This window comes from Garra rufa, chromosome 24 (assembly GCF_049309525.1).
Source record: "Garra rufa chromosome 24, GarRuf1.0, whole genome shotgun sequence".
Taxonomy (NCBI): Eukaryota; Metazoa; Chordata; class Actinopteri; order Cypriniformes; family Cyprinidae; genus Garra; species Garra rufa.
The window spans coordinates 16,157,644-16,229,732 of record NC_133384.1 but is presented as its reverse complement, the minus strand read 5'-3'; the positions used below and the strand labels follow the sequence as shown (position 1 = coordinate 16,229,732).

The 72,089-nt window shown below is 41.0% G+C and overlaps 1 protein-coding gene across 1 annotated transcript; it reads right to left on the bottom strand.

Moving 5' to 3' along the window:
- Positions 1–43,467: 43,467 nt before the first annotated feature.
- On the bottom strand, positions 43,468–52,351 carry pi15a (peptidase inhibitor 15a). The gene is made up of 6 exons (XM_073831210.1): positions 52,238–52,351; positions 51,361–51,687; positions 50,654–50,772; positions 50,389–50,521; positions 48,750–48,865; positions 43,468–48,254 (listed from the first exon to the last, which is right to left on the bottom strand). Exons 2-6 carry the CDS (start codon positions 51,637–51,639, stop codon positions 48,119–48,121), a joined length of 783 nt encoding a protein of 260 aa, XP_073687311.1. The 5' UTR covers positions 51,640–51,687; positions 52,238–52,351; the 3' UTR covers positions 43,468–48,118.
- Between the last annotated feature and the right edge of the window lie 19,738 nt (positions 52,352–72,089).

Here is a 72,089-nt window from a genome sequence, read left to right as displayed (position 1 = left end):
GCAAGGTTGTGAGTTCACCCCAGAGGAAACATTTAAGAGTTAGGACTAGGGTGTGTCCTGTAAGGTCGTGGTGGGTGGGACACAGGGCACATCCTAGGTTGCCAAAAAAAACGACAAATAATATTTTTTTATAGAAAATCACAACCAATTTGCTAACAAAAAATTAAATCTGTAACAAATTGGCCCTTCTTTTTGTCGGATTGGTTCCTAGCTCTTGTGCAGAACTCTGGGCGGGACAGATCAGCTATGTGCCCATAGTGCAGTCTGTTACAATCTGCATCCAGGAAACCTGTAAGACCCTGTGCAATTAGGGAAAGGCCACCCTAACAGGCCAGGGAAGCAGGAAGCTCTGCCGCAGCTCCTCTGGATGGGACTGCTAGCAATGATCCAAGAGCGCAATTCTTTGCCTTGGCCACCTGGAAAATATGGGCAAGGTTGTGAGTTCACCCCAGAGGAAACACTTGGAGTTAGGACTAGAGTGTGTCCTGTAAGGTCGTGGTGGGTGGGACACAGGGCGCACCCTAGCTTGCCAAAAAAAACGACAAGTAATATTGTTTTGAACTATGCATATTGCACAAAAATTGTTTAAAAATGAATTAAAAAAAAACGGTCTGTATGTCAGATTGGTTCCTAGCTCCGGTGCAGAACTCTGGGCGGGACAGATCAGCTATGTGCCCATATAATCCAGGAAACCTGTAACTCTCCTGCTCGATTTCAGAGAGGGCAGGGAGGCAGGGAAGCTCTGACTTAATTTGGTTAAACTATTAGAGAAGTTTCATGCATAGTTATAAGTATATATTTGTACACACACACACACACACACCAGTGTGACACAACATCAAGACCTCTGCAGGTAAGTAAGTGATTATCTTCAGAAAGAAGAGACCATGACAGATGACAGAAGAGTTGCCAAGAGGTAAGATATTCAGTCACTAAAGTTAAAAATGTGCTGCAGTCCTCTAGAGGGGGCTGAAAGCAATGGACCAAGAGCGCAACTCTGCGCATTGCACACCTTGGCCACCTGGAAAATTTGGGCATGGTTGTGAGTTCACCCCAGAGGAAACACTTGGAGTTAGGACTAGGGTGTGTCCTGTAAGGTCGTGGTGGGTGGGACACAGGGCACATCCTAGGTTGCCAAAAAACGACAAATGATTTTTAAAAAAAAGAAAATCCCAACCAATTTGCTAAGAAATATGAATCTGAAATTTACTAAGCAAATTGTACAAAAACAAACTGGCCCTTCTTTCTGTCGGATTGGTTCCTTGCTCTGGTGCAGAACTCTGGGCGGGACAGATCAGCTATGTACCCATAGTGCAGTCTGTTATAATCTGCATCCAGGAAACCTGTAAGCCCCTGTGCAATTAGGGAAAGGCCACCCTAACAGGCCAGGGAAACAGGAAGCTCTGCTGCAGCCCCTCTGGACGGACTGTTAGCATCTGCCTTAGTTTATTTAAACTATAAGAGAAGTCTCAAGCATAGTTATATGTATACATTTGTACACAAACACACCGGCGTGTGACACAATAACTCTACAATATCAAGTCAAGACCTCTGCATGTACGTGATTATCCTCAAAAAGAAGAGACCACAACATATGACAGAAGAGCCACCAACAGGTAAGATTTTCAATTATTGAAGTTTTAAGTGTGCTATGACACTATTAAGTTAGAATGGTCTCTACACCAGATGCAACATGTCTCGCATTTGTAAACAATTTGAGATAAGTATGAGATAACTTTTAAGCATAGTTATAAGTATAGTTAGGAGGTAAGTTATATGTCACTTTGAAGTGAATCGTTGACTTTGTACATTTTCTTTTTGTAAACACACACCAGCATGTGACAAAACATCTCTACAATATCAAGTCAAGACTTCTGCAGGCAAGTGATTATCATCAGAAAGAAGAGACCACGACAGATGACAGAAGAGTCGCCAACAGGTACGATTTAAAAGTTTTTATTGCTTCCACAGGCAATGGCCAATGCTGTCAGTTCACCCCAGTTACGCACTTGGAGTTAGGACTAGGGTGTGTCCTGTAAGGTTGTGGTGGGTGGGACACAGGGCGCGCCCTAGGTTACCAAAAAAATTACTTTTTTTTTTTTTTTAAGAAAATCACAACCAATTTGGTAACAAATATCTGAAATTAGCTAAGCAAACTGGACAAAAACTATTTCAAACAAGAACAAAAAAACTTTAACAAGTTGACCATTCTTTTTGTCGTTTTGTTGGTTCCGAGCTCCAGTGGAGATCTCTGGGCGGGGCTGATCAGCTATGTGCCCATAATGCAGTCTGTTCAAGTCTGCATCCATGCAACCCGTAAGTGCCTGTGTATTTAGGGAGAGGCCACCCTAACAGGCCAGGGAAGCTCTGCTGCAGTCCTCTGGAGGGGTCGGAGAGCAATGGACCAAGAGCGCAACTCTGCGCATTGCACACCTTGGTCACCTGGAAAATATGGGCAAGGTTGTGAGTTCACCCCAGAGGAAACATTTAAGAGTTAGGACTAGGGTGTGTCCTGTAAGGTCGTGGTGGGTGGGACACAGGGCACATCCTAGGTTGCCAAAAAAAACGACAAATAATATTTTTTTATAGAAAATCACAACCAATTTGCTAACAAAAAATTAAATCTGTAACAAATTGGCCCTTCTTTTTGTCGGATTGGTTCCTAGCTCTTGTGCAGAACTCTGGGCGGGACAGATCAGCTATGTGCCCATAGTGCAGTCTGTTACAATCTGCATCCAGGAAACCTGTAAGACCCTGTGCAATTAGGGAAAGGCCACCCTAACAGGCCAGGGAAGCAGGAAGCTCTGCCGCAGCTCCTCTGGATGGGACTGCTAGCAATGATCCAAGAGCGCAATTCTTTGCCTTGGCCACCTGGAAAATATGGGCAAGGTTGTGAGTTCACCCCAGAGGAAACACTTGGAGTTAGGACTAGAGTGTGTCCTGTAAGGTCGTGGTGGGTGGGACACAGGGCGCACCCTAGCTTGCCAAAAAAACCGACAAGTAATATTGTTTTGAACTATGCATATTGCACAAAAATTGTTTAAAAATGAATTTAAAAAAAACGGTCTGTATGTCAGATTGGTTCCTAGCTCCGGTGCAGAACTCTGGGCGGGACAGATCAGCTATGTGCCCATATAATCCAGGAAACCTGTAACTCTCCTGCTCGATTTCAGAGAGGGCAGGGAGGCAGGGAAGCTCTGACTTAATTTGGTTAAACTATTAGAGAAGTTTCATGCATAGTTATAAGTATATATTTGTACACACACACACACACACACAAACACACACACCAGTGTGACACAACATCAAGACCTCTGCAGGTAAGTAAGTGATTATCTTCAGAAAGAAGAGACCATGACAGATGACAGAAGAGTTGCCAAGAGGTAAGATATTCAGTCACTAAAGTTAAAAATGTGCTGCAGTCCTCTAGAGGGGGCTGAAAGCAATGGACCAAGAGCGCAACTCTGCGCATTGCACACCTTGGCCACCTGGAAAATTTGGGCATGGTTGTGAGTTCACCCCAGAGGAAACACTTGGAGTTAGGACTAGGGTGTGTCCTGTAAGGTCGTGGTGGGTGGGACACAGGGCACATCCTAGGTTGCCAAAAAACGACAAATGATTTTTAAAAAAAAGAAAATCCCAACCAATTTGCTAAGAAATATGAATCTGAAATTTACTAAGCAAATTGTACAAAAACAAACTGGCCCTTCTTTCTGTCGGATTGGTTCCTTGCTCTGGTGCAGAACTCTGGGCGGGACAGATCAGCTATGTACCCATAGTGCAGTCTGTTATAATCTGCATCCAGGAAACCTGTAAGCCCCTGTGCAATTAGGGAAAGGCCACCCTAACAGGCCAGGGAAACAGGAAGCTCTGCTGCAGCCCCTCTGGACGGACTGTTAGCATCTGCCTTAGTTTATTTAAACTATAAGAGAAGTCTCAAGCATAGTTATATGTATACATTTGTACACAAACACACCGGCGTGTGACACAATAACTCTACAATATCAAGTCAAGACCTCTGCATGTACGTGATTATCCTCAAAAAGAAGAGACCACAACATATGACAGAAGAGCCGCCAACAGGTAAGATTTTCAATTATTGAAGTTTTAAGTGTGCTATGACACTATTAAGTTAGAATGGTCTCTACACCAGATGCAACATGTCTCGCATTTGTAAACAATTTGAGATAAGTATGAGATAACTTTTAAGCATAGTTATAAGTATAGTTAGGAGGTAAGTTATATGTCACTTTGAAGTGAATCGTTGACTTTGTACATTTTCTTTTTGTAAACACACACCAGCATGTGACAAAACATCTCTACAATATCAAGTCAAGACTTCTGCAGGCAAGTGATTATCATCAGAAAGAAGAGACCACGACAGATGACAGAAGAGTCGCCAACAGGTACGATTTAAAAGTTTTTATTGCTTCCACAGGCAATGGCCAATGCTGTCAGTTCACCCCAGTTACGCACTTGGAGTTAGGACTAGGGTGTGTCCTGTAAGGTTGTGGTGGGTGGGACACAGGGCGCGCCCTAGGTTACCAAAAAAATGACTTTTTTTTTTTTTTTAAGAAAATCACAACCAATTTGGTAACAAATATCTGAAATTAGCTAAGCAAACTGGACAAAAACTATTTCAAACAAGAACAAAAAAACTTTAACAAGTTGACCATTCTTTTTGTCGTTTTGTTGGTTCCGAGCTCCAGTGGAGATCTCTGGGCGGGGCTGATCAGCTATGTGCCCATAATGCAGTCTGTTCAAGTCTGCATCCATGCAACCCGTAAGTGCCTGTGTATTTAGGGAGAGGCCACCCTAACAGGCCAGGGAAGCTCTGCTGCAGTCCTCTGGAGGGGTCGGAGAGCAATGGACCAAGAGCGCAACTCTGCGCATTGCACACCTTGGTCACCTGGAAAATATGGGCAAGGTTGTGAGTTCACCCCAGAGGAAACATTTAAGAGTTAGGACTAGGGTGTGTCCTGTAAGGTCGTGGTGGGTGGGACACAGGGCACATCCTAGGTTGCCAAAAAAAACGACAAATAATATTTTTTTATAGAAAATCACAACCAATTTGCTAACAAAAAATTAAATCTGTAACAAATTGGCCCTTCTTTTTGTCGGATTGGTTCCTAGCTCTTGTGCAGAACTCTGGGCGGGACAGATCAGCTATGTGCCCATAGTGCAGTCTGTTACAATCTGCATCCAGGAAACCTGTAAGACCCTGTGCAATTAGGGAAAGGCCACCCTAACAGGCCAGGGAAGCAGGAAGCTCTGCCGCAGCCCCTCTGGATGGGACTGCTAGCAATGATCCAAGAGCGCAATTCTATGCCTTGGCCACCTGGAAAATATGGGCAAGGTTGTGAGTTCACCCCAGAGGAAACACTTGGAGTTAGGACTAGAGTGTGTCCTGTAAGGTCGTGGTGGGTGGGACACAGGGCGCACCCTAGGTTGCCAAAAAAACCGACAAGTAATATTGTTTTGAACTATGCATATTGCACAAAAATTGTTTAAAAATGAATTAAAAAAAAACGGTCTGTATGTCAGATTGGTTCCTAGCTCCGGTGCAGAACTCTGGGCGGGACAGATCAGCTATGTGCCCATATAATCCAGGAAACCTGTAACTCTCCTGCTCGATTTCAGAGAGGGCAGGGAGGCAGGGAAGCTCTGACTTAATTTGGTTAAACTATTAGAGAAGTTTCATGCATAGTTATAAGTATATATTTGTACACACACACACACACACACACACACACACACACCAGTGTGACACAACATCAAGACCTCTGCAGGTAAGTAAGTGATTATCTTCAGAAAGAAGAGACCATGACAGATGACAGAAGAGTTGCCAAGAGGTAAGATATTCAGTCACTAAAGTTAAAAATGTGCTGCAGTCCTCTAGAGGGGGCAGAAAGCAATGGACCAAGAGCGCAACTCTGCGCATTGCACACCTTGGCCACCTGGAAAATTTGGGCATGGTTGTGAGTTCACCCCAGAGGAAACACTTGGAGTTAGGACTAGGGTGTGTCCTGTAAGGTCGTGGTGGGTGGGACACAGGGCACATCCTAGGTTGCCAAAAAACGACAAATGATTTTTAAAAAAAAGAAAATCCCAACCAATTTGCTAAGAAATATGAATCTGAAATTTACTAAGCAAATTGTACAAAAACAAACTGGCCCTTCTTTCTGTCGGATTGGTTCCTTGCTCTGGTGCAGAACTCTGGGCGGGACAGATCAGCTATGTACCCATAGTGCAGTCTGTTATAATCTGCATCCAGGAAACCTGTAAGCCCCTGTGCAATTAGGGAAAGGCCACCCTAACAGGCCAGGGAAACAGGAAGCTCTGCTGCAGCCCCTCTGGACGGACTGTTAGCATCTGCCTTAGTTTATTTAAACTATAAGAGAAGTCTCAAGCATAGTTATATGTATACATTTGTACACAAACACACCGGCGTGTGACACAATAACTCTACAATATCAAGTCAAGACCTCTGCATGTACGTGATTATCCTCAAAAAGAAGAGACCACAACATATGACAGAAGAGCCGCCAACAGGTAAGATTTTCAATTATTGAAGTTTTAAGTGTGCTATGACACTATTAAGTTAGAATGGTCTCTACACCAGATGCAACATGTCTCGCATTTGTAAACAATTTGAGATAAGTATGAGATAACTTTTAAGCATAGTTATAAGTATAGTTAGGAGGTAAGTTATATGTCACTTTGAAGTGAATCGTTGACTTTGTACATTTTCTTTTTGTAAACACACACCAGCATGTGACAAAACATCTCTACAATATCAAGTCAAGACTTCTGCAGGCAAGTGATTATCATCAGAAAGAAGAGACCACGACAGATGACAGAAGAGTCGCCAACAGGTACGATTTAAAAGTTTTTATTGCTTCCACAGGCAATGGCCAATGCTGTCAGTTCACCCCAGTTACGCACTTGGAGTTAGGACTAGGGTGTGTCCTGTAAGGTTGTGGTGGGTGGGACACAGGGCGCGCCCTAGGTTACCAAAAAAATTACTTTTTTTTTTTTTTTAAGAAAATCACAACCAATTTGGTAACAAATATCTGAAATTAGCTAAGCAAACTGGACAAAAACTATTTCAAACAAGAACAAAAAAACTTTAACAAGTTGACCATTCTTTTTGTCGTTTTGTTGGTTCCGAGCTCCAGTGGAGATCTCTGGGCGGGGCTGATCAGCTATGTGCCCATAATGCAGTCTGTTCAAGTCTGCATCCATGCAACCCGTAAGTGCCTGTGTATTTAGGGAGAGGCCACCCTAACAGGCCAGGGAAGCTCTGCTGCAGTCCTCTGGAGGGGTCGGAGAGCAATGGACCAAGAGCGCAACTCTGCGCATTGCACACCTTGGTCACCTGGAAAATATGGGCAAGGTTGTGAGTTCACCCCAGAGGAAACATTTAAGAGTTAGGACTAGGGTGTGTCCTGTAAGGTCGTGGTGGGTGGGACACAGGGCACATCCTAGGTTGCCAAAAAAAACGACAAATAATATTTTTTTATAGAAAATCACAACCAATTTGCTAACAAAAAATTAAATCTGTAACAAATTGGCCCTTCTTTTTGTCGGATTGGTTCCTAGCTCTTGTGCAGAACTCTGGGCGGGACAGATCAGCTATGTGCCCATAGTGCAGTCTGTTACAATCTGCATCCAGGAAACCTGTAAGACCCTGTGCAATTAGGGAAAGGCCACCCTAACAGGCCAGGGAAGCAGGAAGCTCTGCCGCAGCCCCTCTGGATGGGACTGCTAGCAATGATCCAAGAGCGCAATTCTATGCCTTGGCCACCTGGAAAATATGGGCAAGGTTGTGAGTTCACCCCAGAGGAAACACTTGGAGTTAGGACTAGAGTGTGTCCTGTAAGGTCGTGGTGGGTGGGACACAGGGCGCACCCTAGGTTGCCAAAAAAAACGACAAGTAATATTGTTTTGAACTATGCATATTGCACAAAAATTGTTTAAAAATGAATTTAAAAAAAACGGTCTGTATGTCAGATTGGTTCCTAGCTCCGGTGCAGAACTCTGGGCGGGACAGATCAGCTATGTGCCCATATAATCCAGGAAACCTGTAACTCTCCTGCGCAATTACAGAGAGGGCAGGGAGGCAGGGAAGCTCTGACTTACTTTGGTTAAACTATTAGAGTAGTTTCATGCATAGTTATAAGTATATATTTGTACACACACACACACACACACCAGCGTGACACAACATCAAGACCTCTGCAGGTAAGTAAGTGATTATCTTCAGAAAGAAGAGACCATGACAGATGACAGAAGAGTTGCCAAGAGGTAAGATATTCAGTCACTAAAGTTAAAAATGTGCTGCAGTCCTCTAGAGGGGGCAGAAAGCAATGGACCAAGAGCGCAACTCTGCGCATTGCACACCTTGGCCACCTGGAAAATTTGGGCATGGTTGTGAGTTCACCCCAGAGGAAACACTTGGAGTTAGGACTAGGGTGTGTCCTGTAAGGTCGTGGTGGGTGGGACACAGGGCACATCCTAGGTTGCCAAAAAACGACAAATGATTTTTTAAAAAAAGAAAATCCCAACCAATTTGCTAAGAAATATGAATCTGAAATTTACTAAGCAAATTGTACAAAAACAAACTGGCCCTTCTTTCTGTCGGATTGGTTCCTTGCTCTGGTGCAGAACTCTGGGCGGGACAGATCAGCTATGTACCCATAGTGCAGTCTGTTATAATCTGCATCCAGGAAACCTGTAAGCCCCTGTGCAATTAGGGAAAGGCCACCCTAACAGGCCAGGGAAACAGGAAGCTCTGCTGCAGCCCCTCTGGACGGACTGTTAGCATCTGCCTTAGTTTATTTAAACTATAAGAGAAGTCTCAAGCATAGTTATATGTATACATTTGTACACAAACACACCGGCGTGTGACACAATAACTCTACAATATCAAGTCAAGACCTCTGCATGTACGTGATTATCCTCAAAAAGAAGAGACCACAACATATGACAGAAGAGCCGCCAACAGGTAAGATTTTCAATTATTGAAGTTTTAAGTGTGCTATGACACTATTAAGTTAGAATGGTCTCTACACCAGATGCAACATGTCTCGCATTTGTAAACAATTTGAGATAAGTATGAGATAACTTTTAAGCATAGTTATAAGTATAGTTAGGAGGTAAGTTATATGTCACTTTGAAGTGAATCGTTGACTTTGTACATTTTCTTTTTGTAAACACACACCAGCATGTGACAAAACATCTCTACAATATCAAGTCAAGACTTCTGCAGGCAAGTGATTATCATCAGAAAGAAGAGACCACGACAGATGACAGAAGAGTCGCCAACAGGTACGATTTAAAAGTTTTTATTGCTTCCACAGGCAATGGCCAATGCTGTCAGTTCACCCCAGTTACGCACTTGGAGTTAGGACTAGGGTGTGTCCTGTAAGGTTGTGGTGGGTGGGACACAGGGCGCGCCCTAGGTTACCAAAAAAATTACTTTTTTTTTTTTTTTAAGAAAATCACAACCAATTTGGTAACAAATATCTGAAATTAGCTAAGCAAACTGGACAAAAACTATTTCAAACAAGAACAAAAAAACTTTAACAAGTTGACCATTCTTTTTGTCGTTTTGTTGGTTCCGAGCTCCAGTGGAGATCTCTGGGCGGGGCTGATCAGCTATGTGCCCATAATGCAGTCTGTTCAAGTCTGCATCCATGCAACCCGTAAGTGCCTGTGTATTTAGGGAGAGGCCACCCTAACAGGCCAGGGAAGCTCTGCTGCAGTCCTCTGGAGGGGTCGGAGAGCAATGGACCAAGAGCGCAACTCTGCGCATTGCACACCTTGGTCACCTGGAAAATATGGGCAAGGTTGTGAGTTCACCCCAGAGGAAACATTTAAGAGTTAGGACTAGGGTGTGTCCTGTAAGGTCGTGGTGGGTGGGACACAGGGCACATCCTAGGTTGCCAAAAAAAACGACAAATAATATTTTTTTATAGAAAATCACAACCAATTTGCTAACAAAAAATTAAATCTGTAACAAATTGGCCCTTCTTTTTGTCGGATTGGTTCCTAGCTCTTGTGCAGAACTCTGGGCGGGACAGATCAGCTATGTGCCCATAGTGCAGTCTGTTACAATCTGCATCCAGGAAACCTGTAAGACCCTGTGCAATTAGGGAAAGGCCACCCTAACAGGCCAGGGAAGCAGGAAGCTCTGCCGCAGCTCCTCTGGATGGGACTGCTAGCAATGATCCAAGAGCGCAATTCTTTGCCTTGGCCACCTGGAAAATATGGGCAAGGTTGTGAGTTCACCCCAGAGGAAACACTTGGAGTTAGGACTAGAGTGTGTCCTGTAAGGTCGTGGTGGGTGGGACACAGGGCGCACCCTAGCTTGCCAAAAAAACCGACAAGTAATATTGTTTTGAACTATGCATATTGCACAAAAATTGTTTAAAAATGAATTTAAAAAAAACGGTCTGTATGTCAGATTGGTTCCTAGCTCCGGTGCAGAACTCTGGGCGGGACAGATCAGCTATGTGCCCATATAATCCAGGAAACCTGTAACTCTCCTGCTCGATTTCAGAGAGGGCAGGGAGGCAGGGAAGCTCTGACTTAATTTGGTTAAACTATTAGAGAAGTTTCATGCATAGTTATAAGTATATATTTGTACACACACACACACACACACACACACACACACACCAGTGTGACACAACATCAAGACCTCTGCAGGTAAGTAAGTGATTATCTTCAGAAAGAAGAGACCATGACAGATGACAGAAGAGTTGCCAAGAGGTAAGATATTCAGTCACTAAAGTTAAAAATGTGCTGCAGTCCTCTAGAGGGGGCTGAAAGCAATGGACCAAGAGCGCAACTCTGCGCATTGCACACCTTGGCCACCTGGAAAATTTGGGCATGGTTGTGAGTTCACCCCAGAGGAAACACTTGGAGTTAGGACTAGGGTGTGTCCTGTAAGGTCGTGGTGGGTGGGACACAGGGCACATCCTAGGTTGCCAAAAAACGACAAATGATTTTTAAAAAAAAGAAAATCCCAACCAATTTGCTAAGAAATATGAATCTGAAATTTACTAAGCAAATTGTACAAAAACAAACTGGCCCTTCTTTCTGTCGGATTGGTTCCTTGCTCTGGTGCAGAACTCTGGGCGGGACAGATCAGCTATGTACCCATAGTGCAGTCTGTTATAATCTGCATCCAGGAAACCTGTAAGCCCCTGTGCAATTAGGGAAAGGCCACCCTAACAGGCCAGGGAAACAGGAAGCTCTGCTGCAGCCCCTCTGGACGGACTGTTAGCATCTGCCTTAGTTTATTTAAACTATAAGAGAAGTCTCAAGCATAGTTATATGTATACATTTGTACACAAACACACCGGCGTGTGACACAATAACTCTACAATATCAAGTCAAGACCTCTGCATGTACGTGATTATCCTCAAAAAGAAGAGACCACAACATATGACAGAAGAGCCGCCAACAGGTAAGATTTTCAATTATTGAAGTTTTAAGTGTGCTATGACACTATTAAGTTAGAATGGTCTCTACACCAGATGCAACATGTCTCGCATTTGTAAACAATTTGAGATAAGTATGAGATAACTTTTAAGCATAGTTATAAGTATAGTTAGGAGGTAAGTTATATGTCACTTTGAAGTGAATCGTTGACTTTGTACATTTTCTTTTTGTAAACACACACCAGCATGTGACAAAACATCTCTACAATATCAAGTCAAGACTTCTGCAGGCAAGTGATTATCATCAGAAAGAAGAGACCACGACAGATGACAGAAGAGTCGCCAACAGGTACGATTTAAAAGTTTTTATTGCTTCCACAGGCAATGGCCAATGCTGTCAGTTCACCCCAGTTACGCACTTGGAGTTAGGACTAGGGTGTGTCCTGTAAGGTTGTGGTGGGTGGGACACAGGGCGCGCCCTAGGTTACCAAAAAAATGACTTTTTTTTTTTTTTTAAGAAAATCACAACCAATTTGGTAACAAATATCTGAAATTAGCTAAGCAAACTGGACAAAAACTATTTCAAACAAGAACAAAAAAACTTTAACAAGTTGACCATTCTTTTTGTCGTTTTGTTGGTTCCGAGCTCCAGTGGAGATCTCTGGGCGGGGCTGATCAGCTATGTGCCCATAATGCAGTCTGTTCAAGTCTGCATCCATGCAACCCGTAAGTGCCTGTGTATTTAGGGAGAGGCCACCCTAACAGGCCAGGGAAGCTCTGCTGCAGTCCTCTGGAGGGGTCGGAGAGCAATGGACCAAGAGCGCAACTCTGCGCATTGCACACCTTGGTCACCTGGAAAATATGGGCAAGGTTGTGAGTTCACCCCAGAGGAAACATTTAAGAGTTAGGACTAGGGTGTGTCCTGTAAGGTCGTGGTGGGTGGGACACAGGGCACATCCTAGGTTGCCAAAAAAAACGACAAATAATATTTTTTTATAGAAAATCACAACCAATTTGCTAACAAAAAATTAAATCTGTAACAAATTGGCCCTTCTTTTTGTCGGATTGGTTCCTAGCTCTTGTGCAGAACTCTGGGCGGGACAGATCAGCTATGTGCCCATAGTGCAGTCTGTTACAATCTGCATCCAGGAAACCTGTAAGACCCTGTGCAATTAGGGAAAGGCCACCCTAACAGGCCAGGGAAGCAGGAAGCTCTGCCGCAGCCCCTCTGGATGGGACTGCTAGCAATGATCCAAGAGCGCAATTCTATGCCTTGGCCACCTGGAAAATATGGGCAAGGTTGTGAGTTCACCCCAGAGGAAACACTTGGAGTTAGGACTAGAGTGTGTCCTGTAAGGTCGTGGTGGGTGGGACACAGGGCGCACCCTAGGTTGCCAAAAAAACCGACAAGTAATATTGTTTTGAACTATGCATATTGCACAAAAATTGTTTAAAAATGAATTAAAAAAAAACGGTCTGTATGTCAGATTGGTTCCTAGCTCCGGTGCAGAACTCTGGGCGGGACAGATCAGCTATGTGCCCATATAATCCAGGAAACCTGTAACTCTCCTGCTCGATTTCAGAGAGGGCAGGGAGGCAGGGAAGCTCTGACTTAATTTGGTTAAACTATTAGAGAAGTTTCATGCATAGTTATAAGTATATATTTGTACACACACACACACACACACACACACACACACACACACCAGTGTGACACAACATCAAGACCTCTGCAGGTAAGTAAGTGATTATCTTCAGAAAGAAGAGACCATGACAGATGACAGAAGAGTTGCCAAGAGGTAAGATATTCAGTCACTAAAGTTAAAAATGTGCTGCAGTCCTCTAGAGGGGGCAGAAAGCAATGGACCAAGAGCGCAACTCTGCGCATTGCACACCTTGGCCACCTGGAAAATTTGGGCATGGTTGTGAGTTCACCCCAGAGGAAACACTTGGAGTTAGGACTAGGGTGTGTCCTGTAAGGTCGTGGTGGGTGGGACACAGGGCACATCCTAGGTTGCCAAAAAACGACAAATGATTTTTAAAAAAAAGAAAATCCCAACCAATTTGCTAAGAAATATGAATCTGAAATTTACTAAGCAAATTGTACAAAAACAAACTGGCCCTTCTTTCTGTCGGATTGGTTCCTTGCTCTGGTGCAGAACTCTGGGCGGGACAGATCAGCTATGTACCCATAGTGCAGTCTGTTATAATCTGCATCCAGGAAACCTGTAAGCCCCTGTGCAATTAGGGAAAGGCCACCCTAACAGGCCAGGGAAACAGGAAGCTCTGCTGCAGCCCCTCTGGACGGACTGTTAGCATCTGCCTTAGTTTATTTAAACTATAAGAGAAGTCTCAAGCATAGTTATATGTATACATTTGTACACAAACACACCGGCGTGTGACACAATAACTCTACAATATCAAGTCAAGACCTCTGCATGTACGTGATTATCCTCAAAAAGAAGAGACCACAACATATGACAGAAGAGCCGCCAACAGGTAAGATTTTCAATTATTGAAGTTTTAAGTGTGCTATGACACTATTAAGTTAGAATGGTCTCTACACCAGATGCAACATGTCTCGCATTTGTAAACAATTTGAGATAAGTATGAGATAACTTTTAAGCATAGTTATAAGTATAGTTAGGAGGTAAGTTATATGTCACTTTGAAGTGAATCGTTGACTTTGTACATTTTCTTTTTGTAAACACACACCAGCATGTGACAAAACATCTCTACAATATCAAGTCAAGACTTCTGCAGGCAAGTGATTATCATCAGAAAGAAGAGACCACGACAGATGACAGAAGAGTCGCCAACAGGTACGATTTAAAAGTTTTTATTGCTTCCACAGGCAATGGCCAATGCTGTCAGTTCACCCCAGTTACGCACTTGGAGTTAGGACTAGGGTGTGTCCTGTAAGGTTGTGGTGGGTGGGACACAGGGCGCGCCCTAGGTTACCAAAAAAATTACTTTTTTTTTTTTTTTAAGAAAATCACAACCAATTTGGTAACAAATATCTGAAATTAGCTAAGCAAACTGGACAAAAACTATTTCAAACAAGAACAAAAAAACTTTAACAAGTTGACCATTCTTTTTGTCGTTTTGTTGGTTCCGAGCTCCAGTGGAGATCTCTGGGCGGGGCTGATCAGCTATGTGCCCATAATGCAGTCTGTTCAAGTCTGCATCCATGCAACCCGTAAGTGCCTGTGTATTTAGGGAGAGGCCACCCTAACAGGCCAGGGAAGCTCTGCTGCAGTCCTCTGGAGGGGTCGGAGAGCAATGGACCAAGAGCGCAACTCTGCGCATTGCACACCTTGGTCACCTGGAAAATATGGGCAAGGTTGTGAGTTCACCCCAGAGGAAACATTTAAGAGTTAGGACTAGGGTGTGTCCTGTAAGGTCGTGGTGGGTGGGACACAGGGCACATCCTAGGTTGCCAAAAAAAACGACAAATAATATTTTTTTATAGAAAATCACAACCAATTTGCTAACAAAAAATTAAATCTGTAACAAATTGGCCCTTCTTTTTGTCGGATTGGTTCCTAGCTCTTGTGCAGAACTCTGGGCGGGACAGATCAGCTATGTGCCCATAGTGCAGTCTGTTACAATCTGCATCCAGGAAACCTGTAAGACCCTGTGCAATTAGGGAAAGGCCACCCTAACAGGCCAGGGAAGCAGGAAGCTCTGCCGCAGCCCCTCTGGATGGGACTGCTAGCAATGATCCAAGAGCGCAATTCTATGCCTTGGCCACCTGGAAAATATGGGCAAGGTTGTGAGTTCACCCCAGAGGAAACACTTGGAGTTAGGACTAGAGTGTGTCCTGTAAGGTCGTGGTGGGTGGGACACAGGGCGCACCCTAGGTTGCCAAAAAAAACGACAAGTAATATTGTTTTGAACTATGCATATTGCACAAAAATTGTTTAAAAATGAATTTAAAAAAAACGGTCTGTATGTCAGATTGGTTCCTAGCTCCGGTGCAGAACTCTGGGCGGGACAGATCAGCTATGTGCCCATATAATCCAGGAAACCTGTAACTCTCCTGCGCAATTACAGAGAGGGCAGGGAGGCAGGGAAGCTCTGACTTACTTTGGTTAAACTATTAGAGTAGTTTCATGCATAGTTATAAGTATATATTTGTACACACACACACACACACACCAGCGTGACACAACATCAAGACCTCTGCAGGTAAGTAAGTGATTATCTTCAGAAAGAAGAGACCATGACAGATGACAGAAGAGTTGCCAAGAGGTAAGATATTCAGTCACTAAAGTTAAAAATGTGCTGCAGTCCTCTAGAGGGGGCAGAAAGCAATGGACCAAGAGCGCAACTCTGCGCATTGCACACCTTGGCCACCTGGAAAATTTGGGCATGGTTGTGAGTTCACCCCAGAGGAAACACTTGGAGTTAGGACTAGGGTGTGTCCTGTAAGGTCGTGGTGGGTGGGACACAGGGCACATCCTAGGTTGCCAAAAAACGACAAATGATTTTTTAAAAAAAGAAAATCCCAACCAATTTGCTAAGAAATATGAATCTGAAATTTACTAAGCAAATTGTACAAAAACAAACTGGCCCTTCTTTCTGTCGGATTGGTTCCTTGCTCTGGTGCAGAACTCTGGGCGGGACAGATCAGCTATGTACCCATAGTGCAGTCTGTTATAATCTGCATCCAGGAAACCTGTAAGCCCCTGTGCAATTAGGGAAAGGCCACCCTAACAGGCCAGGGAAACAGGAAGCTCTGCTGCAGCCCCTCTGGACAGACTGTTAGCATCTGCCTTAGTTTATTTAAACTATAAGAGAAGTCTCAAGCATAGTTATATGTGTACATTTGTACACAAACACACCGGCGTGTGACACAATAACTCTACAATATCAAGTCAAGACCTCTGCATGTACGTGATTATCCTCAAAAAGAAGAGACCACAACATATGACAGAAGAGCCGCCAACAGGTAAGATTTTCAATTACTGAAGTTTTAAGTGTACTATGACACTATTAAGTTAGAATGGTCTCTACACCAGATGCAACATGTCTCGCATTTGTAAACAATTTGACATAAGTATGAGATAACTTTTAAGCATAGTTATAAGTATAGTTAGGAGGTAAGTTATATGTCACTTTGAAGTGAATCGTTGACTTTGTACATTTTCTTTTTGTAAACACACACCAGCATGTGACAAAACATCTCTACAATATCAAGTCAAGACTTCTGCAGGCAAGTGATTATCATCAGAAAGAAGAGACCACGACAGATGACAGAAGAGTCGCCAACAGGTACGATTTAAAAGTTTTTATTGCTTCCACAGGCAATGGCCAATGCTGTCAGTTCACCCCAGTTACGCACTTGGAGTTAGGACTAGGGTGTGTCCTGTAAGGTTGTGGTGGGTGGGACACAGGGCGCGCCCTAGGTTACCAAAAAAATGACTTTTTTTTTTTTTTAAGAAAATCACAACCAATTTGGTAACAAATATCTGAAATTAGCTAAGCAAACTGGACAAAAACTATTTCAAACAAGAACAAAAAAACTTTAACAAGTTGACCATTCTTTTTGTCGTTTTGTTGGTTCTGAGCTCTAGTGGAGATCTCTGGGCGGGGCTGATCAGCTATGTGCCCATAATGCAGTCTGTTCAAGTCTGCATCCATGCAACCCGTAAGTGCCTGTGTATTTAGGGAGAGGCCACCCTAACAGGCCAGGGAAGCTCTGCTGCAGTCCTCTGGAGGGGTCGGAGAGCAATGGACCAAGAGCGCAACTCTGCGCATTGCACACCTTGGTCACCTGGAAAATATGGGCAAGGTTGTGAGTTCACCCCAGAGGAAACATTTAAGAGTTAGGACTAGGGTGTGTCCTGTAAGGTCGTGGTGGGTGGGACACAGGGCACATCCTAGGTTGCCAAAAAAAACGACAAATAATATTTTTTTATAGAAAATCACAACCAATTTGCTAACAAAAAATTAAATCTGTAACAAATTGGCCCTTCTTTTTGTCGGATTGGTTCCTAGCTCATGTGCAGAACTCTGGGCGGGACAGATCAGCTATGTGCCCATAGTGCAGTCTGTTACAATCTGCATCCAGGAAACCTGTAAGACCCTGTGCAATTAGGGAAAGGCCACCCTAACAGGCCAGGGAAGCAGGAAGCTCTGCCGCAGCTCCTCTGGATGGGACTGCTAGCAATGATCCAAGAGCGCAATTCTTTGCCTTGGCCACCTGGAAAATATGGGCAAGGTTGTGAGTTCACCCCAGAGGAAACACTTGGAGTTAGGACTAGAGTGTGTCCTGTAAGGTCGTGGTGGGTGGGACACAGGGCGCACCCTAGGTTGCCAAAAAAAACGACAAGTAATATTGTTTTGAACTATGCATATTGCACAAAAATTGTTTAAAAATGAATTTTAAAAAAACGGTCTGTATGTCAGATTGGTTCCTAGCTCCGGTGCAGAACTCTGGGCGGGACAGATCAGCTATGTGCCCATATAATCCAGGAAACCTGTAACTCTCCTGCTCGATTTCAGAGAGGGCAGGGAGGCAGGGAAGCTCTGACTTAATTTGGTTAAACTATTAGAGAAGTTTCATGCATAGTTATAAGTATATATTTGTACACACACACACACACACACACACACACACACACACACATACACACACACACACACACACACCAGTGTGACACAACATCAAGACCTCTGCAGGTAACTAAGTGATTATCTTCAGAAAGAAGAGACCATGACAGATAACAGAAGAGTTGCCAAGAGGTAAGATATTCAATTACTAAAGTTAAAAATGTGCTGCAGTCCTCTAGAGGGGGCAGAAAGCAATGGACCAAGAGCGCAACTCTGCGCATTGCACACCTTGGCCACCTGGAAAATTTGGGCATGGTTGTGAGTTCACCCCAGAGGAAACACTTGGAGTTAGGACTAGGGTGTGTCCTGTAAGGTCGTGGTGGGTGGGACACAGGGCACATCCTAGGTTGCCAAAAAACGACAAATGATTTTTTTTTAAAAGAAAATCCCAACCAATTTGCTAAGAAATATGTATCTGAAATTTACTAAGCAAATTGTACAAAAACAAACTGGCCCTTCTTTCTGTCGGATTGGTTCCTTGCTCTGGTGCAGAACTCTGGGCGGGACAGATCAGCTATGTACCCATAGTGCAGTCTGTTATAATCTGCATCCAGGAAACCTGTAAGCCCCTGTGCAATTAGGGAAAGGCCACCCTAACAGGCCAGGGAAACAGGAAGCTCTGCTGCAGCCCCTCTGGACGGACTGTTAGCATCTGCCTTAGTTTATTTAAACTATAAGAGAAGTCTCAAGCATAGTTATATGTATACATTTGTACACAAACACACCAGCGTGTGACACAATAACTCTACAATATCAAGTCAAGACCTCTGCATGTACGTGATTATCCTCAAAAAGAAGAGACCACAACATATGACAGAAGAGCCGCCAACAGGTAAGATTTTCAATTATTGAAGTTTTAAGTGTGCTATGACACTATTAAGTTAGAATGGTCTCTACACCAGATGCAACATGTCTCGCATTTGTAAACAATTTGAGATAAGTATGAGATAACTTTTAAGCATAGTTATAAGTATAGTTAGGAGGTAAGTTATATGTCACTTTGAAGTGAATCGTTGACTTTGTACATTTTCTTTTTGTAAACACACAGCATGTGACAAAACATCTCTACAATATCAAGTCAAGACTTTTGCAGGCAAGTGATTATCATCAGAAAGAAGAGACCACAACAGATGACAGAAGAGTCGCCAACAGGTACGATTTAAAAGCTTTTTATTGCTTCCAAAGGTGATGGCCAATGCTGTCAGTTCACCCCAGTTACGCACTTGGAGTTAGGACTAGGGTGTGTCCTGTAAGGTTGTGGTGGGTGGGACACAGGGCGTGCCCTAGGTTGCCAAAAAAAATGACTTTTTTTTTTTAAAGAAAATCACAACCAATTTGGTAACAAATATCTGAATTTAACTAAGCAGATTGGACAAAAACTATTTCAAACAAGAACAAAAAAACTTTAACAAGTTGACCATTCTTTTTGTCGTTTTGTTGGTTCCGAGCTCCAGTGGAGATCTCTGGGCGGGGCTGATCTGCTATGTGCCCATAATGCAGTCTGTTCAAGTCTGCATCCATGCAACCCGTAAGTGCATGTGTATTTAGGGAGAGGCCACCCTAACAGGCCAGGGAAGCTCTGCTGCAGTCCTCTGGAGGGGTCGGAGAGCAATGGACCAAGAGCGCAACTCTGCACATTGCACACTTTGGTCACCTGGACAATATGGGCAAGGTTGTGAGCTCACCCCAAAGGAAACATTTAAGAGTTAGGAATAATTTAAATCAAATGATTTGCTATCTGTGCTCCAAAGTTCCTATCTAAAGCAAAAGATTCAGAAACCCACTCCAAAGTTCCAATCTAAATCGAATGATTTGTGATCTGCACTCTGATGTTCCAATCTAAAGCAAAAGATTCACAAACCTGCTTAAAAATCCCGATCTAAATCAAATGATTTGTGCTCCGAAGGTCTGATCTGAAGCAAAAGATTCACAAACCCCCGTCCTCTGAAATTCTGATCTGAAGCACAATAGTTTACACTTTGCAAAAAACATTTGCACTTAGTTTTTAAAAGGTAACATTACATTCTTACAGTATGGACGCTTACATTTCTTTTCAGGAGCACTAGTGTTCCTACTTAAAAATAAAGAAATAAATTAGGAACAGTGACGGAAAAAAACCTTCCAATTATAAGGTGATATTTGACTTCTTAAAGATTGTAATGATTGTAAAGATGTAATGCCATCAGACTTAAATACACAACAAACGGGGCGTGGTTACAAAACAAGATAACAGGATGACGAGGAGGAAATACAAATATGGGCATGACTGAACCAAAAGAACATGAACCAAAAAGGAGGAGACAAGGACTAAACCATTTGAATAGGAAACGGGGGGGGGGGGGGACACTAGGAAAACAGAACAGAACAGGACATAATGCTGACATTAACGCCCCCCTTCGAAAAGGCGCGTCTCGCGCCGTATACCAACTAAAGGGGAGGGAGGGAGGGTGGGTGCCCTGGAGGCCGGTAGGGAGGGACACAGGATACAGGGACGGCCTCCAGGGCGGATCAGGGGGCTCAGGGGGCCATGGCGGATCATAGAGTTCAGGAGGCCATGGCGGGTCTGGGGGCTCAGGAGGCCATGGCCGGATAAACAGTCCAGGAGGCCATGGCGGATCAGGGGGTTCAGAAGGTCATGGCCGGGCACACAGTCCATGAGGCCATGGCGGATCTGGGGGCTCAGGAGGCCATGGCTGGGCACACAGTCCATGAGGCCATGGCAGATCTGGGGGCTCAGGAAGCCATGGCCGGGTAAACAGTCCATAAGGCTATGGTGGTTCAGGGGGTTCAAGAAGCCATGGCCGAGCATACAGTCCATGAGGCTGTGGCTGATCAGGGGAGTAGCCCCCCCAAAAAAAAATTTCTTGGGGGAACCTAGGGTATAGTCCACCCAGGAGAGCACGGAAGGGCGCGCTGGAGGAGACACCGGCTCTGGACGTCGCTCTTGAGGAGCGGGCTCTGGACGGCGCTCTTGAGGAGCGGGCTCTGGAGGGCTGGACGACCCCAGCGGAGACTCTGGGAAAGCAGGCTCTGGGTAAGCGGTCACTGGAGGGCGCTCTGGTGGCGCGGTCACTGGAGGGCTGGGTGAGACCAGCGGAGACTCTGGGAGGCTGGGCGGAACCAGCGGAGACTCTGGGAGGCTGGGCGGAACCAGCGGAGACTCTGACTTGGCGGTAGCCATCTTGGGTGCAGACTCAGGCTTGGCAGCCATCTTGGCCGGGGACTCAGGCTTGGCGGCCATCTTGGCCGGGGACTCAGGAACGGTGGCCATCTTGCGTGCAGACTCTGGCGTGGCGGCCATCTTACGTGCAGACTCTGACGTGGCAGCCATCTTGCTTGCAGACTCTGGCGTGACAGCCATCTTGCTTGCAGACTCTGGCGTGACAGCCATCTTGCGAGTTGACGTGGCGGCCATCTTGTGAGCTGACGTGGTGGCCATTTTGTGAGCTGACGCTGGCTTGGCGGCTGATGGGCTTGAGCGCAGAGAGGAAGCCGGTGGGCTTGAGCGCTGGGCGGCGGCCGGCAGACTAGAGCGCGGGGAGGAGGCCGGCCGTATCAGGCTGAGGACAGCGGCGGAACTTTGGAGGACGACTGGGGATAGGAGACTGGGCTGGTGGTTCGATCCGTTGGAACGGTATGTGGAGGTTCTCGGCTTAGGGCAGGCTGGCGCGATGCGCTGTGTCTGTGAGGGGACTGGAAGATGAGACCGACCAGGATTTGAAAATTCTTCAACTTCAAAATCAGATCCATTTAAATATAGAATCAGGTTTATTAGCTCGGTCAAGGGGAAATTACAAGAGGGAAGATCACAGCGAATGGTCTCATCCAGCCCCAAAACAAACACAGCGCCGAGAGCAGCTTCGTGCCAACCTACCTGATGGTAGAGCTCGATGAAGTCCTCCATATATCGCTCCAACTCACGACCATCTTGCCGCAGTCTCCTCAGAGCTGCCTCAGCCCGACTCATTTTCTGTCTTGGTCCATCATTCTGTCACAGTTTTTGCAGGTTGATAAGTGGAGATGAAAAGGCAGAAACCGGAGTAAAATAAACACTGTTATTTATTAAAGAAAAGAAACGTAGAACATGGAGCTGAAACAAACAGAAGCAACGTTAACGACGGACACTGGGGTGTGAACTGACACAGACTTAAATACACAACAAACAGGGCGTGGTTACAAAACAAGATAACAGGATGACGAGGGGGAAATACAAATATGGGCATGACTGAACCAAAAGAACATGAACCAAAAAGGGGGAGACAAGGACTAAACCATTTGAATAGGAAACATGGGGGGGGGGGGGGGGGGGCACTAGGAAAACATAATGCTGACAAGGGCCAGGCAGGTTTGGACAATTTTTTTTTCACTCAGCTATGTCGTTAAAACGACATCTTTTTATTTAAGCGCTCCACTTCAACTCCTGTCTTTACTGTCCATCACGCCGAAAAGAGTTAATCTGATGTATGGCTCTGCGAATTAGTAACAATAACGTTTCTTCATGCTGTTTTGCTGTTGCATAGGCTATATTTCTTGCAAATATACATTTAAGCACAACACTGCAGTTCATGGGTCACCGGCACCTGCGCGATCTCTTGCATTTTGATAACAGGAAAGAAATATAAATGCTTTATTTTGTGTGGGCTACTTCCACAATAACAACAAAACGTTATAAAACACTTTTGTAAAATAACAGGGTGCTCTTTCTGTTATGTGTATAGACAGCTTGAAAGGCATAGGCTACTTAAACAATCAAAAACAAATTTGTATTTATTTAATTAATAAATCCAACAAGAGCGCAGCACAGCCTATTCATCACTGTAAAAAAAAAAAAAAATCGTAAAAAAAAAAAAAACGGTCAAATGACTGGCAGCTACGGCTGCCAAACAAAAACCGTAATATTACAGTAAAATATCTTAATTGAAATAAAGTGCAAAAACAATAATTTTACAGAAACATTTTACAGGTCTTTCCTTGTTTCAATTACAATATTTTACAGTTTTTGTTTGGCAGCCATACCTGCCAGTCATTTGACCGTTTTTATACAGGACTTTTTTTACAGTGTAAAACCCTTATTTTACTGATTTTTCCTTGTTTTAATTAGGATATTTTACTTTAATTTTACGGTTTTTGTTTGGCAGCCATAGCTGCCAGTCGTTTGACCATTTTTTTACAGTGTAAAACCCTTATTTGACAAATTTTACCTAGATTATTACAATGAAAGCACTAAATGTTCTACAGAGAAACACTGTTATTTTACAAATCATTACAATAAAAAACCTTCAATAAAGTGTCAAAGCATGCTCAAGGTGGAAAATTAACATTTTTATTTAAAAGACAAAAAAACAGTCTGCAATATAATGTCTGTGCAAATGCCATATAAAATTAACATTTTACATTTCAGCTATTTTTTAAGAAATACATTAAAATTACATTAAAAGAACATGGGACAGTTTCTTCAAAACGTTCAATACAGCTTTCAAAGGGCTTTACAAGTTCCCAGTGACCCTTATTCCTTGGATGGGATGATGTAGAGCCATTTGAAGCTGCATTGACAATTAAATTTGGACCTTCAACCCGTTGGCTCCCATCGAAATATGGAGAAAAATCCTGGAATGTTTTCCTCAAAAACCTTTTCGACAGAAAAAGAGAGACACAAGCATCTTGAATGACACAGGGGTGAGTAAATTATCAGCAGGAAATATTTGTATCAGAATTGAATTAGTCCTTTAAAACTGAATAAATACATAACCAATACATGTACAAAATTTTCAAGATTAACAATTTTATTAGTTTCAGATGTAAATTTAGATTATTGAATTGCTCATTACCAGTTATTCAGAGCTCCGAGGAGTAATTTAACTGAAAATGCATTTCTATCTCATCCACATCATTTTATTTTAATCCACAATATTCTACTGACTCCCATGGACTCCATATACAGTGGTGTCCAAAATTATTAGAACACTAGTATTTTTACAAGCTAAAAATGATTTTAATTCAGTTATGTCTATCTTTTGCTGTAGTGTTTCAATGGGTAATTTTATTTTATATTTCTAAACAATAATTTTGCCATTAATTGTAATAATCCAATAAGATTTTTGTTTGACAACAGCCAGTGCTCCAAACAGAGATCTGGGGTCTGTTCTTCATACCTTGCTTACTACATCCAAGATCAAATGACACATCCAAGATCAAATCATCGCGCTAACTATGAGCTCACTATTCCGGTTCTCCGAACGCACCTGTTGTTGATGATTAGTATAGCTGGATGAAGTCATTTGAGATCACTGGGTGGCTTAAAAGGGGGTACGTATCGATAGTAGAAACATTGATCGGCAACTCTTTGATTGGTCGGCGAACATGTCGAAGGAGCGCGCTCAGTATTTTTCTGCAGCAGAGCAAGAACTCTTGATTGAGGATTTCAGGAGTTTCAGAGTTTAATTAAAACGCAAAGGAACACTGCAAAGGCAAGGAGAGAGGGCTGGCAAAAGTTGTGAACAAATTAAATGTGTTAATGCTGCCCATGTTACATGTTTTTTCCTTGATATGTTATTTTATATTTTAATTTTTATATACACTACCGTTCAAAAGTTTGGGTCAGTAAGACTTGTAATAGTCTTTAAAGAAGTCTCTTATACTTATCAAGGCTGCATTTATTTGATTAAAAATACAGGAAAAAAAACAGTAATATTGCAAAATGTTATTGCAATATAAAATAATGTTTTTTATTTTAACATACTTTAAAATAGAATTTATTTCTGTGATGAAAAGCTGAATTTTTATCAGCTGTTACTCCAGTCTTAAGTGTCACATGATCCTTCAGAAATCATTCTAATATGCTGATTTATTATTAGAATGATCAATGTTGGATAATATCAACAGTTGTGCTGCCAAATGTTTTTTGGAACCTGTGATTTTTTTTCCAGGATTGTTTAATTATTAATTTAATACATCCTTGGTGAATAAAATTATTAATTTCTTTAAAAAAAAACAAACAAAAAAAACACCAACAATAAAAATGTACTGACCCCAAACTTTTGAACACACATATATATATATATATATTTTTTTTTTTTTTTTGTGGTGGGAGGAGCAAACGACAGACACAGTGGACACAGTGTGGCGTCAGGCCTCGGAGAGGCTTTTATTAAACAGAAAATGAAAGAAGTGTCCAAAAGGGAAATAAAGTGTCCAAATAAAAGGGGGATCTGGTGTCCTCGTTGTGAAGGGGGTTCCGTGAAGGAGGGGCAGTGTTCAAATGGGAAGGGTCCAGGTAAGGGGCGGAGTCCGGCGGCCGCACGCGCTCCCCGCTCAGGTCCGGCGCGCGAGGGGCGGCGGCATCTCTTGCAGCAACGTCCTCCTTCTGCTGCTCTGCGGCACTCTCGGGGGATTCGACGGCCCGGCAACCTGGCCCGTCAGCCGACTAACGGGTGCGGCGTTCGTCCGGACACACGGGGTCCGGCTGCTCGTCCTCTGGCAGCGCTGGCTTCCTCTTCACCCCTTCCTGGACCCACGAGGACACCAGCGTGCATGCACGGGGGAGAGACCGGTCTCCTGAGGAGAAGCGCGCTCGGCATTTAAACAGCGGCGGTGATGAGGCTTCATTCCATTCAGGTGCCCTCATCACACGCCGCCAGCCCGAGACGATTACTTGCCCCTCCTCTCCCCTACACACCCACTCCCGTCGGGACCCTGGAGAAGGGCGGCGAATAAGGGACGGGGTGGTGATGATAATTAGGGGGGAGGCAGCCGAGTCGTCACAATATATATATATATATATATATATATATATATATATATATATATATATTAAATAATGTGTGCGTGTGTGTGTGTGTGTGTGTGTGTGTGTGTGTGTGTGTAGCTGTGGTCATCATTCGTGTGTGAATCGTCATAATTATTTTCTACACTTTCTTGCAAGATACTTTTCTTTTCCCACGTGAGTCAGTCCGCGTCAGTCGTGCTCTTTAACCAATCAGATGTGACCTCGGCATTTCAACCAATCATAACCCGCCAGGAGCGCAGCCTAAATCCTGTTTACATGAAATAAACCTGCTCCCGAGCAGGTTTAAGTTTACGGACCTGTTACTATGACACCAAGTCCGAGATGCGCATCGAAGAACGAAACAATCCAAGATCAGGACAAATCCACATCAATCAAATCCAGCTAACTGAGTTAGCGACGTACGAAGAACGGACCCCTGATCTCATCATCATCCATTCTGCACAGAATGACATGAAGAAACAGAACAAACTGAGACAGATTAAATCTAGAAGAACTGTGGCAACGTCTCCAAGATGCTTCAAGAGACCCACCTGCAAACCTGAAAAACTATCCGCAAGTGCACCTAGTGCAAAAGCTGCTTGAAACACAAGATGATGGTCACACCAAATGTTGATTTAATTTAGTTAAAAGAAGTTAATCGATAAAGAAAACATTTATGGTATTTTTATCAACATTCTCATTTTACAGAATTTTTACACAAGTGCTTAAAACTTTTAACAGTACTGCTTTGCTGGTAGGTTTCTTTAAGCATCTTGGAGATGTTGCCACAGTTCTTCCGGATTTAGATGATGAGATCAGACCTCCGTGTGAAGCGCTGTTTGTTTTCATACTTATGTCACTGATTATTATAATTAATGGCAAAATGAATGCTTGGAAATGTAAACTGATATTTCATGCTGACACACTATAGCAAATGATAGAAATAACTAAGTTTAAACCATTAGTTAAGGTAGTTAAAATACTAGTGTTCTAATAATTTTGGCACCACTGTAGCTCTGATAGTAAACGTAGTGTGATAATAAGTAAAACCAAAACATACAACAAAAGGTCCATGACTCTGCACCAGAAGTGACAGACACACCAGATAAAGAGCAGTCCTCCTCCAAACGGCCAGTAATCAGCTGAATCAGCTGGGGGTAAAAAAACAAAAACAAAAAAAATTAAGAAAAATACTACGAACATTCCTTTAAAAATAAATTAATGTTAATGTGTCTTAATGTTAGAAATTAATACTTACTTCCTCTGGAGATTATGTAGTAGAAGATTTTCATTCCCAAAACTTCTGGATCATAAGGGGGAAACACACACACACACACACACACACACACACGCAATCAATTACATTAAAATTAATTTGTTTAATAAAACACTATCTACTTACTGACAGACATGGGCTTGCAAAAATGTACTCACTAGCTCCATACCAAATCTGCACAGCTGATCCAAAATCCTGGATTACATATACAGTCGTGGCCAAAAATTTTGAGAATGACACAAATATTAGTTTTCACAAAGTTTGCTGCTAAACTGCTTTTAGATCTTTGTTTCAGTTGTTTCTGTGATGTACTGAAATATAATTACAAGCACTTCATACGTTTCAAAGGCTTTTATCGACAATTACATGACATTTATGCAAAGAGTCAGTATTTGCAGTGTTGGCCCTTCTTTTTCAGGACCTCTGCAATTCGACTGGGTATGCTCTCAATCAACTTCTGGGCCAAATCCTGACTGATAGCAACCCGTTCTTTCATAATCACTTCTTGGAGTTTGTCAGAATTAGTGGGTTTTTGTTTGTCCACCCGCCTCTTGAGGATTGACCACAAGTTCTCAATGGGATTAAGATCTGGGGAGTTTCCAGGCCATGGACCCAAAATTTTAACGTTTTGGTCCCCGAGCCACTTAGTTATCACTTTTGCCTTATGGCACGCAGCTCCATCGTGCTGGAAAATGCATTGTTCCTCACCAAACTGTTGTTGGATTGTTGGAAGAAGTTGCTGTTGGAGGGTGTTTTGGTACCATTCTTTATTCATGGCTGTGTTTTTGAGCAAAATTGTGAGTGAGCCCACTCCCTTGGATGAGAAGCAACCCCACACATGAATGGTCTCAGGATGCTTTACTGTTGGCATGACACAGGACTGATGGTAGCGCTCACCTTTTCTTTTCCGGACAAGCCTTTTTCCAGATGCCCCAAACAATCGGAACGACGCTTCATCGGAGAATATGACTTTGCCCCAGTCCTCAGCAGTCCATTCGCCATACTTTTTGCAGAAGATCAATCTGTCCCTGATGTTTTTTTGGAGAGAAGTGGCTTCTTTGCTGCCCTTCTTGACACCAGGCCATCTTCCAAAAGTCTTGGCCTCACTGTGCTTGCAGATGCGCTCACACCTGCCTGCTGCCATTCCTGAGCAAGATCTGCACTGGTGGCACTCCGATCCCCCAGCTGAATCCTCTTTAGGAGACGATCCTGGCGCTTGCTGGACTTTCATGGACGCCCTGAAGCCTTCTTAACAAGAATTGAACCTCTTTCCTTGAAGTTCTTGATGATCCTATAAATTGTTGATTTAGGTGCAATCATAGTAGCCAGAATATCCTTGCCTGTGAAGCCATTTTTATGCAACGCACTGATGGCTGCACTCGTTTCTTTGCAGGTCACCATGGTTAACAATGGAAGAACAATGATTTCAAGCATCACCCTCCTTTTAACATGTCAAGTCTGCCATTCTAACCCAATCAGCCTGACATAATGATCTCCAGCCTTGTGCTCGTCAACATTCTCACCTGAGTTAGCAAGACGATTACTGAAATGATCTCAGCAGGTCCTTTAATGACAGCAATGAAATGCAGTGGAAAGTTTTTTTCGGGATTAAGTTAATTTTCATGGCAAAGAAGGACTATGCAATTCATCTGATCACTCTTCATAACATTCTGGAGTATATGCAAATTGCTATTTTAAAAACTTAAGCAGCAACTTTTCCAATTTCCAATATTTATGTAATTCTCAAAACTTTTGGCCACGACTGTAAGTATTCATCTCCATGGAGTCCAAGGATCATGCTTTCAGGTCCTCTCTCTGTCAAATGAGTTCACATAACAGTGTTCTCAGGTTACTCATTTTGAAGTTCTGTCACATTTTGTGAGTTTGATCTTAAAACTAGCATGGGTGTGCGATGTGACCATATTATTTCACAATAGTAATATATCATATTATACGTTAGTTATTTATAATACTGTATTTCATTCAACATACGATCAAAGTAGCAAATTAACGTTACAAACAATAGGACTAATACAAAGGCAAGTTAAGTACATTTAATGATTTTCTCTTTAGTATTTTGTTGTTTGATTATAATTAAGACCGACTGCTGGTAACGTTAGGCTGAATTATACTGCTGTAACTTTAAGAACAAAATGCACAGATCCAGTTACTGACACCTAACCTGGATTGTTAATCTTGACTCAAAACATTAGCGACTATATTTAGGTCAATTACATCTTAAGTAAACTGTCTGTATTTGACTATTCAAGTGAGGTGCAGATTTCTTTCACTTCATATATTCGGCAAGACATAAATATACCGCCTAGCCGCAGCTAACAGTATTAGCTCATACTAACAAAACACAGTAGCATACACTGGTAGGACATTGAGATATGTAATCGCGATCAGTACACTGTATCTTAATGTAACTAACGTTAGCGTTATAGTCTATAGAACTTTATATAATAGTAAAAGGTAGGCCTACTTACCTTTTGCAGTTTGCATGACCTTTAGCTGCTGGTAAAAAAGTCCATATTCGCGTTTGTTTGTTCTCAATCTTCATTCCACAACTATAATCAAACACTCATTGGCTGTCGCGGGTACCGTCATAGATTGCGACTTGCCGTGTTTCTGCCGGTAATGCGTGTTTTAAATAAGAAACGCGTCAACTGAGCGATAGTGAATTCAGTATAGCGTTTTCAGCATTTAACAATTTAAATTATGCCACCAGAGAGGACTGCGACTGCAACGTATTGTCATTTGGACTACTGTGGTATTGCTTTTTGACACGACTTCTGCAAATAAATTATACACTCACTCTTTATTGGTTAATTTGTTCTTTATAAAAATAAACCATTTTAATGCAATACATTTTTATTGCATGGTTACATGATTTGTGGATTTTTTCTATTTTATACATATTCTACTTCTGTTTTATATAAAATTACAGAGTTTTAATGTAAAATGCACCTAAATATAAAACTAATAAGATTTACTTTCAAATTACAAAAAGAACATTAAATTGTTAGTATGGACATAAACCTTAATGAGCTACATTATTTAATTACAGATTGTTTTTGTACTTTTACGTCAATGTGTAAGTAATTAAAGAAAACAGAAAACATACTGTAAAAAAAGCAATAATTTTTTGTATAAAAAAATGAGAATTCCTCTAATTTGTCATTAATGGAATAATACTTAAAATAACAGTTAAGTTGTTAATTTACAGATATTGTTTGTAATTTTACAAAGGTTTTAACATAATTTAAAATAACACAAAAAATACTGTAAAAATAATACAGTAATTTTCCTGTATAAAAAAAGAAAAAATACTGTAATTTGTCTTTAATGATATAGGACCTAAAATAACAGTCAAGTTGTTAGTTTACAGATATTGTTAGTAATATTACTAAGTTTTGAATGTAATTTGAAATAATATAAAACTACTGTAAAAAAAGAGTTTTTTTTTAACAGTGCAGTATAAAGCCCGCAATTTACCCCAGAAGAAGGACACGATGCGACTCGCGGTTTGATTTAACTAAAGATATATAATTTAATAATATAGAAATAAATAATACATAATATAATCAGACTAAAGTATCAAGGCCACCCACGAATGTGAAACAAACAGTAAAGCATAAGCTCATTTGTTTTTACCCATGAACAAAAAATAATTTAAAGTGCCCCTATTATGCCATGTTAAAGGTAGTTAATATTGTTGTAATAGTCTCTTAAAACAGGTTTACATGTATGCAAGTTCAAAAAACACTTTAGTTTTCTCAAAAATTAGATTTAATTTTACCCCTTTTCTAAATGATTCGTAAACGACTCGTGTGAAGCAGTTCGAAGAATCAGTCTCTCTAAACCCCTCCTTTCAGTGAGCCCTCACTGCTGTGATTGGTCAGATGGTGCAGTCCTTTTGGATTGGTCTACCGCTTCAGCGCAAAACGAAACGCCCATTGGCATAACTGAATGACAGCTGTGGAGACTTGTTAATGCATAGAAAAAATAGCCTCGATTTTACCCTATCAATTCGAGCCGGAGTCTGACGATGAAACGGTTGAAGTGGCACATAGACAAGAAACTGTTTTGCAAGCACGACTGGAGCAGGACGTTTCTCAGTGGGTGTCATATTATAACTGTGGGAAGTGCTTGCAATTTGCTTTTGTAAGCGAACCGGGCACACCTCTACGTTGTGAACTTCAACACTGTAACGTACAACCCATAACACTGCGTTAAGCCATCGTTTATCATTATCATTACTTAAACTAATAAGGCAGACAGACAGTCAAGCTGCATCAATCACAATTTTTAGACTACATTGCACTCACAGCTGAACAACAGAACTACAGAAACGCAAGTTAGCCGGTTACCAAGACATGTGCGGGGTTGTTACACACCATAACGTACACAAAGACGTATTTTGAACGATCGCTAGAAAATACAATCATCAATTATTAATCATACTTACAGGTAGAAGTTCAGAGGAGCAAGCCGGTCCAAATAAACTGGGCACTGATCCATTTTTTAAAACCAAGCGTTTGGTGAATCTCGCGTTGTAACGTTACTCCCCAAGATTGGAAAAACAGTCATCAGTAAAATGACGCGAACACAACACAAGATTGGCATTGGACTGCTGAGGTGTTGAAAAAATTAATGTTAACCACTCATCCTTGGTAGTTTCATCTTTCGGAAGGGCATATAAAACAAATTCACTCGCAGGGCGTCTTCTTGACATGATGTAACGTTAATCCACGTGAAAATGGTAGGCCTACTGTTTGTGGGCGGGCAAGTTGTTCGCGAAATTGAACGTGGGCGGACATTACGCAAATGTGTAGCTCGTGACGTGTGGCCGTTACAGAAAAAAGATTCGAATTGCTGACGACTCGTTTAGGCGAATGTGAGCCGACTCTTTTTTTTGTTAGACAAAAACTTCATTTATAGTGCACTGTCGGCGTCACAACTTTGCAGATAGTTTATGTTCACATACAGCTACATGACACACTACATGAAATATCATATTTGAAAAGGCATAATAGGGGCACTTTAAATGTTTTAATTTTCAAAGATTAGCCTATTTATACTAATAAAATGATATTAATAATAATATTAATAATAAAATCAAACCGTTTGTCATTTTTCTTTATTTCTTGTTCGTAGAGAAATACAAAGAGTGTTAGGTTGTGCCAAAATTATGCAAAAATTATGGGGTATTTTAGTGATCGCGTTGGCGCTTCCATGTCCTGCAATTTGCGCTTTAGCTCCACTCTCCGCACAAACCAGTGGATATGCGTCTAATAGCGCACATTTATCCAGGTTAATTGTTTAGATTAATATTGTGAAATATTAGGGCTGGGCGATATGGCCTAAAAATGTATTTTTTCACAAAAAATCCGATTTACGATTTACTCTTTTCCACAATATATGGGCACCATTTTGCAATATACATTGCAACTGCATCAGTGATCGCTTTTCATCAGACCCCATTCTTATAATACCGGACACAGTAAATGTTTATAAGATATAAATATGAGATGCGAGGAAAATATATATTTTCATGCTTTTCTCTTGCAGTTATATCGTATATAAAAATATACAATATTGAATACAGAAATATTATATTATTTAAATAACTAAAACGATCTATCAGCAGGTGGCTGCAAGGCACTGATTTAATTACTGAATCATGTCATTCATTTGATTCGTTCGAACACATGGTTCATTCAGGAATAAAGCAAGTGGCTGTCTTTATGAATGGGAAATTGAATCATTGATTTGTTTAAAAACGCAGTGTTTGAATGAAGATGCGCGGCGGCTCAGTTGTGGCTTGTTTCTAACTACTTTTGACGACGAAATAGAGCAAATCAGGCAATAGTATTATAGTCAGACAATGTAAGTCACTTAATAATAACTTGTTTATTTAACTGTTGTATTAAATCAGTATCTCATTTACAAACTCCCTTAAAAATTATTAAAAGCTGGCACTCATCTTAGTTCGCAATCTCACAAATCTCTATTATAATAAACAAAGCTCTCTATACTGCGCAATCAGTCTCTTGTTTACACTGTCTCTACACTTTGTTTATGAAAGGATTTGTGAGATATGTCCGTGATACAATAACATTAAGCCGTTAGTACAACAGGTTTTGGCCCCAACGGCCCTCCATATACACAGCACCATAACAAATAAACCTAGTAAAGGGCCCAGGTGTGGAAAGTGCAAAATGAGCTTCCAAAACAAATCAAAAAAACTTCTTTCACGTTTATTTTGTTGGTTGGCAAAATAAGGTTTCTGCCACCTAATGGACTGTAGTGGAATCTTTCTCTCTTCTGCATAAATAAAAATAATGTTCAATGCTATTTCCAGTTTTAAAGGGAAACAATGTGTGTTTTTTACTCAGTGTGATGTGAATGAAATGATATTAAGTCTGTGGGAGTGTAAAGATCCATATAGGACAAAGATTGCCATCTGCTGGTGATTTAGTACCATTATTGTGTGACTTGATTTCATTATCTGAATGGAGCATATTTTCCACAAAACGTTTCTAGAGACTTTCATCACATTGTCACATCATACAGTACCAACTGCTTTGATTCAGCTTCAAAGCCATCCAGCACAAGTGGCTTCCTCTTAGAGACACGAAATGGACTGTTTCAAGGAAACTCTGGGAAAGCCCAGACCGATTTCATGACACTATCTTAGTGTTGCATTTCCATACAGACATTGATCTTGGCATGAAATGATGGTTCCTGGAATCTATGAAGTTCTCCCAATGTAAACACTTAAGACAAAAACTGCAGATCAAGGCAAACACAGAATATGGGTCAATTCTATAGTCATAATATGAAAGGATAACTATTGCCAAATTTTTTTTTTTTTTTTACTGTAAATGAGACAAACTTATATCTAAAAGCATAATTACGACAAACAAGCCGTTTTTGAGATTGACCGTGATTTCGTTTTGTGGTCAATGGCCGGTGAATGGGAGTACTAAGGGCATAACTTTGAATGCATCAAAATCGATATTTTTACAACACTAAGAAGGCTCGACACACCATGAAACTTTGCTCGAAGTATCGTCTGGGTCTCTACACATGAACTCGAGCATTGAGAACATTGTTTGTGTACACAGAGTTTACTAAAAAGAAAGTTTTTGAACAACTCACTTTCACTGTTTGAGTTTCCGCTCGCGGCCGCCTTGCCAGTCAAGAAGTGTCCGAATGCGAATGAATGGACTCCATAGGACGAAATCTTAGGCTTATATGAGGCTCTTTTTACAACTAAAAGGTTAATATTGTTTTTCACTTGCGACAAAACAACGAATTAGCTGTGCATTTATATGGAAATATGCTTTAGGAGCTATCCTTCTTTACTCTCCTCGCATTCGGAGATCGACACTTCTTGACTGGCAAGACGGCCGCGAGCGGAAACTCAAACAGTGAAAGTGAGTTGTTCAAAACCTTTCTTTTAGTAATCTCTACACAAACAATGTTCTCAATGCTCGAGTTCATGTGTAGAGACCCAGGCGATACTTCGAGCAAAGTTTCATGGTGTGTCGAGCCTTCTTAGTGTTGTAAAAATATCGATTTTGATGCATTAAAAAAGTTATGCCCTGAGTACTCCCATTCACCGGCCATTGACCACAAAACGAAATCACGGTCAATCTCAAAAACGGCTCATTTGTCGTAATTATGCTTTTAGATATAAGTTTGTCTCGTTTACAGTAAAAAAAAAAAAAAAAAAAAACAGCCCAGGTTGCATTTTGGCAATAGTTATCCTTTAATAATTATTAAAGTACATAAAACAGTAACATTAGAATTAGTAGCTCTGCATTTTAGCTTTGAAATGCTTGCACAGATTTCATTTTAAACTGATAAGATTATAAGATCACTATTATGAAGAAATTACATCAACACAAGGGGCTCGAACAGATGCCATGGAGAAGCTGCCCACAGCTTATTTTTCTTGTTGAAAAGAGCCACAGCTCACTTGCCTGCATCCTGAAAACAGACTCTGAGTGGTATCTTACCAAGCTCTGAGATTTACAGCTGAGAACCTTTTTACAACCATGCGCCAACATCTGTGAGGATCTCCAACCAGTTGGAGCCCTTGCTATCTGTCAAACAGATGTGTGTAAATTCACACTGCTCCAGCCACCATAAACCACCAAAGCAGAGTCCTATAATTTCAACAGTCTTCTTCACACTTTCATCAACAAGATGTGATTTTCTGTGGGGACAATGTACATTTCATGTAAATCCTAACCAACTCCACATGTACAATAAACATGAAATATCTGCTAAATTGCTGTAATTGCACCATACAGCAATTCCATGTACAGTGTGGAAAGACAAAACGCGGCTTTGTTTATTAGCTGAAGCTGTTAGCCCTCATGCTAACTGTACTATTCAAGTGCCAAACAGTATCTGTACATTGTCAGCCTTTGAAAAAATAGCAGTATATATCAAGTTTGCAACATGGAAGTAAGCTATTTTCTTTGAATACAGTCAAAAGTTTACATACACCTTGCAGAATTTGCAAAAAGTTAATAAAAACAAGAGGGATCATACAAAATGCATGTTATTTTTTTATTTAGTACTGACCTGAATAAGATATTTCACATAAAAGACATTTACATATAGTCCATAAGAGAAAATACTAGTTAATTTGTTAAAAATAAGACCCTATTCAAAAGTTTACATACACTTGCTTCTTAATACTTTGTTGTTACCCGAATGATCCACAGTTGTTTCTTTTATTTTTTAGTGATAGCTGTTCATGAGACCCTTGTTTGTCCTGAGCAGTTAAATTTCTTAGATTCCTTGATTTTTCTGGATTTTTGTGTATTTGAACCCTTTCCAACATTGACTGTATGATTTTGAGATCCATCTTTTCACACTAGACAACTAAGGGACTCATATGCAACTATTAGAGAAGGTTGTATCTTCTGTACCTTCTGAAGGGCAGTAATAAATGGAAAAAAAATATGATATTTAGGCAAAATAAGAAAAATGGACATATCTTCGTTCTTTTCAAAAGTTTTCACCCCCGGCTCTTAAAGCAACACTAAGTAACTTTTCCCTCAATGCTCCCTCTACAGGTTAGAAGCGGAATTGTCCATTACCGCTGTCGTAAATAATTTAGCCTACCGTCGTGTCACATGCACGTTATTTGTTTGAAAGGCTATCCAGGAGCGGCTTTGGAAATAACGATGTCCAGTGACAAGGTAGAGTATGTTGTATGACTTTATAAAAGTATGAAAACCTTTTGTGAAGCCTGCCGTGAAGCAAGTCGCATTTGTAGTATCATTTGAACTAGAAAACCGCGACCCGACGACCCAAACTTACATAGTGCTGTTATGGCTGATAGAGGGTCGCAAAGCGAATACGAAAGTGCCGTTTCACCCTGTTATGAGTTGATGAACCACTGACATGAGTTCGGAAACATTATTTTAAGGTAAAAAAAAGTTACTTAGTGTTGCTTTAATGCATTGTAAAGCATCGAACCGTGTTTGTAAAGTTCGAACCTTTAATCTTATTTTCGTTTCATTTTATGTTTCTCAAATATTTTAGACTTAATTATGTATTTTAATTATATATTTTTTCTACAGTATTGATTGTTTTTCTTTTGAAAATGAATTCAGTGTAACATTTTAATGACAACATTGATAATGGCAAATAATATTCAGTATAATATGCCTTAGAAGATATTTATGTTTATTAGAATGTTTCGACAGTTTTTGTCTGTACAATAAAAGTCAGTGGGGTCCAAAACAACACTGAACAAATTAAGACATTTTTTAGAATACCTTATTTCATGTTGCATGTCATACAGGTTTAGAACGACAAACAGGTGAATAAATAATGACAGATTTTTCATATTTGGGTTTGCTATCCCTTCAACACCTTTAGCTCGTTGCAGCATCTGAGCTTGGAGAAACAGTTTGGCATTGCACAGGGGATGTTTACAGTCTGCCCTGTTGCTTTTGCAGCAGACCAGATCTAGCTGTGGAGAGCACCAGATGCAGGATGTTACTCTGCAGCCTTGGTCACCCTCCATTTCACCAAGGGGTTTTTTCCCCTCCCAACTTCTAGGAATTAAAAGGTGAGTTTCGATAGTGTCCATAAACGAATTTACAAGCTTTCTGCCAAGGCTGTATTTGGCAAGCATTATGTAAAGCTTAAAGCTCCATTATGTCGAACAGCTGGCTTTTTCTCATGTATCATGGAAAGTGGGGACAGTATTTTAGAGGCAGGCCGAGGACAGCAGAGGCCAGTCTGAACTTAGCCACCTCAGATGAGAGGAAGGAGGCGCAGGCAGAGGGGGAGGAGGGACGCTTGTCGAATGAACAGATTTGTTGTGTGTTTCTCAGACAGAGGGAACGGCAAAGAGGAAGAGAGAGAGAGAGAGAGGGAAAGGAGAAAAGCACACAAAGAATTGAAAAATGCTATCTGCGATGGTTCCCGGGAGACATGAAAGAAAACGAGCAGGAGCCAAGTTTTCATCAGCAGGTTGTTGGTGTGCCATGTGCAGTTGCAAGCCAAAGACACACTGGATCTTTCTTCAGATCCTCTGTCAGCCACAAACTCACCTGATGTTTAGCTGGAAGAGTCTGAGGGCATGTTTTCAAAAAAAAGTTGCTGAAAGCTCACATACTCCCGTAATTAATCACCTGCTCTCCACATCTTCCAAGAAAAAGCCATTCTGTGTATTTCATTTAAAAAATGGCATTTTAAAAACAGCTTCAAAATTCGCAGTTGTGCATTATTATGAAAATAATTGAGGTTGAAATTTTGTGACTCAAATTTGGGTTGCTCTAACATAAACAATGTCAAATAGAATTTGCTGGATACAAACAAGTGCACGACTGCAGTTCTGAGGAGCCTCTTGTTTAAGGACATGAAACATTCATTTCCACTTGAGCTGGACTTTGTATGGATTTTACACAAGCACACTATTAGTCATTTTGACCTGAGAGATTAAATTAAAACAGGGCTGTATTATACAAGCGCAATGAGGCAAGTGAAAAATCAGAACAGAGATATACTCAATAGAACCTTTGATTAATGACTTATATTGTTGAATATGATGGAATACAATTAATTAATCTCCAACCGCTTATGTAGTTTAATTAGACTCAATATATACAAAAATATGGCAAAAATATTATATGAATATGAATATATGTGATCACAAAATCACATTGTTATGTTGCAGCCTTATGCTAGTGCCTTAAGGTGCATAAGTATTCACACCCTTAAAGGATTAGTTCACCCAAAAATGAATATTCTGTCATTAATTACTCACCCTCATGTTGTTCCAAACCAGTAAGACCTTTGTTCATCTTTGGAACACAAATTAAGATATTTCTGATGAAATCCGGGAAGCTTTCCGATCCTGCATAGACAGCAATGCGACTGACACATACAAGGCCCTGAAAGGTAGTAAGGATATTGTTCAAACAGTCCATTAGACATAAGTGGATCAACCTTAATTTTATGAAGGTTAGAGAATACGTTTTGTGCACAAAGAAAACCAAAACAATTACTTTAATCAACAATTTCTTCTCTTCCGTGTCAGTATTTGACACAGTCCTATGATTATTCAGGTAGGGTAAGGACAGTCAAATCTAGCCTAAACCAAAAAGGTACTCACCTGCCCGCAGGTTGCAGTCCCTCAGGAATGACGTAGAAGACTCCCCTTGTGGTTGTTCGTGGTTAAGGTTTATTTTGTAGTTATAAGTAAAATCTCGAGAGGCTTATGTAACCCCTCACACCCGGGTCCTACCGCACGGCACGGGAGGCGAACGCACTAACAAGAAGGCTAAAGGCTGCAACCTCAAGTGTCTGTCGCTAGTGCGTCTCTTGAGATCAGGGAGTGAGGTTTACTGCACAGCACCTACTGGCTGGCCTCCGTTACACTCACCCCCCTAAACCTCACTCCCGTTCGGGTCACGGCACCAATGTAACTCCTCACACCCAGGTCCCACCGCACCCGCTCCGAGCAGGTCTCAAACCCGGGTCTCCGTCACGGGAGGCGGACGCACTAACAAGGCTAAAGGCTGCAACCTCTAACGTCAGTCGCTAGTGCGTCTCTTGAGATCGGGGAGTGAGGTTTACTGCACAGCACCTACTGGCTGGCCTCCGTTACACTCACCCCCCTAAACCTCACTCCCATCTGGGTCACGGCACCAATGTAACCCCTCACACCCGGGTCCTACCGCACCCGCTCCGAGCTGGTCTCGAACCTGGGTCTCCGGCACGGGAGGCGGACGCACTAACAAGGAGGCTAAAGGCTGCAACCCCTAGCGTCTGTCGCTAGTGCGTCTCTTGAGATCGGGGAGTGAGGTTTACCTGCACAGCACCTACTGGCTGGCCTCCGTTACACTTAGCTATTCTTTATATAATCAAGCTTTACAACAGCAATATTGGAGATGCTGTTAAGCGTCCCTCGTTAGGGTATCAGGTATCCTCTACGCTTAATGCAGTCAGCATCTCCAATATTGCTGTTGTAAAGCTTGATTATATAAAGAATAGCTAAGCTGATTTTTTATTTTATTTTTGCATTAAACTCCTTTAGATTGTAACCAATAAATAATAATTTTATTGTTACTAGTGCCTCTCGAGATTTTACTTATAACTTATAACCACGAACAACCACAAGGGGAGTCTTCTACGTCATTCCTGAGGGACTGCAACCTGCGGACAGGTGAGTACCTTTTTGGTTTAGGCTAGATTTGACTGTCCTTCCCCTACCTGAATAATCATAGGGTTAAAGGTGATAAACGCACCATATTGAACACACACATTCACAGGAGTATCATGACACGTGCATGTGATGCTGCTGACACAGGAGCCAGCTTTTTGATGTGGAACACGGATGTGCTGCACCTTGTTTACAAGCAGAAGAAGACGCACAATGTACATAAAACAGTTTTTGTAAACACGTCTGAAGATTTCCACAGAGAGGATGACTTGGCATTTTTTTACCCAGGCTTACTTATTATAATATATAGACAATGAACTAAGAGAGATGGACGTTCTATGTCAGAATGCCTGCTCCTGTGTCAGCAGCACCACATGCATGCATTATGGTATTCTTGTGAACACGCATTTAAGACTGAATCATAAAATTATGGACATGGACTATTCACAATGCCCTTACTACCTTTCTGGGCCTTGAATGTGTCAGTTGTGTTGCTGTCTATGCAGGGTCAGAAAACTCTCAGAAATAAAATTAATTGTAAAAGCATATTCCTAAACCAGTGGTTCTCAATCCTGGTCCTGGGGGACCCCTGCTCTGCACATTTTGCATGTCTCCCTTATTTAACACACCTGATTGAGATCATCAGCTCATTAGGAGAGAGATCCATGAACTGAACTAACAAACTGAAGATCTCAATCAGGTGTGTTAAATAAGAGAGACATGCAAAATGTGCAGAGCAGGGGTCCTCCAGGACCAGGATTGAGAGCCACTGCCCTAAACCACTTATGTAGAATTTAATTAGACTCACTATATACAAAAACATTTCACAAAATCACATTGTTATGTTGCAGCCTTATGCTAGTGCATAAGGTGCATAAGTATTCAAACTAGTGGTGGGCCGTTATCGGCGTTAACGTGCTGCGTTAACGTGAGACTCTTATCGGGCGATAAAAAAAATATCGCCGTTAATCTATTCTCAAAGTTGGGTTGGGAGCTGGGTCTAAACTACGCAAGATATGATGACTTTCACTTTGATATTTTAGCGCGGATGACGTATACCTAGTCGAATTGCACTGTAGGGGGCGAGAACGAGTCTTCAACTTCTGTGAAATTACCACATCAAACGAGACGTGCTGACAATGATGCAGTTATGAAGCCGCTTCAGGGCAGGTGCGTTGCTAGACCCTTTTTACTGGGGCACGTGAGTTATAATTTACTTTGATAATCCCGAAATAAATACATTAAACTATATGCAACAACTGAATTGACGCTTCTAAAAGCAACGCAGTTTAACCCAAGACTATGCACGCAGATATCCATGCCGGTGCGCGTCTGTGCAGCACGCGCACGTCGTGCAGCCTTTTGCGCAGAAGTACTTGGTTACACAAGTTTGTATAGGTAATTATGTTGTAAATGCAATTGTCAAGCAGTTTGTGATGCATTTTGGAAACAGGAGATGAGCGCCTGATCTAATGCGCCACCTGGCCCGTTCTCGAAGACTTACTTTTAGTCATTATTTGGGTAGCACACATATTCTGAATGCCTTCAGCAGAATTCAAATTAGCCATTTTAATCTAGATTAATCTAGATTAATTCCAAGATTTAATCTAGATTAATCTAGATTAAAAAAATTAATCTATGCCCACCCCTAATTCAAACCCTTAAAGGATTAGTTCACACAAAAATGGAAATTCTGTCATTAATTACTCACCCTCATGTCATCAGACCCATAAGACCTTTGTTCATCTTTGGAACACAAATTAAGATATTTTTGATAAAATCCAAGAGCTTTCTGACCCTGCATAAACAGCAATGCAACTGACACCTTCAAGGCCCAGAAAGGTAGTAAGGACATTGTTAAAATAGTCCATTTGGCATCAGTGGTACAACCTTAATTTTATGAAGCAGCGTGAGTACTTTTTGTGCGCAAAGAAAACTAAAATAACGACTTTATTCAGCAATTTCTTCTCTTCCGTCAGTCTTCAACGCAGATGCACTGCACCTTAGCAGAAGAAGACACACGCTGTACATAAAATGCCTTCGTAAACATGTCTGAAGATTTAGACAGAGAGGATGACTTGCAAATTTTTGACAAGCCTTACTTATTTAAACCAGAATATACAGACAATGGAGTAAGAGAGATGGACATTCTATGTCAGAATGCACACCGAAAACTGACATGGAAAATTAGAAATTCTTAAATAAAGTTATTATTTTCGTTTTTTTGCATACAAAAAGTTTTCTCGTAGCGCCATAAATTACGGATTAACCGTACTCAGTCACATGGACTATTTTAACAGTGTCTACCTTTCTGGGCCTTGAACGAGCCCTGCTGTCAATGCAAGGTCAGAAAGCACTCGGATTTCATTAAAAATATCTTAATTTGTGTTTCAAAGACGAACGGTCTTCCGGGTTTGGAACGACATGAGGGTGAGTCATTAATGACAGAATTTTCATTTGTGGGTGAACTAATCCTTTAAGGGTGTGAATACTTACAGTATGCAACGTAAGGCACTAGCATAAGGCTGCAACATGAAAATGTGATTTTGTGAAATATTTGCCATATTATTTGTATATAGTGATTCTAATTAAACTCTACGGTTTAGGGATAGGCTTTGACAATTCATTTATTTCTAAGAGCTTTCTGACCCTGCATAGACAGCATCGCAACTGACACGTTCAAGGTCCAGAAAGGTAGTAGGGACATTGTTAAAATAGTCATGTAACATCAGCGCTTTAACCATAATTTTACGATTCAGTCATATGATTCACATGAAGGTGAGTAATTACTGACAGAATCTGTCACACTGACATTAGTGGGAAAGGAAAGTCCTTTGATTAAAGATTAATAAAACTTTTCATTGAAAACCAATAAGTAAACTATAGAAGCTGGTAAACGGTCCATTTTTATGCTGACGTCGTCTGCCCATTCAGTATTACTGTACACCCACTTTATCCTTCCTGTGAAACACTACCTTTTTAATGTTTTGGCATATTTTCTGCACAGCTACCGCATACCATAAGGTTTAGGAAGAGGTACGGTGACCTGTTATTCTTTGTACGCCATTGGCGGGATTCTGCCTCTTCTCACAGCTGGAAGTCTGTAGAAGAACAGCTGTGTCTGTCCAATAGATCAAAACATTTATGGCATCATATTTCCCTGTGAAATCTGCACATTTCTCCCAAATCTGCTGAATTTGGTAGCGGTGAGACTGTATCTGCCTGCTCGCCCCACCCTCTCCCGAGTGAGCGCACGAGGCGGATCCTAAAGCTTTCACAGAGTTCATCGGTTTCATTCGCTCCGTTGCAGAATCGAGGGCCTCCCTTGTTAGATCATATACGTATTGTTTATGTAGACGGGTATCGCCCGGGCCAAAGTCAACGGTTTCTTATCAAGATGTAATTATAAGTAGCTTTCACATCAAGGAAGTGGTCTTAAAATTACAATGCTTAAGTGAAACTGTAAATGGAGCATCAAAAGGAACCGGGATGAGAAAGAGCTCCTCAAAAGATCCCTTAATTACTATCAGCTCTGTCTGTTTCTGTGTAAAGAGAAAAGAGAAAACAAGAGAAGGGAATGGGCTGACAAGAGAAAAAAGGAGGGAATATGGGACTGATTAAGATACCTGATTAACACATTCAAAGAAAAACAAATGGTTTTCAGCTTTATTCCACAATATAAAATACATCAGCAAGCAATCTGATTAGAAAGTATAAATACAACATAATTTAAATAATCAACAAGGGTTGTGGCATTGTTTATTCTACTATAAAACACATGTACTTCAAATAATAACTAGGTTTCTGCTTTGAATGTATTTGTTTTTGCTTGCAGGCCGAAGGCCAAAATCAATTCAGCCCTCAACCTGCACTGATGACGTCTCTTTCAACAACTAGCCTTGATCCAAAATGCTCACCATAAAAATCTGTTGCAAAAGAGTGTTATTTGAGAGCATTCAAAAGTTTGGGGCTGGTAAAATCTTCAAATGGTTTTTAAAGCAGGTTCTTATTGCTAACAAAGGCTGCTTGTGTGGAAAAAATATTTTATGAATAAAAACCGCATGTTTAAAATTTTACTGTCACTTTTGATCAATTTAATGCACCCTTGCTGAACACAAGTATTAACTACTTAAAATATTACCAACCCCAAACTTCTAAACAGTGTTGCAGCTTTGCAATGAGGCACAGAATGACAAGTTTAAATAACGAATTTTATATTAATAAAAAGATTTGTATAAAAAGGCTATGTACAGCTTATTTCAAATGATAAATAAAGTGTTACTGAAATACAGTTGCCATTAATGTACTGTATATGGAGTCTTAACAATAGGTGCAAATACACACATTTACATTATGCTCATTAAATCTAGCACCATAACTTGTTTAGCACAAAAATCAAAAGGTCTGCAAAGACATTTTAACACAAAAAGAGATGCAGTCTATGACAAAGTTAAAAATATTTTTTTACAGAACAGAAAATACCATTTCAATAGCCATCAAATAGCAGTTCTATCCCCTCCTCCATGTCCAGATTATTGCAGAGCACCGCCTGGTAGATTTCCTAAGTGCTTTTGAGATGCAGTTGAAAAAGTGAAATCTACACAGTGCAATACAATGCAATAGTGTGCCACTGTTATGCATGCATTGTAAAGACTATACTGTTGATGAAATCATAATAAATGTATATACAAATGGTAAATAATCACTTTATGACAGAATTAAAACATTAAAAAAACAAAAAACTTTAAGGTGCACACATCAAACATGTTTCCATGTTAATCCGCCTCAACATTTCATGAGGGTACAGCATGATTAGCATTGCACTAAATGCTCCTTCTGGGGTTGCAAAATGAGTTCTTTCCCCCCTAAATGATTTCTAAATCAACATTCCATAACATCTAAGCCCCAAGCGCATGTTTGTAAGCTTTAAGCATGTGGAAACCTTCCAAAAAGGAAGACCTAAAGCAATGCCAGTGAGTGGATTCAAACCAGTGAAGTACTGTTGTGTCCCAGCCCAGTTCAAGAAGAGCTAGCTTAACTTTGAATCTGAAGCACCAAAAGTCAACCTCCAGGGTTAATAGATATGACATCTAACAAAACAGGCTACTAGAACTGAAGCCATTTGACTGAATTGATTTAAACGGGTAGTCCACCCAAAAAATGAAAATCTCTGTCATTGTTTAGTCACTCTCATGTTGTTCCAAACCCATATGGCTTAGTTTCTTCAGTTGAACATAAAAGAAGATATTTTAAAGAATTCTGGCAACCTTTGGTATTCATTGATGTCCATTGGGAATCAAAATTGTTTGGTTACCAACATGCTTCAAAAGATCTTGTTTTACGTCATAAAAGTCTGGACTTTCTTCTGTCAAAAGATGATATTTAGAAGAATGTTTGTACACAAAACAGCTGAAGAGTTCTTCAAAATATCTTTTGTCTTCCAGAACTAAAAGAAAGCCATTCAAGTTTGGAACAACTTCTAAACAGTGTTGGGTAAAGAGTAAAGAGAAGTTTTAGGTAAACTAACCCTTTAAAAAGAACCCCGGGTATTGGGTTGTATGGCTTAATATAACATAAATTATGTCTTTTACTGAAATATGTAATAGAATTTCCAGATTTACGTTATTTAAAAAAAAAAACCCACATCGATTTATACATATTTTATACATACGGATAAGCTACTACTTAATACATTGTAGAATTTCCTGTAAAGCTCCTATACAACAATTTATATTGTGAAAAATACAATACAAAATAAACTTGAATTGAATATTTTAAACTATTGGGGGCGCCATTATTTTAACTACATGAAATGGCTTCACTTGGTGAGCTACTTGCGCTACTTGTTGCCATTTTACCCTAACACAGCTTGGAAAAAGCAACAAAATAAAATACTCATACAATGCCACATTGTGTGTCTTTTGGTTGTAATTTTCAGTCGGAGGGCAACAAGAGAAGCGATGTAACTCTTCACTGCTTTCCTAGCGATAAGAGGAGGAGAAAAGAATGGGAAAATGCCTGTGGATGAATAAAACTTCCTAAAGACCTGCGTCTTTGTCCTTTCCACTTTAGCCCTGATGCCTTTGAGGCTTTCAGTAGAACACAGCTACTGAAAAAGCTTACAAATGGCAGAGACAAGAAACACTAGATGCCATCCTGACAGGATGTAAACATGCCGACGAATATCGTGACGCCGCAGCCACTGAAGGAGTTTCTCAGCATGGATTTACATTCGATATCCCGGAGCGGTTAGACTCCTTGTAGGGAAAATCGATAGTACGGCCTTTGGTTTAAGCCTCACCACCTATAAGCTATTTCAGTAGCTGATTTACATTGTGAAAAACGCAATACAAATAAACTTGAATTTTTTTATATTTTGGACTATTATTATTTCAATTACATGAAATGGCTTCACTTGGTGAGCTACTTGCGCCATCTGTTGCCATTTTTACCCCAACACAGCTTGGAATAAGCAACTCGGAAAACAAAATACTGATACGATGCCACATTGTGCAGCTTTTGGGTTGTAATTTTCAGTTAGAGGGCAACAAGAGAAGCGATGTAACTCTTCACTGCTTTCCTAGCGATAAGAGGAGGAGAAAAGAATGGGAAAATGCCTGTGGATGAATAAAACTTCCTAAAGACTTGCGTCTTTATTCTTTCCACTTTAGCCCTGATGCCTTTGAGGTTTTTAGTAGAACACAGCTACTGAAAAAGCTTACAAATGGCAGAGACAAGAAACGCTAGATGCCATCCCGAGAGGATGTAAACATGCTTGTCATGATGCCGCAACCACTGAAGGAGTTTCTCAGCATGTTGCCATTTTTACCCCAACACAGCTTGGAATAAGTAACTCGGAAAACAAAATACTGATACAATGCCACATTGTGTGGCTTTTGGTTGTAATTCTCAGTCGGAGGGTAACAAGAGAAGCGATGTAACTCTTCGAATGGGAAAATGCCTGTGGACGAATAAAACTTCTTAAAGACCTGCATCTATGTTCTTCCAACTTTAGCCCTGATGCCTCTGAGGCTTTTAGTCGACCAAAGCTACTGAAAGAGCTTACAAATGGCAGAGACAAGAAACTGCCATCCTGACGGGATGTAAACATGCCGACACTTATGGCGCCACAGCCACTGAAGGAGTTTCTCAGCATGGACTTACATTCGATATCCAGGAGCGTTTAGACTCCTTGTGGGGAAAATCGATGGTACGGCCTTTGGTTTAAGCCTCACCACCCATAAGCCATTTCAGTAGCTGATTTACATCGTGAAAAGCACAATACAAATAAACTTGAATTGAATATTTTAGACTATTATTATTTCAATGACATGAAATGACTTTACTTGGTGAGCTACTGGTGCTACCCGTTTCTATTTTTACTATAAAAAAAGCTTAGAATAAGTAACTCGGTAAAACAAAATACTAATAAGATGCCACATTGTGTGGCTTTTGATTGTAATTTTCAGTCGGAGGGCAACAAGAGAAGCCATGTAACTCTTCACTGCTTTCCCAGCGATAAGAGGAGGAGAAAAAAAAAAAAAAAAAAAATGGTAAAATGCCTGTGGACGAATAAAACTTCCTAAAGACCCACGTCTTTGTCCTTTCCACTTTAGCCCTGATGCCTTTGAGGCTTTTAGTACAACAGCTACTGAAAGAGCTTACAAATGGCAGAAACAAGAAATGCTAGATGCCATCCTGACAGGATGTCAACATGCCGACGATTGCCATGATGCCATAGCCACTGAAGGAGTTTCTCAGTAGCTGTGGTCATTGTAAAAATAGCAACAGGTAGCATCAGTAATCGAAATAATGGCGCCCCCCATAGTTCAAAATATGTATGAAACGATGTGGATTTTTTAAATAATGTAAATCTTTCATGGGTTTCCCAATTATATTTAATATATAGATATACAAGTCTTAATATCCAGGATTCCCTTTAAGACTAGTCTGGGACTGCAGACTATTTGCTAACAAAGCCTGATGGGAGTCTTAGCAATTGCATTCTCTGAGTACAGTTAAATACTGTAAGCACCAATCATGTCTTGACAGATCACAGTAGAGTCCCTCTCAGGAAATGAACCATTTCCTATACATGGGTCTATACACAAAACAATATAATTATGGTATAAACATTACAAAATAAGTTATGTACAAGTCTTTAAAAATTGCTGCCTTGCAACCCATGGTCCTATATGGCCCATATATTTAAAAAAAAAAAAACTGGGTGATGCAGGAATGTGCAAAATCCCATGAGGGACAGTGTCTCTATGATGGGGCATGTGCATTCTGCTTGTCTGCGTTTATTTGAACCAGTGCAGGTAATTTGAGTTCACAGCAGGAACGCACATGTTGTTACTGCATGATCCTCCATAGCTTGGAGGGCACATGGAGCAAGGAACACCTACTTTATATGGGGCCTCACCAATCCAGTTCCCCCTGTAAACAACAATAGCAACAACGTCAATGACACACCAATAGACAAAATAAATAAAACCATACACATTTTCATACTTTAAAGTATGCTGTATGAGTTTGCAGTGCAATTACTAGACTTAACATTTCCAACATTTTCTTTAAATCACTCTGGATCTACTTGGACTAGTTGGGTTTTACCTAGAGTTTATAAATAATTTTCTCAAGTGTGCCGCCTCGCAAGACTGAAAAAATGAGGTCACAAGTCACTAGCCACACAAGATTATGGCGCTTTGATTCTGGAATTAGAGGCAGAATTCCGCTAAAATTCCACATGCGGCTGGAATGCGAGAGGTCGTCTAGGTCTTTGAACCAGAAGGCCCCATGGATGTCCACGTCAAAAATGTTTTTAACAGTTAAGTGTCAGGTTGCTAGCTTAGCCTAATTATGTTACTGAAGACGTTCACTTTTGAGCTTAGCAGTTTAGCTTAGCTAAAGAACAAGAAAACATATACTTACTTCGGAGAATAGTTGCACACCAAGTATGTTGCTCTTTTCCATACTGAACCCCAAACATTCATATTATGGCATGTGTTGATGGCACATCCTACTTTATTTGAGGTTGCCCACACCATCTGGTAAAAATATAAATAACGGTTAAATGTGAAGGATATTTCCTACCGCTCAGAAGTCTCACGTGCGGTGAGGTTGCATTTATTTTAATTAAAAATACAATAAAAAACAGGTATATTTTGAAATATTATTATAATTTAAAATAAGCAGTTTTTATTTTAATATATTTATATGTCACATGAGTCTTCAGAAATCATTCTAATGTGCTGATTTGGTGAAACATTTCTTATTATTATCAATGTTGAAAACAGTTGTGCCGCTTAGTATTTTTGTGAAAACTGCTCACCAAGGTTGCATTTATTTGATTAAAAATACAATAAAACCTGGAATATTCTGAAATATTATCATCATTTAAAATTACCAGTTTCTGTTGTAAAATATTCTAAAAAGTAATTTATTTTTGTGATCAAAGCTGAATTTTCAGTAGCCATTACTCCAGTTTTCAGTTTGACATGAGTCTTCTGAAATCATTCTAATGTGCTGATTTGGTGAAACATTTCTTCTTCTTATTATTATTATTATTATTAATGTTGAAAACAGTTGTGCCGCTTAGTATTTTTGTGAAAACTGCTCACCAAGGTTGCATTTATTTGATTAAAGATACAATAAAAACAGAAATATTCTGAAATATTATTATAATTTAAAAATTACCAGTTTCTATTATATAATATATTTTTAAAAAGTAATTTATTCCTGTGATCAAAGTTGAATTTTCAGCAGCCTTTACTCAAGTTCTGTGACACGATACTTCAGAAATTATTCGAATGTGCTGGTTTGGTGAAACATTTCTTATTATTATCAATGTTGAAAACAGTTGTGCCGCTTAGTATTTTTGTAAAAAAAACTGCTCACCAAGGTTGCATTTATTTGATTAAAAACACAATAAAAACAGGAATATTCTGAAATATTATTATCATTTAAAATAACCAGTTTCTATTGTAATACATTTTTAAAAAGTAATTTATTCCCGTGATCAAAGTTGAATTTTCAGCAGCCTTTACTCAAGTTCTGTGACACGATACTTCAGAAATCATTTTAATATGCGGATTTAGTGAAACATTTCTTATCAGTGTTGAAAACAGTTGTGCCGCTTGGTATTTTTGTGAAAACTGCTCACCAAGGTTGCATTTATTTGATTAAAAATACAATAAAAACAGAAATATTATTATAATTTAAAATAACCAGTTTTTATTTTAATATATTTTAGAAAGTAATTAATTCCTCTGATGGCAAAGCTGAATTTTCAGTGGTCAAAAACATTTCTTATTACGGTCAATGTTAAAAACAGTTGTGCCACTTAATATTTTTGTGAAAATAGTTTTTTTTTTTTTTTTTTTAAAGAATTCTGATTCTTTTATGAATAAAAAGTTTAAAAGAGTGTCATTTATTTTGAAACAGAAATGATTTAAATGTCTTTAATTTCACTTTTGATCAATATAATGCTTCTGAAATAACTGACCCCAAACTTTGAACGGTTGTGTACCTGAAGAAATGAATTACACAAAGATCATCATAATCAACTCACTTGTGTATAATGGGTGCACATAGGCCCGTAGCACTTAAGGGGACATCTGGGATTGCAGTCTCGAGGATATGGAAAAGAATAGTCCTTCACTTCATCATACCAGGGCTTTACCAGCTGCAAAATGGACCTGTACCTGTAAACCATCCAAACAGCACCAAATCTCATTATGGAGTGATGAAATACCCAAAGGTCCATTTTTACAGTGGAAAATAACCATAGGAGACATCACTGATCATAAACTGGGAATAATGGTGAAGATGCATACCTTCCTGTTCGGACTGAAAGGTTCTGACCAAGAAATCGAAGAAGATTGCGAGGACCATGCTCCCAAATACACGTGGATGCCCACTGCTCGGCTGTCTTCGCAAGAGTGTCATCCCAGACCTGAGACATGTAATAAACTTTTATCAGTCTACTAAAATAAGTTCATTTATTAACTGCATAGTTGTTTAAAAATTACCACAGTGGATCATTCAATAAGCTTTATCCTTTTAATCTGGATAAAACCAGAGAATTATTAAAGAAAATCTCACACTTGGATCTATTGAAACACATCTGATACAGCATTTCCCATGACTGTGCACTTTTGGAAGTATTTCAGGGCTTAGCTGTAGTCTTAGCACATTGATCTATGCTGCAGAGGACCTACTCTGGTGGTCCGAGCCAATTAAATCTGCTTAACAGCTGCTGGTGCCAAATGGACACGGAGAAGCTTGTCATTCCTGCATCCTGCGACGAACGCAGTTACATGTGCAACATTCACGTGTCCAACTACAACAGCAGAAATGTGCTTTCCAGGCAAAGTGCCAGGTAATTATACAATTAAATAAACAAAACAACTGAACCCAGTGAACTGCTGTGAGGGTGTAGAGCAAAAGTTCAAGCAAGCAGAATTTTTTTTCTGTCCAAACTGTTCTTGATTGTATCATAGGCTACTTATTTCAAAAATGGTAATTATTGTAAGTGACTTACCATATATTCCATGTTTGAGGCTGGGGGGAAAACTTTCCCTCTGACTTTATTATGGTAATCAAGTATAGCAAGCATATCGTTCTGGGAAATATAACGTTTCCGTCTGGTTTTGGGAAGGTTTGCAGCCTCGCTGAGATATTTTGGAGGCGCAGAGCCAATATCAGTGAAATTGGTTGCTGGCAGAGAAGAAGAGGCAGTGGGACTGAAGGCTGCCAGTGCACTTGCTCCACAGGATATACACAAGAGCAGAATGTCGATAGTCAAGTGGTTTTCATTCATGTTTGATGACTGGGATGTGGCAAGAGGCTTCTATTCTTTTTGGAGAATCTGCACATGAAACATAAACCATTCACATTTATTAGAGAATGCAATAAACTGTATTATGTCATTTGACCCTTACTGTACCACAGACCAAAACATTATCATCATTGCTTTCTTTTCCTTCCACTCAGTTGCATGAGTTTTCATAAATAACTTTCTTCATCAGTAGTTAAATTCATATTGGTTGTAAAAGCCCAATGAACATATGAATGCAGTTTGTAACTCCACTTGACACCACTTTCATTTTACTTTCACTACTTTTTTTAAATAAAGCATTAAAGTCTTCAATATTAGTGTCAACATTAGCCACCAGTGTTATAAAAACATTTCACACACACACTTTTTTTTAATATTTCTAAAAGCTGACTGTAAATTAATATAAACTTGTATTTATTCTAGCAAAAGGATTTAGCATTCATTTCAATAATGGAAATAGAAAAGGCTTTTTCTTGAAATAAATACAATTAAACGTAACTATTCAGAATTTGTCTCTAAACGTGTTTTACACATCAGTTTACCAACATACAATCTTGTTCGTGCACACAAACGTTCCTACCTTCTCAGAGATGCTAGAACAGCCTGTCGATATAAACACGTCTCCTTATTGCCTGAGTCTGTCCAGCTTTGATTTGCTTTGATTCTTTGTGAACTCGAGAGCTCTTTCGCTCTCCCTCTCCCTGCTGAGAAGCGCTGCGGGTTTATATACGGCTGAGGTACCGGTTCAGGAAGTGTTTGGGCTTTGAAGGTGCGCGGGGTTCCGCCCCATCCGTCACCTGAAACGTGACATCATCTGACACGTAATACTGCGTTTCTTTTATCCATTTCCTGGCACATCCAAGCAGGCTTAATCAAAACATCTGCTTTCAGTTTGCACAGCTGGCGTGAGTAGAAAAGAAAATATAAGATAAGCAAGTGAATAATCCTGTGACCCCGAAATGCAGCTTAGTCTATTGCAATGGCCAATAAAGAGGCTCCAAATTAACAAATATGAGTATTAATAAACCAGGGAGTGTTGTAACTAATTTTGTTTAAATGCCTGTAACTGTTTTTAGTACAGGGCGTCTTAGATATTAATGTAACTATCCAGTATTTATTTGCTTAAATTTAGAAATCTCTAAAAAACTCTGTAAATTATTGTCAAGTACAAAGAGTGCTGTTGTCACAATCTTCCACTCTTGCAAACTGGTTGTAAAATTAAAAGCACTGACATACTGTTTTAATACAACAGTCTGAGCAAATTTGTAAGTAAAAAAACAAAAACAAAAAAACAATGGCACTCTTTTGTGTGGTGAACTAGGACTTTATTAAGACAGATTCACAAACTTACCAAGAGACTTGAGTGCATGAGATACAACACTTCAATAAACAAGAATATAACTTTTAGCATTGTAAATGAATATGACAATATATTTTGTCTTGGCGGAATATATCTGCTATGCTGCTAAACTGTTAGTTATTGCTGTTCTTCTAGATTATTGCTGCAGCTGCTGCTGCAAAACAAGTACTAGTGATGTGACGTTTGACACCGAAGCTTCGAAGCTTGTATCAAAAAACCGAAACATCTCACAGTGAAGCACTGTACCGGAGCTTGATTCGTTTTGCCATAACCACGTGACCTGTGACGTCCGAAGCTTCGTTTTCGCACACAGCCACGTGACTGCTTCATATTCTGATTCAAATAACGCGAACCCCTTGTGCAAGTATCAAGTGTCATTCACTTTTTGTTAAGAATAAATCATAATACGAATAAATATTTACATGTGTAGTTTTGTGCATATTCATTTTGTAGTTATCCTTGCTTCACAAGCACTTCTAATTAATACTAATATTAGTCAAAATTATTCTTAATTTACTTTGAACATATATGCCTACATGAACCATGCTTATACTTGTATCATTTTATTAAAACGTTTATTTACAGATCAATTCGAGTAAAATTACTGTTTAGCACAAATAGATCTGTTTAATGAAACTGTCCAAAATCGCTTTAAGATCTGGGACGCGAAAGCAACTTTTCCCACCTTTGTCCACAAGATGTCATTAGTGTGCAACATGTTGAAAAGCTTCGAGTAACGAACCTTTTTACGATACAGTTGAGGGGAAAGCCTCGGTGCTTCGAAAACCTTCACTTTCCCATCACTAACAAGTACGGAAGCTTGCTATTGGCAATGCATATGCTGATACAGCACTGTGAGTATTTAAGAAATGCTGCTGCTGCACTATAGCATATATAATAACCTGTAGCAGATCTAAACAGGTGGAGCTGGGGAGGTAGAGGGTTACAGAGAACTGCAAAATGCTCTAGTGAATGCTAACCAGCCATTTAAATGTAAAGCAGAAAGCTCATTGGCTGTGTGTTTTTTGCATGACTCAGTGTTTTTGAACGAGTCAATTATTCAACGACTCCTATTTATCACTTGTTTTGTTATTGCGTGACTCAGTGTTTTTGAGCTGATTGCTCGAGTTAACTATTTAGTGACTCCTTTTTATCGCTTGTTTCGTTATTGTGTGGCTTACTTTTTTTAATGACTCCTTTTTATCACTTGTTTCATTATTGCATGATTGTTTTTTTTGACCTAATCACTAATCACCTAATCACTCAAATGAATTATTCAATGACTCCTTTTTATTGCTTGTTTCGTTATTATGTGAGAGTGTTTTTGAACTAATCGCTCAAGTGAATTATTCAACAACTCATTTTTATCACTTGTTTCATTATTGCATGACTCAGTGCTTTTGAACTAATCGCTCGAGGGAATTATTTAATGACTCTTTTTATCAATTGTTTCGTTATTGGATGGCTCAGTGTTTTATCAACTAATCGCTAGAGTGAATTATTCAATAACTCAACTCGATTATATCACTTGTTTTATTAGGGAATGATTCTGTGTTTTTTAACAAATCAAAAGTGAATAGGCTCGTTTGAGATGAGCAAAATCTGTACAGAACTAATCACTGCTGATCACCTTGAGATGCATGCAGGAAATCTGTCTAAGTGTTGTACGATTTCTTCTGTTGTAATGCTGACATATGTCAAAAAACTTTCGGTTGCCATGCCTGCGACTGAATGAAGATAAGATGGGAAATTACTTAATGATGACACAGCTTAAGTAAAAAAGAATATTTCCTATGCCATATTATGCCTAGCATCCGTATGCAGTGCATATGCAGTGTATATACCTATACTTGTTATTCTCTTGTTAATCAGTCACTTAAACTGAGTTTGTTTTAACAGCCTATAAACTGGTTTAAAGGTCTGTCATTTAGGCTGCACCATAAAATATGCAGTTACAATACAATAGTCTTACTAGCTTAAACGGTCAAGTAATTAGGACATTCAAGAATAGTTGGAGGAAGTCCAGCAGTTTTTATACTTTAGGGCTTTTGCTCTGCACTTTATTTTCTTTGTCTTATTTAAAATAATTCATTAGATTGTACAGATTGCACTTGTTCATTGTCGAAGTCGAGCCAAATGAGTGTGCCATAGCAGTTGGTGAGCCAAGAGCAAAACCCCCTCAGCAGTTGAATCATTTTCTTTGGCAGCCAGAGGACAAATTAAAGCAACGTGACGCAGAAGCAGCCCCATCCTCCACACAAACGGCAGTGGTTTCCAAACTTTCTTGGAAGTGATAGTCTTCAACAGCTAGAATTGTGAGAAATGAAGCCGACACACAGCTACATTGTGAAAGCTGTTGGTTTTATGGGGCAGTCTGTACTCCCTGTGGGAAAATTACAGTGTTAGATCTACTCCATATGTCTACATTAGAATATATATTACGGATGCACTGAAATTAGACTGACTTGTGTCTTTTTATCACACAATTCTGATATAAACTCACAATTCCGAGAAATGAAGTGAGAATTCTGAGTTTATATCTTGTAATTCTGCAATTTCAATTCTTAGAACATATCAGTCTTTTTAAAATTGGACTTTATAACTTGCAGTTGCGAGTTTATATCTTAAAAAGGTCAGAATTGCAAGATATAAACTTGCATTTGTGGGGAGAAAGTCAGAATTGTGAATCTCGCAATTCTGAAAAAATTCTGAGAAAAAAGTCAGAACTACGAGAAAAAAGTCAGAATTGCACGTTTTTATATCACTTCTGAGAAAAAAGTCAGAATTGCGAGATATAAACTTGCATTTGCAAGAAAAAAAACAGAATTGTGACTTTTTATCTCGCAATTTTGAGAGAAAAAGACAGAATTGCGAGTTTATATCTAATTTTTTTGATAAAAGGTCAGAATTGCAAGATATAAACTGGCATTTGCAAGAAAAAAGTTAAGAGTTTTTATCTCGAAATTCTGAGAAAAAAGTAGGAATTGTGTTTTTAAATCTCGAATTCTGAGAAAAAAAGTCAGAATTGCACGTTTTTATCTCAATTCTGAGAAAAAGGCAGAATTGCGAGATATAAACTTGCATTTGCGAGAAAACTGTCAATACAGATACAAACTCAAAATTGTAACTTTTTCTCAGAATTGTGTGATAAAAACTCAGTTCTCTCAATAACAACTCAATTCTGAGAAAAAAGTTAAAATTTTGAGTTTGTATCACGCAATTCTGACTTTATAACTCAAAATTGCAAGTTTATATCACACAATTCTGAGGGAAAAAAGTCAGAATTTTGAATTTTAATCTTGAATTTTGAGAAAAAAAGTCAGAATTGCACGTTTTTATCTCAATTCTGAGAAAAAAGGCAGAATTACGAGATATAAACTTGCATTTGCGAGAAAAAAAGTCAGAATTGTGGGTTTTTATCTCGCAATTCTGAGAAAAAAGTATGAATTGTGACTTTTAATCTTGAATTCTGAGAAAAACGTCAGAATTGTGAGAAAAAAATCAGAATTGAGTTTTTATCTCGCAATTCTAAGAAAGAAAAAATCTGAATTGTAAGTTTTTGTCTCGCAATTCTGGGGAAAAAAGGATGAATTGTAAGTTTATTTTATTTTGAGAAAAAAAGACAGACTTTCAAGATATAAACTGGCATTTGCAAGAAAAAAGTCAGAATTGCGAAAACAACTAATATTATGACTGTATATAATTACATTTATATGGCTATATATATATATATATATATATATATATCTGACCTCAGGTATACATGAAACATTGTCGAGTATATAAATACAGCTTTTTAAGGAACATGTCACTTGTGCCATTAAGCCACAAGTCTAGTAACATCCACAGTCTAAACACCAAAACATCAACCTCCATCAGCGGGCCAATCCAAATTCAGTGTGAACATAATAATAAACAGCATTTACTATGACCTCACTGGACCTGCCCTGGTTTTACTCATGCACACCGGACAGATGTTCATTTATGCGCACCACACACGCTTCGACCATCTCCTTAAACTGAAAAGATATCTGTTGTCTCCTTACTTGACCAAGGATTCATTTCTTGCATTGTAAGACAAAGGAATAACCATTAGCCATCAAGAAATGTGGTCTGCCTGTGTTATTTCAAGTCTTTCAGGTCACTTGAATCCAAATGTTAATCTATAACATCAACAGTCAGCACTGCCACAGGTAATTAGATGACATTTAATGATCACACAGTCAAACAAACAATCACTTCTCATTTGTGGGGGATAGACTAAGACTAGAGGACTGTTACGGAGAAGCCTATTTTTTTCAGACCGAACATTTATTTACTTATTCCCTCAGTCCAAGTTTCCTCTCACACTCCCTCTCTGTGGCCTCGCGGAAGCCCTGCTCATGCCAACAGGGTTAGACGCAAAAGAGGAGGCTACACATGATGGAGTTCATCAGTGTGCTTTCGGCCCATGCGTTCAGACACAGACTCACAGCTGTGAACTCCACCCCAAAGGCTTTAGTTTCTTCTCTGGCAGAGAACAGCATGTCTAGGAAAATCACTTAGCAGTCATCGGTGTGTGAATGAAACTAAAACACCGCTGCCTCCAGACTAGCAAAACCAGAGTCTGCCCTCAGGGGTCGGATTTGAGAGCTACGCTGCAGCTGTGATTTGATTCGAACAGTCACTGATAACTTTTGTTTGCAGTCATTCAAAGGCCCAGACTTTCAGGGATCTTGTACAGTGTGGAAATCATTAGTATGTTTTGTGCTTAAAAATTGTCAAATCCAGTTTTTATTGAGATTAGACATAAGCATAAGCGGCTTATCCGCGTCATATTCACGTATTATGATATGTCCATATGTTTCACATTGGTTTTTGGCCACGCTCAGCCTTTGTCTTGATGTTACTGCTTGGAATTATTATCATTATTTTAAAAAACAAATCTTGTTTGATATTTCACAGAGCTTTATAAAATTTCCACTCAAGTTATTGTAACAGGGTTTCCACTACTTCCTGCCCTTCCTGTGAAAAAATAAGTTATTTTGTTTCATGATAGTAGTATTACATTTAAAGTGTTGTATAAATCTACTAATCATAGGGATGTAACGGTATTATCAATGAAATGAAACGATAAGTCTACAGGGAAAAAGTGTAGTTCCCTTCCGGAGGGAACTCTACGCTGCGTCCTGGTTAGGACACTTTGGGAACTGCCCTCAGCGTGACCGGTTCTGAAGCTCTTATAAAACAACGACAATGAACTTGACATTGACCGGCGCCAGCCCATGACGTCATTAACAAGGCGCCTACTAGTATAAAGGGGCGCTTGTGAATACATCAACCATCTTTTTGTTCTTCAGCCTTACCTTGTTCTAAGCTCGAGTAAAATGATGATTCCTAGAGTATACAGTTCAGCAAGTGTGCAGAATCCGTGTCAGAGAAATCTGACACCAGATGACGTGCGCAGTCTGTTTGTTATGTGTTTGGGTGAGTGAGCACGCGCGCTCTGTTCTTGAGAGTGCAGAGCGCGTTCATCGTGAGAGTTTCTCTCTAAGGAAACTCCGCTCTCGTTTGTCCCCTTTTCCGAGGGAATCGGGACATTTATCTGCCCTACGCGGCTCGGGTCCCGTTGCAGCCGAGGCTGCACGGAGAACGAGCCCGCGGTGGTTACAGATGAAGCGCGCACACGAGTTGAGAGATGTGTAATCTCTCACGCTCGTCAGCCACGGACGAGGGCGAGCTGCGGGCGAAGGATGTATTAATCTCTGACATCCTTTGATACAGCGGCAAGTGCTCTACTGGTTTTAGCCAGGTAAGCAGGATGTGGCTGTTATGGGCGAAAAGTGATTTTCTGAGCTCTCACAGCCTGCCTGCCCCGCGTATGATGAGCTGTTGTCTGTTATGAGCCGCGCTGCGGTCTGCTTTGATCTGCGGTGAAAGCACGTGCAGGGGGAGGTTGCTCATAACAAATTATATGAGCAATTTCACCCTGACCATAACGGACCAGTCCCCATATACATCCCATTCCCTCCTGATCTATATATTAGGATCGGGAGGGCATGGGATAAACCATATTCAGCCGCACTCATCTATATCAGCATGTTAGTTATGCTGGTGCAGAGTGAGTGCGTGAGTATGGCAGGCCGTCGATGCCATAACCTGAGGATACGTTTGCTGTCTCTCGGCGTGGGTGGCGTCGACGCTGAGGGCATACGCGGCAGCGGGTCAGGCTGGTGCTGCCTGCACGCAGTGGCAGTGTTGCAGGTGTACCGGGCTGATCTGCTGGAGGATGAAGACCCGTGGAGAGGGCTGAGCTGTTTCACACCACAGGCTTGTGGGTGAATTTTGGCAGACATCGGGGAGAAAGATGAGTGCTTTCTCCTCGATGCGCCAGTCTCGCCTTCCAAATTATTCGGTACATCCGTTGTTACGATGTTCGACTAACTCAGGGAGGCGGAGGCGTGCTCAGCGGCTAATAGATCCTTTGGGGTCTGTTATTTCTCACCGGTCCTCATCTCCACCCGAACGCAGGGGGAGCCTGGCCCCTCCTGGCCTGCGGGCTGGAGGCAGGGCCAGGCGGTTTTGTGTGGCCACTCGAGACCCTCCTCTTGGGAGGGGTAGGTCTCAGAGGAGACGTGATGTGCGTTATGGGAGACGGGATCGTAGGGAAACGATCCTCTCCCTTCTCCCTCACGTCGTGCGGCCACCCGCCCTTTTTTCCCCTTAAGACTCTGGGGCTGGGCTGATGATAGATTGATAAATTCAATCCGTTGGCCCGGTACATGAACTGACATATAGGTGGTTGTGTATATGTATATGTACGTATTCTTTGTCTACCAGCTCCGCTTGGGTGAGACTTTAGTATTTGAGCTACTGAGCTCCTAAGGTCCCTGAGTGTCGAGTGTAGCCAGGTCTTCCCTCGTTTGTGAGTTAGTGTACCAAGACCTCCACTCGTAAATGACTCCTGTAGGGGTTAGGCGTTGTCAGGCTTCCTCTCATTCTGAGAGTTATCCCTTGAAGCCTCCGCTGCTTTTGAGCTCGGCTTAGGCACTATTTATACCTGCATATGCATGTCTACACACCTACTGGGTGTGGCAGTCTACCCCGTCCCGTGGTAAGAGTCCCTCTAGACTCCGCTCGTCTGAGTGTGAAGACCGGGAGGTTAGGGTAGGTTCCCCACCCTCCTTTTAAGAAGATAGGAGCAACCCAGGGTTGAGCGCATGGGCTGCCTCTCTTTGTGAGTCAGTGCACTGAAGGCCCCGCTCCCCAGGGCCCTGTCAAAAAGGGAAAGAAAGAAGTTTTCTTTAGTGAGAGAGGAAAGTTTAGAAAACCCCCCCCCCTAAGTGTGAGGATTTTTTCAGGCCTCCTCTCTCTGAGAGTTGCGCTGACGAGATGTCCCTCTATGGAGGTTCTTGTCTAGGCTGATTTCTCACAGTTCTATCAGATTTGGGCAGTTCTGGGAGCTGGTAGGCTCTCGTGAGCCTCGCTCTACACCGAAGCTTACAGTGTTAGGTCCTCCTTGGCGGAAGCCCTGGTCTGGACCTCCAGGTTTCACCTTTTGAACCCTGTATAGGCGCTTACAGCTCTGTCCAGATAGCATTTAGGGGGTTGAACATTATTAATGAGCTCTGTTGGTTAGCACCTCCACTCCTAGACTTTCCTGCCACGGTGAGCGTTGTCAGGGTGCTGTAGGCTTCCTCTCGATTGAGAGTCCTTCTGTAGGAGCCTCCGCTCTTCGCTGCTGCTGATCAGACCTCCTTTCGCCTAGTGGCGTCATGATGTAGGTCGGGCGACTGGTCTTCCCTATGGTTTAGACTTAGAATGGTTAGATGTGTTCTCCTGCATGAGAACCGTCCAGTTGCAGCCTTCGCTCCCCTCAGTGCTCCGCTTACAAGTACATACTCGTGGTATTTAGCTGGTAGGCCTGCTTAGGCCTCGCTAACTGCTGTGCTCTGTGCTTTGAGCCCTCTGCCAAAGCTGAGTATTGTTAAGGCTCTCTCTTTCCAGACTTGAAGCCTCCACTCTACAGATTCCTGTGATGTGGGTTCATGTACTTGTAGCGTTGAGTGTAGCCAGGTCTCCCCTCAGTGGGTTTTTCGTTAAGACCTCCACTCTCGAGCATCTCTCGCTAGGGACTATTAGAATACCGCTCACCAAGACCGAGTGTTGTCAGGCTTTTTCTCTCTGTGAGATTCGTTCAAAGCCTCCACTCTACAGGGCCCTGCTCTCAGCATTTGGGCCCTGCTGTGAGTCCCGGTATTCTCTAAGCGTTGAGTGTAGCTAGGTCTCCCCTCACTAAAATATTTGGGTGAGATCTCCACTCCATAGAGCTAGGAGATTGAGCGTTGCTAGGCTTCCTCTCATCCGAGGGTCTCTGTGAAGCCTCCGTTCCCCTGAAGCTCCGCTTCTGGTACTTTCAGACGTGAGTGTAGCAGATCTCCCCTCACTGAATATTTGGTGTGAGATCTCCACTCTTTAGAGCTGGGAGGTTGAGCGTTGTCAGGTGTTCCTCTCATTCTGAGAGTCTCTATGAAGGCCTCCGTTCCCCAGAAGCTCCGTTTTTAGTACCTCCAAGCGTGAGTGTAGCCAGGCCTCTCCTCACTTAGAGCGTTGAGGCCTCCACTCGTAAAGAGCTGGCGGATTGAGCATGTTGGGGCTTCCCCTCTGGTGAGGCCCCCGTTCTCCAGAAGCTCCGCTTCCAGTCTTTCCCTCCAGGCGTGAGTGTAGTCAGGTCTCCCCTCACGAAGGGTTATTGAGATCTCCACTCCTAAGAGCTAGTGGATTGAACGTTGTCAGGTTTCCTCTCTTTTTGAGAGTCTTCTGTGAAGCCTCCGTTCTCCAGAAGCTCCGCCTTCAGTACTTTAGGCGTGAGTGTAGCCAGGTCTCCCCTCACTAGAGGGGCTCTTTTGAGACCTCCACTCCTGAGAGTTAGTGGATTGAACGTTGTCAAGGTTTCCTCTCCTTAGAGAGTCTTCTGTGAAGCCTCCGTTTTCCAGAAGCTCCGCCTCTGTACTTACAAGCATGAGTGTAGTCAGGTCTCCCCTCACACAAGGGTTTATGTTTGAGACCTCCACTCTTACAGAGCTCCGAAGCTCCAGGCTTTGCTATCGCCTGTGATAATTATATGGTGTTTCCCTCGCTACGCTCTGGGCACCTTCTCAAACCCACAATAGTGGTGAGTACTCACGCAAAGCTTTGAGCACTCCTTAAAAACCCACGTGAAGTGGTAAGTGCACACGCAAGTCCTTGGGCACTTTCTAAAATCCACATGAGTGGTAAAGACTCCCCCCTGAAGGTTGGGTTCTTTTCTAAAATCCAGTCTTCCTGCAGAAGCCTCCACTCTTCCTAAAGGGAAAATAAGTTTGGGCGTGAGTGTAGCCAGGTCTCTCCTCACTTAGAGCGTTGAGGCCTCCACTCGTAAAGAGCTGGCGGATTGAGCGTGTCGGGGCTTCCCCTCTGGTGAGGCCCCCGTTCTCCAGAAGCTCCGCTTCCAGTCTTTCCCTCCAGGCGTGAGTGTAGTCAGGTCTCCCCTCACGAAGGGTTATTGAGATCTCCACTCCTAAGAGCTAGTGGATTGAACGTTGTCTAGGTTTCCTCTCCTTAGAGAGTCTTCTGTGAAGCCTCCGCTTTCCAGAAGCTCCGCTTCCAGTACCTCTAGGCGTGAGTGTAGCTAGGTCTCCCCTCACTGAAGGGTTATTGAGATCTCCACTCCTAAGAGCTAGTGGATTGAACGTTGTCAGGTTTCCTCTCTTTTTAGAGAGTCTTCTGTGAAGCCTCCGTTCTCCAGAAGCTCCGCCTCTGTACTTACAAGCGTGAGTGTAGTCAGGTCTCCCCTCATACATGGGTTATGTTTGAGACCTCCACTCTTACAGAGCTCCGAAGCTCCAGGCTTTGCTGTCGCCTGTGATAATTATATGGTGTTTCCCTCGCTACGCTCTGGGCACCTTCTCAAACCCACAATAGTGGTGAGTACTCACGCGAAGCTTTGAGCACTCCTTAAAACCCACGTGAAGTGGTAAGTGCACACGCAAGTCCTTGGGCACTTTCTGAAATCCACATGAGTGGTAAAGATTCCCCCCGAAGGTTGGGTTCTTTTCTAAAATCCTACACGGTATGGGTTACGCAGTATTTCTCCGTTCCCATTCTAGAGTTGGTTCTAAAAACCCCTGGGTTTTTCCAACTCCACTGCAGACAGCACTACTTATAGGATCGAGTGTCGCTAGGCTTCCTCTCATCTAGAGAGTCTTCTTGCAGAAGCCTCCACTCTCCTGAGAACTCCACTTAGGTGGTTCTATTGCTTAGGCTCCTGGAGCCTCATGGATCACCTCCAGTGTTGAGTGTAGTTAGGTCTCTGACCTCCACTCCCAGAGTTCCCCGCAAGCACAGAGTGTTGCTAGGCTTCCTCTCGTTTAGAGAGTTTGTTTAGAGCCTCCGCTCTTCAGAACCCCCGCCTAGTATGAAGACTTAAGGGTAAGCTTCACTACTAGCGGTGAGTGTAGGTAGGCCTACTCTCGCTTAGAAGTATCAGGCCTCCACTCCTAGGAGTTCCGTGCTTGGGTGGCCGAGCTAGCTGTGACGTCGGCCCAAGTAGTGGGGAGTGATGTTCCTTCTTGACTCCTCAATCAGTCAGTTGCTCACTTACTCCTCAGCATGGCGGCATTGGTATATCGTTCCCAAAGTGTCCTAACCAGGACGCAGCGTAGAGTTCCCTCCGGAAGGGAACGTCTCAGGTTACGTAGGTAACCCTAGTTCCCTGAGGACAGGGAACGAGACGCTGCGTCTCGTAGCCATGCTTCGGGCCCCACTTACGTCTCCATCAGACAAAAAGATGGTTGATGTATTCACAAGCGCCCCTTTATACTAGTAGGCGCCTTGTTAATGACGTCATGGGCTGGCGCCGGTCAATGTCAAGTTCATTGTCGTTGTTTTATAAGAGCTTCAGAACCGGTCACGCTGAGGGCAGTTCCCAAAGTGTCCTAACCAGGACGCAGCGTCTCGTTCCCTGTCCTCAGGGAACTAGGGTTACCTACGTAACCTGAGACGTTTTATAATATTAAAATATATTTAAACTTCTTATTCTAACATAAAATGTCTTTAAAGTTGTGTTATTGGCATAGTATCTTTATACCTTCATCAAGTCTGTTTTTGCTGTGCGTTTCAAAGTGAAGCGCACACTTCGTTCAGGCGATAAGCTCGTGATCTGGTGTTTTCCGCGCTTTAAAACGGCTCAGTTCACAGTGAATGGAGTTCTCTCGTTTATTGCATGTGCTGTGAGTTTAGAGCATGTTTGGGAATGCAACGGCCAGTTATGCTTTATTTTCGCAGCAGATTATTACAGCATTTCACTAGATTTGTAGTGTGAAATTAGTATTGAAAGCCTGTTTTCACTGAAGCTGGAGATTTCCATCAAAATAAAAGCTCTACTGCCGTTTCCGTAAAAATAAAAGCTGTCTGAAATAAAAGTGCAGTATGAATTGCTGACAGATAGAAGTTTAAATGCAGTTTAATACATTTGAGGGATAGTTCACTCAAAAATTAAAATGCTGTCATTAATTACTCACCGTCATGTTGTTCCAAACCCGTAAGACCTTTGTTCATCTTCGGACCACAAATTAAAATATTTTTGCTGAAATCCGAGAGCTTTCTGACTCTGCATAGACAGCGACACAACTGACACTTTCAAGACCCAGAAAGGCATCTTTAAAATAGCCCATGTGATTCGTTTTATGAAGCTATGAGAATACTTTTTGTGCGCAAAGAAAACAAAAATAACAGAGAGTACGAGAGTACGATGACACATGCGTGTCAAGCCGCTACTCCTTCAATCGGCAACACTAAAGTGTCCTTTCATTCCTATCTAGAGGTCCCAAGAATGTGATTTCTACCAAGGTGGATCCCACCTGTCCTCTTATACAAACTTCTGTCATGAAACTCTAGATGGTCCAGGCCAAAAGGTTCTAACTTAATCTGATATAATTACATTATCATTCACATGGCACAGCTGTGATTGGTTTATTTTCGCATCAGCAGCCAATGAGTTTGCTGCTCAACATTTAAATGCTCAGCTAGGGGTTGCTGTAGCAGTTGTGTAGCAAGTGTGCTTCAGAAACCCTCCACCTCCCCAGCTCCACCTGTATAGATCTGTTACATGTATGTTATAAATGGGGGTTACTTCATATATTATATGTGCAGCAACAGTATTTCTCACATGCTCACAGCAGCATGTAAGTGGATGCATTGGCAGGAGCAAATTTTGGTATCTAGATATACAGTGTCTTGCAAAAGTATTCATACCCCTTCATATTTTTCACATTTTGCTATGTTGCTGCCTTATGTAAAACTGTTTTGAATAACTTTTTTTCACATGAATATACACTCCATACATCATAATGACAAAGCAAAAACAGAATTGTCACAACTACATAAATTTATTAAAATTAATAAAAAAAAAAATAAATACATTGCATAAGTATTCATACTCTCAACTCAGTATTAAGTTGCAGAACCTTTACAGTCTTTTTGGGTATAATGCAACAAGGTTTGCACATCAACATTTGGCAGTTATCTGCCATTCTTCTCCTCACCTCTTTACCTCTCAAGCTCTGTCAGCATGGATGGTGTCTGGCAGACATTTTCAGGTTTCGCCAGAAAGGTTTGATTGGGTTCAAGCCCAGACCACTCAATGACATTCACAGTTATCTATAAGCCATTCTTGCTGTGTGCTTAGGGTCATTGTCCTGTTGGAAGGTGAACATTCTGCCCAAACTGAGGTTCTCAATGCTCTGGACTGGTTTTCATTAAGGGTATCTCAATATTTAGCAGTATTGAGCTTTCATTTTACTCTGATGAGTCCCTCTGTCCCTGCCACTGAAAAACAGCCTCATCCAGCAGACTTAAATTTTGGGATAGTACTCTCCTTGTGATGAGCAGTGCCTGGTTTCCTTCAAACATGATGCTTGGAATTAAGGTTCATCAGACCACAAAATGTTGCTTTTTTGCAAATGTGTTTTCATGTGTCTTCACTAAAAAGTCTTGCCACACCACCAAAAAACCCAGATCTGTGGAGTGCTGCAGTGATGTTTGTCCTTATGTAAGTATCTCCTATCTGCATATATATAATAATGGAGCTCAACTATAGTGACTATCAGGTTGGTGGTCACCACTCTAACTAAAGCTCTTCTCCATCAATTGCTCAGTTTCAGGAGGCCAGCTCTAGGAAGAGTCCTGGTTGTTTCAAACTTCCTCCATAAAGGATAACAGAGACTACATGCTTCTATGAACCTTCAATGCAGCAGAATGTTTTCTGAACTCTTCCCCAGATTTGTGGCTTGATGCAATCCTGTCTCCGAGCTCTACAGGCTCTTTTTTTTACCTCAGGGCTTGGTTTTTGGTCTAATATGTATTTTCAGCTGTTAGACCTTTTATTAAGACGTGTGTGCCTGTCCAAATCACACATTCAATTTAATTTCCCACAGGTTAACTTCACTCAAAGTTTAGTAACAACTACAAACAATATGAATGCTCCTGAGCTAAATTTCAACTGTCCCAGATAAGGGTATGAATAGAATTTAGTTTTTTACTTTCAATACATTTGATAAAGATGTTAAAACTCTGTTTTTGCTTTGCCATTATGGTGTATGGAGTGTGAATTGATGTGGAAAAAAAGTAATTAAAAAAAAATGAAGGCGTATGAATACTTTCGCAAGGCACTGTATGCTTTCACAGGGTCCTTTCAGGGTTTTCAACCATCGTATTGTCAGGTTTGACAAGTGCACATACAAAAGTGAGCTCTTAAACCGAGATCAAGTGTAAACAGTGTTGCACAAAGCCTGGTCCAGCTGCAGCCTTGGTGCAGTTAGAGGAATCCCCATAATAACTTTAATCTAGACACTGCATGAAGCCACATGTTAAACATCTTCTCCAGATATAAGAAACAACACCTGCATGTAAGGAGGGTGAACCTTGTCTTGCACACAGTAAATAAAGCTGAGATGTGGGAACATGATCATGCATCTCCATGCGACTGTAGCTATTTTTAACATACTACATTCCTGCACAGGCAAAATATTCTCACTCATATATATAAGACATTTATGGACATCTTTGATGCCAGGACCTTATACGCGTGGGTGCAGTTGGCTTTGTGGCCATCCTCAGACATTTCACAAGAGGTTCTGATGTAAACGCCAAAGGAAAAAGTAAACATGAAATGCTCCCAGGCCTAAAGTTAGCCAGTGTTTTTTGTTTTGTTTTGTGAGAATGAAGTTGTACATGCACAAATACAAATTACAATTTCCTATAGAAAATTCACAGTATTTCACCAAACTATTGTTATATTATGGTGTTATTTTAGTATTTTTTGTACTTTTGTATGTTTTTACATAAGTCTGAACAAATTCAATTTTTGATTTTAGTTGAACTATAACTTCATTGGAACTGTCATTGTACTCTGGATAGTGTATGAAGATAGTGTATGTTGGAGAACAGACAGAATCCTCTGACATTTTACCTGTTTATAGTGGCTTCCGAGCACATCTCTGGTCTGGCCGTGGTGGGAATAAACGTGTGCAGCATGGTCTTGCAGATCACCCTTGCTTGTGAAAATGAGCAAGCCGATTGGCCGTGGCTAAAGAGGGCCTGAGGCTGTCTAGACAGCAGATGAAAGATGACTTGGAGCTTTGGCAGCTGGCGGTTTCAGCCTTGTTCGCTAGCCAAGGTTTTCTACCTGTCATGGCTAATTCAAGAGCACGTATCCAAATCACACTGCATATGCGCAATTCAAACTTTATGTTGTAAGTCAGACGTACAACCCAATGACGTGCAACTTGCTTTATATATTATTTGTGTGTCCCTTTTCACACGGCTAAAAGAATTAGAACTGACTGCAGAAAACTTCCAAAGCGTCCAAACGTCCAAAGCAATTTTAAGGCATGAAGAAAGGCATAGTGTGTTTTATACACTTCTGTCTTTCTCAAGGTTATAACCAACCTGATCTCAAGAGGAAAACATACCTGTGGGAACTTTTTCACAAGACGTGAAATACGTATCGCCATGTACTTTTGTGACATATTCGATGTGAAATGTCCACTGAGTGGTGCTATAAGTGTGTTTGTTTTTTCCCCGGAACAGATGAACGTACATATGGTACGTTTTATGTGACGTTGGTTTTGTATTTGACAGCGCAGATCTGACTTGAAATATCCCTTGAGTGTCGCTATAACTCTAATGCTCCGTGACTCTTTAAAATAATGTAGCATCTGCACTAAACCTAAATCTACCCAATAGTGACCCGAATGTGACGTAAAAACACTATCGCAAGCATGCCGTTTTAACTTGTTTTCTCTCTTACAGCTCTTTCTTTGTGAGTCATGTTTTTCACAGGATTTGTACCCAAGGATTCCACATCCTAAGTCAAATTCAGTGCCGGCAAAACATATGAAGCTGTAATCATAACTGTTTACGAAAATGATTACATGTGTTTTTTTTACATGTGTTTATTTTTGTTGGAAACTGCAGATATATGTGACCCTGGACCACAAAACCAGTCATAAGGTTCAATTTTACAAAACTGAGATGTATACATCATATGGAAGCTCAATAAATAAGCTTTCTATTGATGTATGGTTTGTTAGGATAGGACAATATTTGGCCGAGATACATCTATTTGAAAATCTGGAATCTGAGGGTGCAAAAAAATCAAAATACTGAGAAAATCACCTTTAAAGTTGTCCAAATTAAGTTCTTAACAATGCATATTACTAATCAAAAATTACATTTTGATATGTTTACAGTAGGAATTTTACAAAAAATCTTCATGGAACATGATCTTTACTTAATTTCCTAATGATTTTTGGCATAAAAAAAATCAATAATTTTGACCCATACAATGTATTTTTGGCTATTGCTACAAATATACCCCAGCGACTTAAGACTGGTTTTGTGGTCCAGGGTCACATATGTACTTATTAGTATGTATTTCGCATTTTGCGAAAAAGTTCCCACAGGCCTGTATTCATCATAAAATCAGGTAGGTTATAACACTTTCAAGCATTGTTACTGTATGAGAACTGCATTTGATGAAGTGTTCACTCTCATCTGCTTATATATTTGAGTGTCATGAAACACCCTTTTTATGTGTACCCTACTTTATATATTTCATTGTGGAGAGTCTATGGTAAACAATGCATTCAAGTCGCATGCTTTAGTATGTGAATCACAAGATGTGGTAAGTGGTAGAGCAGATAGATGCAGATTCTTCTTTCAGTTGGTCTTTTATATTCCTAACTATCATAAATCCTTTTCCTATAATGAAAATGTTTTTGGAGATTTATTCACCCACTGTGTTTTTCATCATGCAACTTCTGCAAAAACTTTCAGGTGAACAAAATGTACAGGAGTATTAGCAGGTTGTTCTAAAGTTCCTGGTTTGGCTTGTACTTGAAGATCATAAAAGATCATAAAAGTTTTGTCTGTCTAAGAATTTACCTTCATAAAATTTTGACATTTGGTACGACAATTCAGTTTGAAATCTATCGCACCAGTTCAGTTTTTCAGTAGGCTTTTAAAATTATCTTTTACATAATGCCTAAAAAAACTGTTCCGAATATCCTGATAGATGATTTTGATTATTATAACACTAATTAATTTTCTATTTTGTTTTAATTGACCATATGTACTGTAGATACCACATAGACAGCATATTTACATATAAAGTTGAGGTCAAAAGTTTACATACACCTTGCAGAATCTGGAAAATGTAAGGGATTATACAAAATGCATGTTATTTTTTATTTAGTACTGACCTGAATAAGATATTTCACATAAAAGACATTTACATATAGTCCACAGGAGAAAATAATAGTTGAATTTATATAAATGACCCAATTCAAAAGTTTACATACTCTTGATTCTTAATGTTGGGGGGGGTCCAGTGGCAGTCCATACCGCTCTCGGGTGGGCTCTTCAAGGAACAGCAATGTGTACCCCAGACCAAGTGTCAATGCAGCAATGTTTCTTTATCTCCACCGCCCATCCAGATGACCTCCTCTATAGAAATGTAGAAAAATTATGGCAACTGGACGTGTTGCCCTTTCGCAGTGAGAAGCTGGTGGTCCGTTCCAGGCAAGATAACGAAGCTATGCGGCTGCTTGAGTCTCAAATGCAGCAAGTCAGCATACAGGGCTATGTACAACGCTATGCCACCCCTCTCCTGTGGAAGCCAGATGCACTGAAGCTCGAGGGGTCCCTGCAATCCGTTCTTGCAAACCTGAGGAGTACTGAAAGGCGACTCCAGAAAGACCCTGAGAAGGCCTTAATCTACTCAAGAGAGATTGCCAAGTTCATCGAAGCAGGTTACATAGCCAAACTTAACCAAACAGAGGCACCTCTGGCAGAAGAGTCATGGTACCTGCCCCACCATCTGGTAAGCCATAACAACAAGCCACGACTGGTCTTCAACTGTTCGTTCAGACACCAGGGTCTGTCTCTTAATGATCAACTCCTGCCTGGTCCTGCACTTGGAACATCACTGTTAGGTGTCCTGTTAAGATTCAGACAACATTATGTGGCTATAACTGCAGATATCAAGGGCATGTTCCATCAAGTTCGTCTCCTGCCAAAGAACAGACCCTTTCTCCGATTCATTTGGAGAGATCTGCAGAGTGAGAAACCCCCAGATGTGTATGAATGGCAGGTTCTATCATTTGGCACAACAAGCAGTCCATGCTGTGCCATCTTCGCTCTGCAACATCATGCTCGCAGATCTGAAGCCGAATATCCAGGGTTGCATGAAATCGTACACCAGAGCTTCTATGTGGACAATTGCCTTGCAAGCTTTCCTACTGTTGCGGCAGCCAAACAAATGGTGGATCAACTACGCAGTATGTTAGCGGAAGGAGGATCTGACCTCAGACAGTGGGCCAGTAGTCACCCATCCGTGGTCACTCATCTTCCTATTGAAGCCCGCTCCTCCGCCACAGAACAGTGGTTAGTTCAAACCCATGTTGACCCAATGGAGCCCACATTGGGGCTTCGGTGGAACTGCGCAACTGATACCCTTGGCTATCATTATCGGCCCATTGAGCATACAGCACTAACTATGAGAGCAGCCTACCAGGTGCTGGCATCTCAGTATGATCCATTGGGGTTCATACTACCATTTACCACCAGGGCTAAGGTGATCAACCAACACTTGTGGGCGAAAAAGAGAGACTGGGATGACCCTGATCTACCACGGACCCTTAAGGCAGCCTGGATAAATTGGGAGAGTGAACTTGAAAATCTCAGGGCAGTATCCCTTCCTCGCTGTTACTTAACAGCCTTCACAACTACATCAGAACAGAATGTTTCCCTTCATGTGTTCTGTGATGCCTCTGAAAAAGCATATGGAGCAGTGGCATATTTTGCAGTTCAAGCTGATCGTGACATTCACGTTTCCTTCATAATGGCCAGATCGAGGGTTGCTCCAAAGAGGCAGCAGTCTATGCCTCGTCTATGCCTCGTCTGGAGCTTTGTGCCGCCTACCTTGCGTACCTTGATGCTAGGGGTCAAAAAAACAAAAAAATCAAGTCAAGAATCTTGGTGTGATTTTGGAGTCAGACCTCAGTTTCAGTAGCCATGTCAAAGCAGTAACTAAATCAGCATACTATCATCTCAAAAACATTGCAAGAATTAGATGTTTTGTTTCCCGTCAAGACTTGGAGAAACTTGTTCATGTCTTTATCGCCAGCAGGGTGGACTATTGCAATGGTCTCCTCACTGGCCTTCCCAAGAAGACCATTAGACAGCTGCAGCTCATACAGAACACTGCTGCCAGGATTCTGACTAGAACCAGAAAATCAGAGCAAATCAGAGCATATCACACCAGTCCTCAGGTCCTTACACTGGCTTCCAGTTATGTTTAGGATAGATTATAAAGTACTTTTATTTGTTTATAAAGCACTCAATGGCCTAGGACCTACATACATTGCAGATATGCTCACTGAATATAAACCTAACAGACAACTCAGATCACTAGGATCGAGTCAGTTAGTAATATCAAGGGTTCACACAAAACAAGGGGAATCCGCTTTTAGCCATTATGCCGCCCAGAAGA

Excerpts from the sequence above, each read along its gene's own strand:
- pi15a (XM_073831210.1), bottom strand. The coding sequence starts at position 51,639 with ATGAATGAAAACCACTTGACTATCGACATTCTGCTCTTGTGTATATCC. Across the intron at positions 50,773-51,360 it reads CCTCAAACATGGAATATATG|GTCTGGGATGACACTCTTGC; the intron begins GTAAGTCACTTA and ends TACATGTCTCAG. Across the intron at positions 48,866-50,388 it reads TGTGCACCCATTATACACAA|ATGGTGTGGGCAACCTCAAA; the intron begins GTGAGTTGATTA and ends TATTTTTACCAG.